General features: G+C 37.0%; 1 protein-coding gene across 1 annotated transcript; it reads right to left on the bottom strand.

Annotated features, from left to right (window-relative positions):
* Nucleotides 1-29,836: 29,836 nt before the first annotated feature.
* Nucleotides 29,837-68,501, bottom strand: LOC149792432 (uncharacterized). Its single transcript, XM_089969389.1, has 12 exons — nucleotides 68,411-68,501; nucleotides 67,952-68,113; nucleotides 67,224-67,270; nucleotides 66,037-66,065; nucleotides 65,530-65,639; nucleotides 57,190-57,348; nucleotides 56,746-56,798; nucleotides 55,819-55,932; nucleotides 55,329-55,372; nucleotides 54,396-54,511; nucleotides 31,256-31,417; nucleotides 29,837-30,105 (listed from the first exon to the last, which is right to left on the bottom strand). The coding sequence occupies exons 2-12, from the start codon at nucleotides 68,014-68,016 to the stop codon at nucleotides 30,012-30,014; spliced, it is 993 nt and encodes a 330-aa protein (XP_089825515.1). The 5' UTR covers nucleotides 68,017-68,113; nucleotides 68,411-68,501; the 3' UTR covers nucleotides 29,837-30,011.
* Nucleotides 68,502-72,089: the final 3,588 nt, after the last annotated feature.

Raw genomic sequence — 72,089 nt, 5'->3', positions numbered from 1 at the left:
TCATGATCACATTATTTTAGCACACTGTATTCATACACTATTATGTATGGAATCATGGAACTTGGATAGTGGACGCATCTTGCCGAGTAATACACCTTCATCAAAAAGTCTGTCACTATGGTTTATATGTCACGATTCAATGACTTGGGTTCAATACTGTCTTTAAAACGTTCAAGCTTGTATTATTAAACTAGATGATTGTATTGTTACGAATGGTCGAATTTTGTCTAATTTGACGTTTGTTATGTCTATAAGTGGTAAATAAGATATTTGCAAAAGTTTAAATTCAAGGCCAAACCTTTCTTAAGAGTTAGGATATATTCTTGGATTGTATTTTTGTGAGTTAGTAGAATTTTCCATTAGATTTCTGGAAACTAATTTTGTGTCGCAGGTCAAGTGCCATATGCTTATATACATGTTTGATAAATTTTCACTCATAATTTAAGGTAGGTCTTTGGAATCATTCATAGATGTGTTTTGTTACAATTTGAGAGGAATCGTTTATTTCAATTATTCATTCGAAATATAAAGTATTCATTATTGTTTTGGACTAATTATTACCTTGTCCCCCATTCTTCATGGAAAAGTACATCCTGTTTATTAAACTCTTGTATGCATTGCACAGAAAATATATAATAGTGACCTATTTAATATATCAATGTCGTCTGAGTTTAGTAAGATCTGCTATACAGTTGTATGCCTGGTGAGGGAAGATGCCGGTTGTTGATGGCTGCAGTTGTTTTACCTACGTTTTATTTTGAATGCATTACACATTTTACTTGGTGAACGTGCTGTTTTTTCTGAATGTACCATTTTTTCTCGCTTTATTCAGTCTTCATCAGGAACTATGTTGTATCAGTATTCTTCATTATTTCCGGTTGTTGTTATTGTTGCTGTTATTATTATTATTATTATTATTATTATTATTATTATTATTGGTCTTTAAAAAGAGTACATTTTATGGCATCTTTGAATCAGCCTCTTGGTGATACATTCGGACGGTGAGTAGCAGCTTTCGTTAACAAGGTAAATGTGTAAAGAACAACATTTCTCTTACGTTGTGCATGTGTATCTAATAATTACACCTGCTTTGGACTGTTTGTAAGGGTCTTAATCTAATATAAAAGCATTACTCACAGAGTTTTCTGATATTTAGTCTTGAAATGTCTTTCGTATTTGCCTTTGATAAAGGAACCAGTGGATTCCTACAGCGTCTGGAATAGACTGGTTGGCTCAACACTGTTTTAAGTTAAAATTTAATTTTTCCTTTCTAACCAACACGATCTCTTTATCCAGTGTATATATAGTTACGTGAACTTTTGTAATTGCAACTCTTTCTTGTGTTTATTGTTTGTCTTGTCTAGAGTTTCGTATGTGCCTTTGCAATAGACTCAGAGTCCAAAGTGTTCGATCAAGTGAAAAACTAAAAGGCATTGCTTAGATGCTTATATCTAAATTATTTATATAACTCAGTTCTTCGATGCTGATGCAGACATTTTAAATGAAAATTGTGACATTGTTATAATCAGCATGGGGATAACAGATCGATTTTTAATAAGTATATGCTTATGTCTGCAAAGTAAGAACTATCTGCAACTTGAGAGGGTATATCGTGGTTAAACGGTGAAAGTTTCTAATGATCAGTGATTAATGACAACATGAATGCAATTTTCATTCGTTATTTGAATAGCAATTTAAAAAGAATAATATGTGTAAAATAGCTCACTGCACTATTAACTGCCTTGAATGTGTACCTGGTGTTCCATTTATCTAGATGAGGTGCTCTATTATCATCATCATAAGAGGGAACTTTGTGTCGGACATATTCCCGTTTGACATACCGAATTTCCATTTAGTAGAAATGCTAGCAGTTTACTGGACTAAATTAGGACATACGGACAGTTTTGAGTCGTTTACGATGAAAACATCCCATGCGCTATGTTAAGCATGCATGAGGACTATATTTGGAAATATTTACTATTGAATGATATTTGTTAAGGTGAATATGCGCGTGTATAAATGAGCACAGGTGGTTAAAGGCACATCATGACCTATCTAGTACCCAATACATGCCGTATATTGGTTTAGAACTTGATTATATTTATTCTTAAACATTATAAGTCCAAATGTTAATATCTAATCACGACTTATCAATTTCTCATTTTAAGAGAATTTAGAAGAAAAAGACCTTTGCTTGAGTTACTTTCTAATGATCAGAAAGAACATTAATTAAAGGCGAGTTTATGTGCCACACCATTAAATCGATAATCGGAAAATACAATCTAGGCAAGGGTACTAAAGCTTTGTGGGGATATTCACATACTAATCCAGGTATTAAACTGTCTTCCTTCTAATATTTTCACAATGATTAAATTGACAGAGTAAACACTGTTCACTATATTGTGCCGCCTGGGTTGGATTCCATGCAATATATCGGGTATTTTAGTGGATTGATCTTGTCAAAAATATTGTCACGTGCTGATAAGACAGACGGAATTAAATAGACCAAGGGATGCCAATGATCTTGTTAATTAAGACAGAGACAAGGACAGCACTTAGAAAAGAGGCGACAATGATATAAGAATAGAACGCGCTACTTTCCTACCGTTATGCACTGCATGTAAGAGCTGATCCGAACAGAATGTACTTTCCCATGGGAAAAAAGATCTGATAAGCGTGCGAATTGTAGCAAGTCCCGGATCACTTAAATTGTCCACTTTATATCGGTTAACCAATTTTCATCCAGTTCAAACCGTTTTCTACCATATTTTGTTCTTTAAAGCCAAGAGCTACCTATCCTCCTAATGATTTAACTGATAACCGTAGCCCATATATTCACTCTAGGATACTGTACTTCAACATTTTTACGAAAAATCTTAGATCTTAACCTTCCCGTCTCAGATGTCACATTAGCGATCCATAAGCTCTCTTCACCGGTCTGAGATTTAAGATCTTGAAATTTAGAGCACGGAAGATTAATCAAATTTGTGTCTAAACTTACTTTTATGATTTCCGATACCACCATGAAGAATTTTGGACATATGCATAAATCCGACTGAAAAAAAATTTCCCTGAAGGAATGAGATTCACTGTAATTTCTTTTACAAGAAATATTAATTAGAATCATAGTAGTTAAAAGCTGATTTGACCACATCTCGCATCAAAGTTTTCCTTCGTCGTGGAGTATTAACGTTGGGAAAAATTTTGGCTCCACAGCACATGATATTTCACTAACGTTTTTGTTAAACCCCGGGGTATTAATTAGAGGGTGGGTTTATAAAAGGCCTTTGAATGAAACCAATATATGAATACAACAGTGAATCAAACCGAACAATTGTAATAATTGATAGCATAGAGCAATTTTTCTATAAGCTATCTTTTGCACGATAAAATGTAGGGTGTTTGCACATATAATGAATAATTATAATTATACTGTCACATATGCCTACTTCATGACATATCATAATGTGTTCGTGCAATGAAATTTACAAATTATGCCATATTTACAATATAGTTATATGACAAAACATTCAATCTCGGTTGAGTTGCATACAGATGAAAGGGTAGAAAAATTTGATGACGTAATATAACAAACTAGGTAGCAACTTCAAGTAGCATTTTAAGTATTACAATTTATTATGATGGAAGTTTTTCAGACAGAGAGGCGTCCCTCTGTCTATAACTGTACAGTTCTACAAATTTTGCTTGAAATCAGTAGTGTCATTATGGGGATTTTTATTTTTGATCACTGAATGGTCAAAGACGTCTATACCGCATGACTTTATCTCGAATCACACACGAGTGCATGATTGAATTGAACCCATGTTGAGCCTTTCCTTGTGGGCGCCCACAGGCCACAAGTTACTACACTATGCGCCGCAGATAGGACAGTACGTTATTAGGCAGGTTGATATATGCTGACAAAGAGTTGTTCGGTTTCGATTATGACTGCCTGTAAATCAATCATCTGTTTTGGGTCGCTAATGCCTCTGTTTATTACGTGTGCACATTATCGTCGGTGGTTTATTATTTCGCGTAAGTAGCTTTGAAGGTAAATCATAATTCTTCTATTAATAACATGAAGTATAATTGCTCAACAATATGACCTGGTCCAGCTGCAACACGAATATTTAAGTCTATTGTGCGTTCTTATGATCGAACACAATGTTCATATGAATCCATTCTGGTTATGCAGTTGAATGCTGTCCTAAACATTCGTCTTAATCCAAACATTTCTAACGCTGAAAAATACGTCCATGTAGGGCACGCCAACTCGTTCAAAATGGATGAGCCGGAGCAATCGTAGGGTGAACTTGGAGTGATCGTAGGGTGAACTGGAGCAATCGTAGGGTAAGCTAGGAGCGATCGTAGGGTGAGCTTGGAGCGATCGTAGGGTGAACTGAAGCAATCGTAGGGTGCACTTGAAGCGATCGTAGGGTGAACTGGAGCAATCGTAGGGTGAACTTAGAGAAATAGTAGGTTGAGCCGAAGTAATCGAAGGGTGAACTGGAACAATCGTAAGGTGAACTGGAGCGATCGTAGGGTGAGCTGGAGCAATCGTAGGATTGACTTGGAGAGATTGTAGGTTGAACTGAAGTAATCGTAGGGTGAGCATGGAGAGATCGTAGGGTGAATAGAAGTAATCGTAGGGTGAGCGGTAGAAAACATCATAATTGAAACGACTCCGTTTTGGATTTTAGATTAATCTCCCTTCTTAAATTCCGGTCCTGCTTTCATCGTGATTTGTGATTTTTTTTAATAACCTCTTTTCCTTCACTGAATAAGTATGGAGAGAAATGAAATTGACGACTTCTTGGCGCTTGCGGGAAAATATTCAAAGAATTGATCCAGTGGAAAGAGCCTTGAGAAGGAAGAACTGTATAAAAAGGAGAATATATAATGTCAAAGGGCCAAATCATCTATAACATGTCGATACCAAACACAAGCTGATACATTGATTTTCCATGGAATAGTGGATGGATACAGCTACTGATCACTGGTATTCATGTCGTTACAAATAACAAGGCCCAGACTGCATTAAAAACGTTTAAGAAGGCAGTGAATATGTATGGTCTACCGCATCGCGTAAGAGGCGATAGAGGTAGAGAAAACAGAAAATGCTATATATATATGATAATGAAACGTGGAGGCAACAGGGGAAGCTTTATTGCTGGTCGCAGTGTTCACAATCAGCGTGTAGAAAGAATGTGGGGAGAACTTAACAAAGTCGTCTCTAGACTTAACAGTGATCTGTTCAAATTCATGGAGGAGCACAACGTGTTAGACTCAGATAATGAGAAACATATTTTTGCGTTACACTATATGTTTTACCCAGAATTCGCACATTAGTTTGCGAGTTTATTGGACAGTGAAAGTACCATTTATTAAGAACGGCAGGAAATCGTTCGCCACTCGAGTTGTGGCACAGTGGATATTTGCAAGACCCCGACGATATTTACGACCTTGGCAACATCGGCCTAGACATTGAGCAAATACAGGAGACATTATCAGATGGTTCTGATGAATTAAGTCACATGACTGTTCCAGAAAACATCTGTTTTCTGAATGAACAGCAACTTCTGATACTTCAGACTCAGGTTGATCCCATAGATGATGACAATAATTTTGGCATCAACAGTTTTTGCAGGATTATGTCGTATCAAATTATACTTACTAGAACCATCTTCTCTAGAATATTGCGACAGTTTGTATCTGTATCTGTCTGGATTTTTAACGTTGCTTTAACAAGTTTAGTCATATTGTTACGATGTCTGCAGTGTGATAGTTTACAGTAACGTCTAGCACTGGAGCATCATGCCGCAGGTATGTGGCATCATGTGCTACCTAGTCACATTATACCGACACCAGGCCGACCAGCATGAGCCATTTCATTTGTATTAACAACAATATATATTAGGTAACGTTCTTATATTTCAAAGTGAATGAGTCAGCAGATAAAACTGATTTTTAAATTGTTTGTTATTTCGTGTTTGTTTTCCTTTCATAGAAGTAAAAGAATATCCACATCTCAGTTTGCACCATTTGACCTTGATCACATTTTGTATCCAATATGCCTAGCAAACGTGAAATATATTAACAAAGTATGTATTGTTAAAACCTACAGGATATAACCATCGTTCCCCAGGATAATAAACTTTAATATTGCTGTCTGAACCGCCGCTCAGTCACCAGTTTATGATTTATAAATGTGCTTATATGAAATGATACAGGTTCACTTCATAATTATTCGGATTCAGCGAAGGCAATTTTCAAGCATCCTTTTCATTAAATAAAACTATATATATATATATATATATATATATATATATATATATATATATATATATATATATATATATATATATATATATATATATATATATATATATATATATATATATATACACACACTTAACAATTAGCGTTTAAAAAGGGGGAATGTGATGTTAGAGTCATTAGTCATCACTTAAACAAAATAAGAACATACCGACACTTGGACTGACAAACGTTTTAATTAAATAATGTTGAAAGGTTAAAATGGTCCTATTTTGAATTAAGCCTAGCAATCGAACAGTGCAATAAAGCTCGAATCCTAGATCCAATATTGTAATCCTATTTTCATATTTTAAAAAATAAAATAATTCTTGTTACTGTAAACGCTGATGTTTTCATGATGCAAAATCAAAGAATTGAGAATACTGATGGTTGATGAGTTTAAGTGAGACTAAGTTATATCATTTTGATGGACGACACTAAATTTTAAATACATCAGAGCAACCGCAGCCTTTCTTGTCAATACAGAATAAGCACCTCGGATGTATGTGGCGGAGTTATTTCTATATTTTGGATGAAAAACAAAAATTAAAAGAGCACAAATTGCTTGCACAAAGTAGCACAGTCTACGATCTGCTTTCTGAACATATGTGGACTGATTTACATCTCAACAGCATAGATAAAATGAAAGCACATTGTGACTGTCATACTGGATTTCTTTGAACAATGACGGCTTGAGAAAAGTCAGTAGTATATGGGGCCACCCTAGCGACAATGGGAATTAGCATTACAAAACCCCTTAGGCCACTCTAGCGACAAGGGAAATTTAACATGGAGAAAAACCCTGGGTCACTCTAGCGACAAGGGGAATTGAACATGGAAATTGAACATGGGAATGTCACCTGGGGATCAGTGGGGATTAAACATTGGTAACGTCATAGGTTTATAGGGTCAAAACCTTTTATAGGGTGAAATGTATTTGTAGGGACAAAGGGTTGATAGGGACAAACATAGACATACAGAAACAAACAAATACTCATTCAAACACACAGAAAAGAGGACAGAAATATTCTAAAGAAAGACTCACAGATAGAATATAGACTCGATAAAGAAAAGTCTGTTGAATGGGTTCAAAACATTTATTCAAGTACATATATACATGGGCTCTCTGGCCTGTGCTTTGGTCTAAGCACTATCCATTAAATACATAAACATTTGAACATAAAAGAAACATATTTACGAGTAGTTTAGTTATTGACTCTAGTAAACTAATGTTTAAAATTAACGTTCACTCCTTTCTAAAATCACTTCATATGCAACGAATTTACATTAAATGTTCGTTTATAAGAAAAAGTTAAAACAAAACAAGTAACAAACAATCAAATAAGAGAAAGTTCGTGTTTGTCTCTCTATCCGTTACACACGTTGTTTAAAATCTGGTCAGCTACCACTTGTGTCCCAGCATAGATGTTTCCGATCTCGTATTCCCTGTCAGTCGTAAATCTGCTGTTACGTCCATCGTACTAGGTACACTTATCGGTAAGCAGATCAAGAGCAGTGATCGTCTTCTTCCCATGGAGGTACAACATATGCCATATGAATAGTCACTTTTCCATCGATGATGTCAAATTTTTCTCTCACCGACCGCACGTCTTCAATAGCCCTCAAAAGTTTGGAAGAAGTTATTTCTGCAGGTGTGCTAAATCCGAGACATACAGGCGAGTTCAAACTGTCGTGATACATAGATAGGCTCAAACGACCTTCATCTTTGACTTGGCAATGACATTTGAGTTCCTCTAACAGTGAGTCAAGTAGATCCGTAATGAAACCTGATACTTCCTCGGCTGGAACGTCAGACGCGAAGTCTTTAAATTTCACCGTGTAGGTGTAAGTTGTCGTTCTAAATTTTCTCGAGGTCGCTGTCTGGGTCATTTGGATGCTAAAATACTCCTTTAGGTCTATTGAATCCTTTCCCTTCTTGAACGCACTTTGCTGTGACGGTATGGTGGTGAAAGAGGTCAATGATGTTTGTTCCTTCTCTTTTTTCTTCTGCGTAGAGTTATTCATCTTTCTCGTCGCTTGTCCTTGCAATGAAGTGTCGTTCTTGGAAGTCGTCCCTTTTTATACTGGGTGATATCAGCATGTCCATAAGGTAAAGTTTTGTGGTCTGGATGTTTCACTGGTTGCACGTAGTTTGTCATGGCATTAGTACATAACAACTAAGATGTGGTATTGCATTGGTGATGTGATCGTGAGGCATAGAATCACACCCGAGTTTCTCGTTGGACTTGAGTCTTACGCTCCATACTTGCTGTTTGAAAGGATTCATTTTTGTCGATTGGTCTTGGTAGTGACAATGAACTATTGGTCTTGGACGTTGTCCCGTTTTATATGCCGACCAATATCAATGTGACCGTACGGCAACGTAAAGTGATTGGGAAGTCTCACTCGCTTCTGGTACACGATTTGATAGATTTTTTTCTAGGGGTCGACTGACGATGTGGTGAGTGGGTAAACGTACAATCTTGTTCGGTTGGTGAGTGGTCACTTTAAAGTTTCCATCCTCTCCCGATTGCAAGGCTTCTTTCAATACCCCAAAGTTGACCACTCGACTGGTACGATAATTCAGAGTCAGTCCTTTCACTTTGCACTCCGTGTGCACTTCTAATTGTTTGTCCCGGTATTGGTAGCCGTAATTTTTAGGACCGCCACTCGCGAAACTTAGAATCTTGTCGTCGGGGTGTTCATCTGTCCAGGCTCCTAAACGGTTTTCTTCGATGTTAGGGTGTTGCTGACCCGGTCGATCGATGTAGATGCAACTGTCCGTGTCAAAGTACAGGACGCGTTCCCCTAACAGTTCTAAAGCTTCGTACAATTTTAAGCAAGCATGAGCTGTCACGTAAGCCGCAATGATGACATTTCCAAAAGGGTCGTCTTGTACAAAGACCAGATCTTCTTCGTAATTGACCAAGATCAAATTCTCTCGAACGACGTCCACGTGTTTCATGTATTTGGTTTTGTCGTGAATCATCTGGAAGTAGCGGGAAGGTTCTGTCAAATATTCCGTCTTGGGTAAACACGGTCGTTGTGCCATTTTACCCCACAAGCAATTTAACATCACTTTGGCAAACGATCGCCCGCCTTCGTTTTTCTCGATGTGGTCTAAAGAGATGCCTTCTTGTTCATAGTATTTCTCTTTGAATTGTATTTGGTCTTCGGGAGTGTGACACCAGGAAGGATAGCCGCTGGCTTCTTGTTTCAGTTTCAGAAAGGCATCCACGTAGTCAGCGAAAATGCCTTTCTGACTGGGATCACCCTTGTGGTATTGTTGTGTCTTGGGAAAGTGGAAAATTTCGTACACTTCTAAATATTATTTTAGATATCCAGATCCCGAGAATTAAAACCTCAGCATTTGTCACAATTTTGTGTAGATACACAGCTGTCATTTTATCGAATGAGCTACCAAATTACTTTTGGGAGCAAAATTTAATTTATTTAGATCTTTAATTCTATCCAGGAATGGTCAAGTCTGTAAATGTAATATCTTTAAGACACCCCCCCCCCCTCGCCAAGATGACGATAGCTAAAGTATGTCTTATCTGTCCTTGTCTTGTGTACCATCCACTGCCCTATTGTTGACCTCTTTCTTTTTAAGAAAGGCGTAAGCTGCATCTCAGCATACATCGAGATCTAATTCTGTGCTTTGGCATTTAATGTAAAGTTCAATTTTTACCAAAAACTAATTTTTTTATATATTTTGTTTTACGTTTATTTGTTGAATTATCCTAAATTATGGTTTTTATATATCCAGATACTAAGTTCACTTTAAATAACCGCCTTTTAAAATGCTTTGCTAACTCCTGTTTCCAGTTATGTGGTGTGTATTTTGTCCAATTGTATTCACGATTTATGCTGTGTGTTTTGTCCAATTTGATATAGTTGGTATCCCATGTCCAGAGCTTTGAAAAATTCTACGCTGACCCAGGTTCCCGTCAAGGCACGTTCTTCCTGGGTGTGCTGACAAGTTTGGTCTTGGTTGCACGTTTCGGCACAAGTACGGCACAATGGAAACATCAGTTTGCCTTGACAATGGTGAGGTAAGACGGGATGGTATAGGTTCGTGGGAGGCAAAACTTTACACTTGATCAAGCCTTCGTATTGTCGAATGCTTTTCAGGTCGATGTGTTCCGTTAACAATTGCGGGTGCCCTACAGGAAAGCGACAATATTTGCACACGTAGGGATACAGCGAACACACGTCCAAGTATTTGATTTCTACTCCTTTCTCTTCGTCGGCTTGGTAGAGCAAACAGGTGGCATTGGTCCTTCCTCCGTACAAACTATCCCTCGGGTTCAGCGGGTCCATGAACTGGTAACTTTCCACGAGGCGTTTAAACTCGGGATCGGTTTTCATACGGTGATCATACTCGTGTTCCCACATTTCCACCACTTGGTATCCTTCCTGTTCCAACTTTAGGCGCCGCTGACAAGTGTCCTGGTACAAGTCTTCCATGGTTCGTTGTAAAAACTGATTTTTAGTGCTACGATCAGGGTAACAGACGGGACATCCGTGAAATAAGCAACCGTTAAACTCGTACACGATCTTGGGGTTTTCTAAGTCCCAGCCATCTACCGAATACGTTCCGATGGTCTTTTCACCCCCTCCGTTGCGGGCATGCTGAATCCATTTGTTTTCCTTGTCGCACAAGTAATGTAACCAACGTAGGGCTTTGACCGAGTATTGACGTTTGACATAGTGGGTCGTTTGAGGACTGATGACAGCCACGGTGTTTTCAGGCATGAATCGTTGTCGATACACTAAGGAACACGCTTTGGCAATGGTGCAAGCTTCTTTCAAAGGATCGACCCCTCCGTGTTCCATGAACAGTTCTCGAAATTTTCCACAGCAACGCCGTAAAATGTCCACGTCGGAACGACAATACTTTAGCATTTCTTCCTGAAAGTCGAAAGGGTCCGAGGCGTGAGCCTGGTACCAAGCGTAGAAAGCTTCTCGTTGTTCGGTACGCATGTTGTCGGGGTCGTAATAGTGAGCCTCAGGTAAATGGGGTAGAACGACGTGTTGATTGGCTTCCGTATTGAAAAAGTGTGGAAAGTACCCTTTAGCCATTTCTGTCATTCCAAACGTTTTAGGCATTCGACTCAAAGGCATGGCCAAATATCTCATCGAATCTTTAAACTGTACTTGTCCCACTTGCATGAAAATGATTTTGGCTCCGTTCAAAGTCGCTTTAGGACGTTCGGTGCCATGTTCCGTATAGTATCTGAGAAGAAACTGTCCATCGTATCCGGAGAAATTGTGAGCCATCACCGTGGCATGACGATGACAATCTCCGTAACGTTCGATGTCCTCTTGGCTCCACGTCTTGTTGATGGGGTCTAAGACCCATCGAGCGAAATCGGCTAGCGTGTTCGGTCCCCGAAAGATTTTTTCACGTCCTCCAGGAATCTTGCTGCAGTGAGGGCAATGACTGAAGATAGGTTCTTGAATGTACTTCTCGCACGCTCGATGAGCCACGCAGAAATTAGGAATGTGAATGCCAGTCTCTTGCATGCATTCGAAATCGAAAAAGATGAAATTGCTTTTCTTCTTGTGACCATCCTCTTTCTCTGGTTGGGGTTGGTATTTTTGCACGTAGCATTGGTGTTTCAAGTCCACGATGTGATGACAAATGTGACATTTTTTTTTCCTGAACATACATGTGCCTTGGTACTATTGGTACGTATGCCTTGTCCACACGTAGGGCACAATCTCAGGAGTTGACAAGCACATTTCTGCTGTGAACCTTGCGTCTTCAGATGTTGTTGGTAACAGGCAGGGCTGACAAACGTGCGCAAACAAGCAGGACAATGCAATGGTTTTTGCCCTTCGCTCAGACAGGGTGGAGAGGCCAAACATCCTCGGCATTTCGATCCACAATGTTTGTGTTGCTCTCGATTATTATAACCACGGTCACATTTCTCACAGTAATATCTGTATCCCAGGAATCCGGGGATGGCGGTAATGGTATCGAAATGTTCATCGTGATAATAGACATGAATGTATTTTCCGTCCTTAAAGTCTTGGCCTCGAAACAACAGAGGTCCGCGCACTTCTTGAGGGTGCACTTTCAAGGTGTATCGTGGAGCTAGGGCATCTTGCAATTTTTGCATCTCAGGAATGCCACAGGGTGTGTCTTTGGACAGTCCGGCTTGTTGTAACAGGAGTTCTGCTTCATTTCGTTGTTTGGCTCGATCGGATCGTTGAATAGTTTTCCAGGTTCTTTTCCATTCTGCCGTGTCGTTCTTGTTGGCATAGGTTCGTCCCACCACGATGGCACGGGCTAAACACATCTGGTCTTGAGAGTTGTTAATTCGGACGAGACTTGTTTTGGTGTTGCGAAGGTCGTCCACCAGTAAGACCTTTTTGCGTCCAGTCCCTTGAGGAGGAGAGACGTGGGCCATTTTCAGTGTGGCTTTACCATCGGTGATGTCAGACTGATCATTAGATTGTTGTACGTGTTGAATCTTGTCCATGACTTTGGAAGGGGTTAGTTCTGCGGGTCTGCTAAACTCGATCCAAACAGGGGATTTCAAGCTGTCGTGATCTATGGATAGTGTCAAGAAATCGTCTTCTTTGGGTTGACATTGTCGCTTTAGTGTGGTGAGCAAAGAATCCCACATCTCGGTGATAAACCCTTCTGCTTTCTCCAATGGTACGTCGGACTTGAAATCTTTAAACTTCACCGTGTAGGTGTAAGTCGTGGTTCTAAATTTTCTAGAGGGTCGCTTTTCCGTCTCTCGAATGTGATAGTACTTTTCAGGGTTAACTGGTGGACTTTGGTTTGGAGTGGGCTCTCTATGTCTGGTCGCAGACGTGGAAGGTGTTGGTTCAGGTTTGCTCATGTCTTCGTTTTGAGCGAACACTTCTTTTCGTGTGTGAGGCGATACGTCACTTCGCTGCCTCTTACGTTCTTCTTCTCTCTCACTGAAATCGTGCGATCGTTTCATCTCGATTGCTGATTCAGAAATGATTTAACCAAGTTCATTCTCTCCATATATACCCTCTCTACCTCTTGTTGTCACAATCACTTGGTATATTTCACAAGGGCAAGTGAAAGCCAAGCATATAGGAGCCCAACGACAGCGGTGCGTCTTAAACACCTCATGCATCTTGATGACCCTTCGATTCAAACCCTACCACGAAAGAAAAAGTTGCAAGAAAAAAACCCAGACAGTTGGTGTCTTCAAGAGAGCTAGAGACGCCGGCACTGTGTCGCTGGGACACGTACGTACTCCAGAAAACTACGCCACTCGACAACGTTGTCTCCTTCTCTCAGTCACTTCTACTTTGTCGCTGAATACATTCTACCAACCCTGTTTTAACACACGTTTCTTCATCTGATATTTTTAAAAAATATACTAAACGCATTTTTAAAAGAACTACCCTTTTTCGACAGCAGTGACGGCGTCTCCCCCTGCTGTTATCACTGTTGCTGCGCAAAGATGATCTTTCCTTAAGATCAAAATATGAGACAGAGCAAGTAAGTTGTGAAGTTGAGCGGAGGTGTCTAAACAAGAACTGTCAAGCCCCTATGTTCCATTTCTGTTTGTGATAATAACTTGTGATACTTCACATTTTCTAAAGTGGAAATCTTTTACAAACCGTACAAAAGTTATATGACTTTGTCTTCTGACAGTTGTACAGACTCTTCACTTTATAAGTGTCACGAGAAAATAGTGTATCCAAGTTTTACCATTTTCCAAAACACCCACACACTTGCAACGTGACCAGAATCTGTACTTCTTTATTTGTGGATATCCAACAGACCCGTCCCAGCATATATAGCTGGTTAAGAACTGTAGGAATATCACCTCATTTTTTTCAGAAATATCAAAGCTTTTATGTGTATCTTCCCTGTTCCACCCTTTATTAGTGCTTAGGTATATTCCCTAAAAAACACAAACAATTTGGAACAAAATTAAATTTTGAATTAAGGTTTCTCTCTGTTTATACATTTTTTTTCAAGTTGTTGGTACATGGCATATGACATCCAAATACTTTCTCAAACTGAGAGGCATTTCTTCACATGTCATTGCCTTTGTTAAATTCGGTTTTGTTGGTTAGTCATCGTTAATCTTTAATTCTATTTTTATGATGTATTTCTTTTTTGCTAGAAGATTTAATTTATTTATGTTGTTTAGTCTGTTGCTGCAAAAAAGAAAATGCATGTATCTATAGCAAAGTGTTTAAGTTTGTTCAGTTTTTTATTTCAAGCTCTACAAAAGGTACCAAGTTTGTCTTGCAAGGGGATTGAAACTTTAAGTTACGCGGACGTGAAGGAAAACATACCTTTGTTACTACAATTTGCTGTCTTTGTGTTCGTTCTAATCATGCTTGCCTTATATCTTTTTGTTTTAGGATCATATTTCTTCTGATGTAAATACATACATCAATGGATAGACAACTTGGGTTATCATCCTTGAGGTTCACTGTACTTTTAGTTTCTTTACTTCATACAAACCCCAAAATCACTAGCTTGAAGGGAAAAAAATAACAAAAAAACTGACACCTGGTACTGTAACACATCTGTCTCTGTTGATGTGAGTGTGCTTGACAAAATGTTTGAGTAAGATTAAAAATGTTTGTCAGTTTCAAAACTCGAACCAGTACTGTGGCCGTTTAATATTTTCATGTGGTAAGAAGAAATGGTACAATACGCAACAAAGGGATTGTACATTTACACTCAGAAGAAATATGATCCTAAAACAAAAAGATATAAGGCAAGCATGATTAGAACGAACACAAAGACAGCAAATTGTAGTAACAAAGGTATGTTTTCCTTCACGTCCGCGTAACTTAAAGTTTCAATCCCCTTGCAAGACAAACTTGGTACCTTTTGTAGAGCTTGAAATAAAAAGCTGAACAAACTTAAACACTTTGCTATAGATACATGCATTTTCTTTTTTGCAGCAACAGACTAAACAACATAAATAAATTAAATCTTCTAGCAAAAAAGAAATACATCATAAAAATAGAATTAAAGATTAACGACGACTAACCAACAAAACCGAATTTAACAAAGGCAATGACATGTGAAGAAATGCCTCTCAGTTTGAGAAAGTATTTGGATGTCATATGCCATGTACCAACAACTTGAAAAAAAATGTATAAACAGAGAGAAACCTTAATTCAAAATTTAATTTTGTTCCAAATTGTTTGTGTTTTATAGGGAATATACCTAAGCACTAATAAAGGGTGGAACAGGGAAGATACACATAAAAGCTTTGATATTTCTGAAAAAAATGAGGTGATATTCCTACAGTTCTTAACCAGCTATATATGCTGGGACGGGTCTGTTGGATATCCACAAATAAAGAAGTACAGATTCTGGTCACGTTGCAAGTGTGTGGGTGTTTTGGAAAATGGTAAAACTTGGATACACTATTTTCTCGTGACACTTATAAAGTGAAGAGTCTGTACAACTGTCAGAAGACAAAGTCATATAACTTTTGTACGGTTTGTAAAAGATTTCCACTTTAGAAAATGTGAAGTATCACAAGTTATTATCACAAACAGAAATGGAACATAGGGGCTTGACAGTTGTTGTTTAGACACCTCCGCTCAACTTCACAACTTACTTGCTCTGTCTCATATTTTGATCTTAAGGAAAGATCATCTTTGTGCAGCAACAGTGATAACAACAGGAGGAGACGCCGTCACTGCTGTCGAAAAAGGGTAGTTCTTTTAAAAATGCGTTTAGTATATTTTTTAAAAATATCAGATGAAGAAACGTGTGTTAAAACAGGGTTGGTAGAATGTATTCAGCGACAAAGTAGAAGTGACTGAGAGAAGGAGACAACGTTGTCGAGTGGCGTAGTTTTCTGGAGTACGTACGTGTCCCAGCGACACAGTGCCGGCGTCTCTAGCTCTCTTGAAGACACCAACTGTCTGGGTTTTTTTCTTGCAACTTTTTCTTTCGTGGTAGGGTTTGAATCGAAGGGTCATCAAGATGCATGAGGTGTTTAAGACGCACCGCTGTCGTTGGGCTCCTATATGCTTGGCTTTCACTTGCCCTTGTGAAATATACCAAGTGATTGTGACAACAAGAGGTAGAGAGGGTATATATGGAGAGAATGAACTTGGTTAAATCATTTCTGAATCAGCAATCGAGATGAAACGATCGCACGATTTCAGTGAGAGAGAAGAAGAACGTAAGAGGCAGCGAAGTGACGTATCGCCTCACACACGAAAAGAAGTGTTCGCTCAAAACGAAGACATGAGCAAACCTGAACCAACACCTTCCACGTCTGCGACCAGACATAGAGAGCCCACTCCAAACCAAAGTCCACCAGTTAACCCTGAAAAGTACTATCACATTCGAGAGACGGAAAAGCGACCCTCTAGAAAATTTAGAACCACGACTTACACCTACACGGTGAAGTTTAAAGATTTCAAGTCCGACGTACCATTGGAGAAAGCAGAAGGGTTTATCACCGAGATGTGGGATTCTTTGCTCACCACACTAAAGCGACAATGTCAACCCAAAGAAGACGATTTCTTGACACTATCCATAGATCACGACAGCTTGAAATCCCCTGTTTGGATCGAGTTTAGCAGACCCGCAGAACTAACCCCTTCCAAAGTCATGGACAAGATTCAACACGTACAACAATCTAATGATCAGTTTGACATCACCGATGGTAAAGCCACACTGAAAATGGCCCACGTCTCTCCTCCTCAAGGGACTGGACGCAAAAAGGTCTTACTGGTGGACGACCTTCGCAACACCAAAACAAGTCTCGTCCGAATTAACAACTCTCAAGACCAGATGTGTTTAGCCCGTGCCATCGTGGTGGGACGAACCTATGCCAACAAGAACGACACGGCAGAATGGAAAAGAACCTGGAAAACTATTCAACGATCCGATCGAGCCAAACAACGAAATGAAGCAGAACTCCTGTTACAACAAGCCGGACTGTCCAAAGACACACCCTGTGGCATTCCTGAGATGCAAAAATTGCAAGATGCCCTAGCTCCACGATACACCTTGAAAGTGCACCCTCAAGAAGTGCGCGGACCTCTGTTGTTTCGAGGCCAAGACTTTAAGGACGGAAAATACATTCATGTCTATTATCACGATGAACATTTCGATACCATTACCGCCATCCCCGGATTCCTGGGATACAGATATTACTGTGAGAAATGTGACCGTGGTTATAATAATCGAGAGCAACACAAACATTGTGGATCGAAATGCCGAGGATGTTTGGCCTCTCCACCCTGTCTGAGCGAAGGGCAAAAACCATTGCATTGTCCTGCTTGTTTGCGCACGTTTGTCAGCCCTGCCTGTTACCAACAACATCTGAAGACGCAAGGTTCACAGCAGAAATGTGCTTGTCAACTCCTGAGATTGTGCCCTACGTGTGGACAAGGCATACGTACCAATAGTACCAAGGCACATGTATGTTCAGGAAAAAAAAATGTCACATTTGTCATCACATCGTGGACTTGAAACACCAATGCTACGTGCAAAAATACCAACCCCAACCAGAGAAAGAGGATGGTCACAAGAAGAAAAGCAATTTCATCTTTTTCGATTTCGAATGCATGCAAGAGACTGGCATTCACATTCCTAATTTCTGCGTGGCTCATCGAGCGTGCGAGAAGTGCATTCAAGAACCTATCTTCAGTCATTGCCCTCACTGCAGCAAGATTCCTGGAGGACGTGAAAAAATCTTTCGGGGACCGAACATGCTAGCCGATTTCGCTCGATGGGTCTTAGACCCCATCGACAAGACGTGGAGCCAAGAGGACATCGAACGTTACGGAGATTGTCATCGTCATGCCACGGTGATGGCTCACAATTTCTCCGGATACGATGGACAGTTTCTTCTCAGATACTATACGGAACATGGCACCGAACGTCCTAAAGCGACTTTGAACGGAGCCAAAATCATTTTCATGCAAGTGGGACAAGTACAGTTTAAAGATTCGATGAGATATTTGGCCATGCCTTTGAGTCGAATGCCTAAAACGTTTGGAATGACAGAAATGGCTAAAGGGTACTTTCCACACTTTTTCAATACGGAAGCCAATCAACACGTCGTTCTACCCCATTTACCTGAGGCTCACTATTACGACCCCGACAACATGCGTACCGAACAACGAGAAGCTTTCTACGCTTGGTACCAGGCTCACGCCTCGGACCCTTTCGACTTTCAGGAAGAAATGCTAAAGTATTGTCGTTCCGACGTGGACATTTTACGGCGTTGCTGTGGAAAATTTCGAGAACTGTTCATGGAACACGGAGGGGTCGATCCTTTGAAAGAAGCTTGCACCATTGCCAAAGCGTGTTCCTTAGTGTATCGACAACGATTCATGCCTGAAAACACCGTGGCTGTCATCAGTCCTCAAACGACCCACTATGTCAAACGTCAATACTCGGTCAAAGCCCTACGTTGGTTACATTACTTGTGCGACAAGGAAAACAAATGGATTCAGCATGCCCGCAACGGAGGGGGTGAAAAGACCATCGGAACGTATTCGGTAGATGGCTGGGACTTAGAAAACCCCAAGATCGTGTACGAGTTTAACGGTTGCTTATTTCACGGATGTCCCGTCTGTTACCCTGATCGTAGCACTAAAAATCAGTTTTTACAACGAACCATGGAAGACTTGTACCAGGACACTTGTCAGCGGCGCCTAAAGTTGGAACAGGAAGGATACCAAGTGGTGGAAATGTGGGAACACGAGTATGATCACCGTATGAAAACCGATCCCGAGTTTAAACGCCTCGTGGAAAGTTACCAGTTCATGGACCCGCTGAACCCGAGGGATAGTTTGTACGGAGGAAGGACCAATGCCACCTGTTTGCTGTACCAAGCCGACGAAGAGAAAGGAGAAGAAATCAAATACTTGGACGTGTGTTCGCTGTATCCCTACGTGTGCAAATATTGTCGCTTTCCTGTAGGGCACCCGCAATTGTTAACGGAACACATCGACCTGAAAAACATTCGACAATACGAAGGCTTGATCAAGTGTAAAGTTTTGCCTCCCACGAACCTATACCATCCCGTCTTACCTCACCATTGTCAAGGCAAACTGATGTTTCCATTGTGCCGTACTTGTGCCGAAACGTGCAACCAAGACCAACCTTGTCAGCACACCCAGGAAGAACGTGCTTTGACGGGAACCTGGGTCAGCGTAGAATTTTTCAAAGCTCTGGACATGGGATACCAACTGTTATAAGTGTACGAAATTTTCCACTTTCCCAAGACACAACAATGCCACAAGGGTGATCCCAGTCAGAAAGGCATTTTCGCTGACTACGTGGATGCCTTTCTGAAACTGAAACAAGAAGCCAGCGGCTATCCTTCATGGTGTCACACTCCCGAAGACCAAATACAATTCAAAGAGAAATACTATGAACAAGAAGGCATCTCTTTAGACCACATCGAGAAAAACGAAGGCGGGCGATCGTTTGCCAAAGTGATGTTAAATTGCTTGTGGGGTAAAATGGCACAACGACCGTGTTTACCCAAGACGGAATATTTGACAGAACCTTCCCGCTACTTCCAGATGATTCACGACAAAACCAAATACATGAAACACGTGGACGTCGTTCGAGAGAATTTGATCTTGGTCAATTACGAAGAAGATCTGGACTTTGTACAAGACGACCCTTTTGGAAATGTCATCATTGCGGCTTACGTGACAGCTCATGCTTGCTTAAAATTGTACGAAGCTTTAGAACTGTTAGGGGAACGCGTCCTGTACTTTGACACGGACAGTTGCATCTACATCGATCGACCGGGTCAGCAACACCCTAACATCGAAGAAAACCGTTTAGGAGCCTGGACAGACGAACATCCCGACGACAAGATTCTAAGTTTCGCGAGTGGCGGTCCTAAAAATTACGGCTACCAATACCGGGACAAACAATTAGAAGTGCACACGGAGTGCAAAGTGAAAGGACTGACTCTGAATTATCGTACCAGTCGAGTGGTCAACTTTGGGGTATTGAAAGAAGCCTTGCAATCGGGAGAGGATGGAAACTTTAAAGTGACCACTCACCAACCGAACAAGATTGTACGTTTACCCACTCACCACATCGTCAGTCGACCCCTAGAAAAAAATCTATCAAATCGTGTACCAGAAGCGAGTGAGACTTCCCAATCACTTTACGTTGCCGTACGGTCACATTGATATTGGTCGGCATATAAAACGGGACAACGTCCAAGACCAATAGTTCATTGTCACTACCAAGACCAATCGACAAAAATGAATCCTTTCAAACAGCAAGTATGGAGCGTAAGACTCAAGTCCAACGAGAAACTCGGGTGTGATTCTATGCCTCACGATCACATCACCAATGCAATACCACATCTTAGTTGTTATGTACTAATGCCATGACAAACTACGTGCAACCAGTGAAACATCCAGACCACAAAACTTTACCTTATGGACATGCTGATATCACCCAGTATAAAAAGGGACGACTTCCAAGAACGACACTTCATTGCAAGGACAAGCGACGAGAAAGATGAATAACTCTACGCAGAAGAAAAAAGAGAAGGAACAAACATCATTGACCTCTTTCACCACCATACCGTCACAGCAAAGTGCGTTCAAGAAGGGAAAGGATTCAATAGACCTAAAGGAGTATTTTAGCATCCAAATGACCCAGACAGCGACCTCGAGAAAATTTAGAACGACAACTTACACCTACACGGTGAAATTTAAAGACTTCGCGTCTGACGTTCCAGCCGAGGAAGTATCAGGTTTCATTACGGATCTACTTGACTCACTGTTAGAGGAACTCAAATGTCATTGCCAAGTCAAAGATGAAGGTCGTTTGAGCCTATCTATGTATCACGACAGTTTGAACTCGCCTGTATGTCTCGGATTTAGCACACCTGCAGAAATAACTTCTTCCAAACTTTTGAGGGCTATTGAAGACGTGCGGTCGGTGAGAGAAAAATTTGACATCATCGATGGAAAAGTGACTATTCATATGGCATATGTTGTACCTCCATGGGAAGAAGACGATCACTGCTCTTGATCTGCTTACCGATAAGTGTACCTAGTACGATGGACGTAACAGCAGATTTACGACTGACAGGGAATACGAGATCGGAAACATCTATGCTGGGACACAAGTGGTAGCTGACCAGATTTTAAACAACGTGTGTAACGGATAGAGAGACAAACACGAACTTTCTCTTATTTGATTGTTTGTTACTTGTTTTGTTTTAACTTTTTCTTATAAACGAACATTTAATGTAAATTCGTTGCATATGAAATGATTTTAGAAAGGAGTGAACGTTAATTTTAAGCATTAGTTTACTAGAGTCAATAACTAAACAACTCGTAAATATGTTTCTTTTATGTTCAAATGTTTATGTATTTAATGGATAGTGCTTAGACCAAAGCACAGGCCAGAGAGCCCATGTATATATGTACTTGAATAAATGTTTTGAACCCATTCAACAGATTTTTCTTTATCGAGTCTCTATTCTATCTGTGAGTCTTTCTTTAGAATATTTTTGTCCTCTTTTCTGTGTGTTTCAATGTGTATTTGTTTGTTTCTGTATGTCTATGTTTGTCCCTATCAACCCTTTGTCCCTACAAATACATTTCACTCTATAAAAGGTTTTGACCCTATAAACCTATGACGTTATCAATGTTTAATTCCCACTGATCCACAGGTGACATTCCCATGTTCAATTTCCATGTTCAATTCCCCTTGTCGCTAGAGTGACTCAGGGTTTTTCTCCATGTTAAATTTCCCTTGTCGCTAGAGTGGCCTAAGGGGTTTTGTAATGCTAATTCCCATTGTCGCTAGGCTGGCCCCATATACTACTAAAGTCACAAACTGACTTGAATGTCCTTTATGTCTACAGTTTCCCTTTAGTACCTACCTAAAATCTAATCACTTTTACCTTGGCCGTACAGCACCCAAACAATGAATGTAAATTTAATATTTTATAGTTTTTTACTTGTCAATGCCCAATATATTATTGATAATGGAAATTTGAATCAAATAACTCATCCATTTTGATGATGCAGGCATTATATTTGAGTACATATTAATTAAATACATTTGGGCATTTAGATTTCAAATTCAAACTTTATTTATTTAATGTCGATTACAAATTTTGATTTGGTGACACCAGTATCATAAAAAACTTTGTTGAAGAAGAAACAAACTCAATCTTAACCTCAAAACCCGAAATCGTATAATATATTGAAAGTGCAAACTCTAAGTAAAATGAATGTAGCCCATTATTGCAGACATCAAAGCAAAACAAATCCTTAAAGTTTCATGATCTAATTTATTCCAAGTTTGATATGAACTTGAGTGTCTTCTTCAAATAATTTAGAAAATACATGATATGGTCTTGAATTCGGAGGAAGATGTAGAAATGCGAGGAACCCATCAGGTTTTGGTTGGTTACTACCAATCAGTACCGTGTCAAAACCTGAATCGAACTAACCACTCCAGGGGTGTATTGTGAGTGTGTTACCACAGGCCATATGGTACCCAATGAGATAAGAAACCCAAAAGTTGTAAAAGATTTATATTTTTATTTCAAATTAAAAACTTATAACTCGACATATGAAATCCTTAAAAAAATGTACATAATAAACATCCTATAGGAAGTTTCTTGGTAAAGAGTCAAAATGAGCTGCAAAAAGTCACTGCAAAGCAGAATCGTACACCGGTAACATTATCAGCTTCCACTTAGGTAATAACTGAACTTTTCATGTCTGCACAGACAATGGCTAACAAATGATGACAAAAATGTGAAATGACAAAATATATATCTTTTTTCCTTGTCTTTTCTGGGGGTTGGGGTAACATCATTATGATAAATATTCAAAATGAGTAATGTTAACAGTGGAATACACGGATGGACAACTTAGTTAACATGATTACCTGAGAAAACCTGTCCAAATACATTCTACACAAAGTGATATTATCTTGGTGATAGCTTTTCCAATGATAAAGTTTATTTTGGCAAACTACCATAATCTTCTCAAAATGTCTCATCATAATAGAATGTATACTTGTGTCTGATCAGATCATAATTTTGTATATTTTGACTTTCTGACAAGAAAATAACCATGCCCAATCCTATGTATTTGTGAATAAATTATTAGAAGTTACCCATAACTGGTATTCACACACATTGGATTGCTATATTATTTTGTCATTATTTATCCATTTGGGCTGTCAAGGAAACTCATTTTTAAATTTTGTTTTCAAGACAGTACCTTGTTTTAATCTGCAACATACCACTTAATTTTCACATTTTTAAGTGAATAGACAATTCACAGCCTGTAAAGACTGTGATGACAAGAAAAATATTTCTCAACAAAATCAGAAGCAAGAGGCCCAAGCTGGCTGACTGATATTGCTGACTTAACAGGGGTCCACATCACAATGTAGGTTTATATAAGAATACAACCTAGGTGAACTCTCTCAGAAATTTCATATTTTCTTGACTTTATTTACTTTACCATATCCTCATAAAACTGTGTTAAAAAATAATGATATATTAATATGCACAGACTCCTGCTTATAATTGAAGTCATCCATGTCCTTTTTTATATCAACCCATTTACAGAGTTTTATAGAACTATATAGTCTCTGAATCAAGAAAGTCAACAGTCTCAGCCAATTAGATGCAAGGTATGTCATAATCTCAGCCAGTTAGATGCAAGGTATGTCATTAATATGTGCTGATCTGACTTATTATAGAAATTTGTCTGACAAAGATAATATAAGCTTAAGGTGAACCAAACTCCAACCAGAATTTGGTCATTAAAGTAGTAACAAGGTCAGTCAATCAGATATATGATTACTTCATTAATATGTATGGTTCTTAATCCTGATGAAACTTGTGTAACATCTTGATATTATTTAACTATTAAATAACCTTGATTAAAATCGGATCAGAAATGTAGTTGCTAGATTGGTGACAAGTTCAGTCAGTCAGATGCAAGGCCGCATCAAAAAATACACATGAATTTCACTCATAATCAAACTAAATCAAGATCTTAACGAAATAGTTCTATTTACCAAGCTTTACCACATGCAAGGTCACCTCATTAATATGCAAGAATCTTCTTTGCAATAAAAACTAAACATCTTGATATGAGTGAAGCAGACTTCAGTAATTCTGTGGATTCTGTTCATCATTAAAAATATGAAAGATCTTGATGATATAAGCATATATTCCATGGAATATTTGAAATCTAGAAGACCAGAAAGGAAATATCACCAGAAGAGTGATACCTATACCTAGCACGTGCTTTACAAGACAGCAGAAAGGAGGGTAGTTATTTAATAATATGGCACCTACTGGTATTTTGTGTAATTGGTCAAGAAATATGTGGTACCCGACTCCTTAAATTAAATACATAGCAGTCCAAACCTATATTTGTTATCCCTACACTTGAACAGGATATATTGATATACCTGTAAATATATTTCTTTCTGAACTGACAGTTGGAAATTCACAAAACCTTCGTACACAGATTGCAAATGTGATAGGGTTATAGTTTTGGGGCACATCAGGAGGTGGGGTGGGGGAATAGTAAAATCATTGGGATATGCCATGTCAAGACAATCGAGTAGCTCTGTTATTACTGACACTAAATTTTATACCATGAAAACATGAAATACAAAATGGCATTGACCTGCCTTCAAACATTGCTGAGGTTAATCTGTGAGTTAATGGATGGAGAGATTGAGGCACATGGATTTGGACACGCACATGCACTAAATTTATCGCTCTGTCAAGCTTCTATCAAAGTGGGTTTGACAAAATAACATACAGTACTCAGAGCAGACCATATCTACACCATCTTCTTCATAGGCACACCAAATTTGGTTAAAATACCTTGAACTGTCTGAGTATTATACATTGGAAACATGGAAATGTTTACAAACCGAATTAGCAAAATTGCTATACATCCACCTTTATTACATTCATGGTGAGACAAAGGCACGGTTTTCTTTTTCTTAGTATTCAGATGATGCTCTAAAATATCAAGGAACTATACGTGCTACTTCTGTCTTTTACCAAGAAACTTTTAAATGTCTGAAACTAGTTTGTAAGATTCACATTTTTATCAAATGACATGCCCATAGAAGAGCTTTCCCTTGCAACAGTGGTTCCCAACCTTTCTGAGTACGAGGACCCCTTCTTAACTTCAAAGCATTGGGTGCACCCCAAGATGCAAATAGTTGAACTTTTAGGCTCCATTAATTGAAAAATACATAATGACAAAAAATATTTTTCGACCCTTAGAACAACCCTGCAATATTGGGAATCACTACATTGCAACATTGATTTAAGAGGATACCTTCCCTATTTGATTTGTACACATAATTTGTCACATTCTAACTGTTCTTGTTCAAAGATTGATTCACTATGACCATCCACTAAAATAAAAGATAAAAATTAGATTTTCATTGTTAGTCTTCATTAACATATAGCACAACAGGATCAGTGTGCTATACAGCTTCACGAACTCTAATCACCGTAGTAAATAAGTATAACTAAAAACATGTCCATAGAACATGGATGCCCCTGACTACCTTCTTGTTTGAATCAGTACTTCAAGCAAAAGAAAATATTGTTTTCCTTCCAGCATTGCATATGTATAAATGTGTAAAAGAACATTCAAAACATAAAAAGGAGTCACAACTGTAACCACATCTTGGCAGTGTGATGAGAAAGCAATATTTATAGGTTTTGATGTCAATAATGTCAAGCCAAGTTTCAGAGTAACTCATCAAAAGTTGTGTCAGACCAGTTGACCATCCTTTGGTATATATATATATATATATATATATATATATATATATATATATATATATATATATATATATATATATATATATATATATATATATATATATATGCGCCTAAGATCATCTGATATCAACAATAGCTACCAATTTTAAGTACTGTCCACGAATATTTGTGACATTAGTTACACACACAATTCGAAAAATACATATACAAGGGAGAGATGAACAAACCTGGCCATATTCATGGTGGGGACGTAATATAAAGAGAAAGGCCTACTCTGTCCCATTTAATATAAAATAAAATCTTGAAATCTAGTATGTCTTAATCAAATATCAACTGATTTGTAATGATTGAATATACTGCAAAATTACATCGTCTTTCACAGTTTCCCAAGTTGACACCTAGGGATACCTAACTTGACTTGTTTCATTGTCATAGAATTTTACACTAGTTTTGTTTGGGAAGCCAAGGGGTGGAATTTTATTTGCACCTATGATAAAAACCAATAAACTATGTAGGTTTTGATCCGATTCATTTTTGACAATATTTGGATAAAGAGCTCCCATGAATATAATGTATCTTCTTCTCGTTCATAGGCATTTGATCCCTTTACAGACGTTTCCACATTGTACTGTTCTTTAAAGACCCTGTAGGTGATAGGGTCCTTTATATGAAGAAAAACTTCCCTGAATGCATCTGGGGAAAGACTGATGTAGTCCGTCCAAAGTTTGCCAACTGAATCTAGTCCTTCTTTATACTGGTCCATTGCTGGTTTCACTCTGAAATCATGCAAAAAAAGTCTAAATGATGTATTCAGTAACTATTGCATCCTCATCAAAACTGGAAATATTCTATCAATGTGAAATTAACTTGTAAATACAGATCAAATGACTACCACTAACACACTTCCTCTCAAGGAAATAACTTTACTTGGTATTATTCAATATAAAAAATAAGTGACGATACATCTAAATCCAGAAATAGTCTTTGTATCAAAGAAGGCTACGAAAACCAGCAACCAATCTTAAACTATCTGTAGAAAGTACTCTCTGGCTACATGAAAACCAATATATATATATGCCAGGGCCTGAGCTGCTTGCAGTTTCAAAATTATATTGCTAATAAGCATCGTTCCATCTAAGCGAATGGCAGATGTGCGCACTATGCATGCTGCATTGTGCAAGCATTACAGTGACTTAATCAATTTTGTTTTAGATCTTTGTCAATTGCTATGTGCGGAGATGAATTTGCGATGCGCAGGGATGTATTGCGATACACGGGGATGTCTAAGCAGCTGCACCGCCTTAATAAGCTTTGTAGTCTAAGTTGTGATAGGAACTAGGAAAATAACTTGACTGCCGCTCTTTACATGTGACCACAAAGGTGTTGATTCTTTCTTGTCTTCTTGTAAATTTTAGCTTTATTTGTAAATAAAGTCTTTGAATGTTCAAGCTCATGACCACCAAGTTCACTAGTATTTCTTGAAGACCAATGCTTTAATAGATTTGGGACATACAAATCATTGGTTGAAAGTCATTTCTTGTTCAGCTTCATGCTGGCACTGGTGCTGCACAGAATCTCTTGATTGTACACTTTTACAAATTATTGCCCTCTATCCTGTACTGCTTTCATTAATCATACCAGCAGAAAAATAGTCATTCAATCTTTGTGCTCTCTAGGCACTATTTTAAACGTGCAATAACTATATTAGAGCAAATATGTAAAACAAATTTACTAGAAAAACTCTGAAAATTTTACAAGATTATTTTACTGTGAATTACTTTACAAAACTTTAATTGGTCAACTACTGGTCGAGTAATGATCTCTGTGGTTTACAAGTTATGAATCCTGGGACAGGACCCAAAAGGATAATAACAGACCCAAGTGCTATGCTGACTCCTTAACTCAAAGTGCCATAACAGTGTATCTACATTTATTCAGTTCTTGGTGAATGAGAATATATATTCAAAATACTAATGTAAAAAATCCGATTGAAAATTTTTCAGTAATAACTGCATGGAAGCCTAACTAATATCGCGTTTGCACCTGGTTATTATAATAACCTAATGCAACCGCTAACTACTTCCGGTATTTAGTGAAAACAAAGCATGATGTCACATTTTGAACACTTGTTGTAAAGAAAGGCCGAGTTGGTATTAATTTAATAGCCATATCAATACCAAGTATTTATGTATGCATACCTTAAAATTGTGGACTAAAAATAGTCTAAGGTTTGGCCCAATGGTCATTCCCCAGCAGATGTTGACATGCTTAGGATCCAATACTGGTTGCATATATGAATTGGGCATTTCATACCCCACCAATATATATATATATATATATATATATATATATATATATATATATATATATATATATATATATATATATATATATATATATATATACATTATTTTTCATTGCTATATGTTCATGCAAAAATATATCCTTATCTTTTTACATGTCAAAATACAAAATTTCGCATTATGTCATGAAGCACTTAATTGCGTGTGCCAATAGATGTACTAGTTCCAGCAAGAAATTTAGCATTTTGTTGCATTATCTTTCATGAGTGGAAACTATTTATTGTTGAAGATATTTGACTTGCTACCATTTGCCCCTCTATGAAGTTATGGCCTCTGTACTGCATTGCCAATAGTTAAAGTCTGGATGTGCTGCATTGCTTTTTTGTCCGATGTTGTGGTCATGTAGTTCAAAATAGTTTACAAAATATCAAAACTCTATGTCATAGGAACATGTTTTATAGGAACAGGTTTGGTCATCACAGACCTAACAATCGTTCATTTTTTATGATGACCTCAAAAATATATTTAAAAGTAACGTGAACTTACAGGGGTGGTGTTGGTGGGGTGGCTCAAGGATGAATTAAATCTTCTAAGCTTTGATTCTGGAGCACATTTCATATAAAAATGTGTAAATATGCAATATAGTTCATTTTGTGGTATGAAAACAATATATATTTGATGTCATAGCTTTGTCATTTGTTACAATAATGCATCCTTTTTAAATTTAAATCTTTATATTGTGTAGTAGTCGTAGTAGTAGTAGTAAATTGGTAGAATAAGAGGTTGCAGAAAAAGAAAGAGAAGAAGGAGAATTCGTGTGCGTTATAATGCGAACCTCTTACATAGTATGGGTTATTCTAATAATTTGCAATTATAAAGACTCTTCATAATGGCAGTAATCATGATTGCGATTATGTCCTAATGGGAGATACAAACATTAGGTTAGCTGCTATTTTACTTACCTGTGCTACTTACCTGTATTAATGAAGTCATCTTGCAGATGATTGGGCGAGCTTCTTAACACTCGAGATACAGGTGATGTTGAACGTAGTTTTGTTATATTCCCTTTCAAAACCGAACTGTAACGCGATACATGGCTTAAATATGTCAGTCGGAATAACCTCAGATTTAATTTCTTGTCGCATCATTTTTTATTTGCTGCCACAAAACAATAAAGAATATTATAGATCATTGCGTTTAGTCAACAAAGTCTCCATGATTTGCCTTGCTGTGTAATGTTCGCAATAATACGTTTACGAAATTTTATCTTTTCAAAGCTAGTATTTTACTTTCTTGTTGGAAAAAAGATGTTAATATAATTGCGAATGAACGATTAGTCTGATTGAAACGTCCTTAAAGATGTAGTTTTAGGAAGGATGTTTGGAAGCCTTGAAGACTTAGAATGCAAACTCAACAGATTCAGGACAAGCATGCTATCACCATCAACAGTTGTATAATGTACTTTGTCCTGTTAGTATGTATGGAATTTACTGGTATATAACAGTAAAATCCAAACAAATTAAATCAAAACAACGTTTTTCCAACCAAAAGCAGCACATGCTCATAGTAGGTTATTTCCATTGACAGTGATCTTGATATGAGAATCTCATTCAATCCCAAATTGGAACGAAATAATGTTGCAACATTTGTACTTACGATTAAGAACCGTTACATTACAGCATATTTCATCAAAATTGACTCTGAAAGAATACACGAGAAAAATCAGACAAGTCAGCCGTGCTGGGATCAGATCTATGCAATATGAATATGTTGCTTATATTTAAAACTGCCGTTCTGGTTACTGAGACTATTAAGAGCGGGAAAATACAAGGCACAAAAAAATTTACTGTTGAAAAGTGAAAATGACTTTATCAGAAACTATACACAGTTTATAAACTCACTTTGTGTTGAATATGAGTGCAAGAAAAATTAAAGTTGTCCATAAACAAAGCAAGCTCACACACACCCTCCTTTGATGGTAATGTTGAAGCGGATAAACGATGAAGAATGCATATGAAATAGCGAAATATGCTGGTCGTGGCAAATAACATGACAGTCTTGATCGGTAACTTCCTAAAAAAAACTGGTAGTCGTGATAGGTAACCAATTCAACAAACTAGCAGTTGTGATCGGTAACTATAAATATAAGGGAAACAATTGTTTTCACATTTATCGCTAAGATCAATCCAATAGAGTGTTTTGCAAGACAGGCAGTATTTGGCGGACCGTCACACAAAAAAATATATAAGAATTGCACTTCACCACAGGAATTCGTAAGGGAAGCTTACTATTTACAGAACAAATTGTTTGATGTGGACTGACACTATTATAAATCATCTCATGTTTCTAGAAGTGATAGTTATACGCCAATGCCTTCATACAGTATCAGATAATTATGAAAGACATGTAGCGAAATATTTCGAAATATTTCGAAACTCCACATTTCTTTTAAAGAAACAGGTCACCATTATGGGCGGTATATGATACATTGTCTATCTAGAACTTCATGTAAGAGAAAACAAGATCTATTTGCTCTAATATTAGTATCTTCAGAAATGTAGAAAGGAATCTTAATTTTAAGAGGAATTTGTGGAAGGAAAATACAGTTGCTGGTTTTGCAGCTCATGATAGACTGTACAGGCGGCCAGTATAACTGGTGGAGAAAGAATCAGGGAAAATCGCAGTTAAAAAACCCACTAACCCACGGGAGGCTACTAGTAGGTTTCTCACATACCCCTATTGGATGAGCCAGACACCCACGCGAACAAGAGTGATATAGTAGTGACGGTAAATGATTGAAAATGCTATATAGAAGAACGAGAACTAAAATGCACCTAGAAAATAACTTACTGACTGAGGGGATCTGCAGTCTGTATACAGAATCGATAGTGTCCGAAAGACGACGGTTTAAATGATACGCTCCCAATGTACACTCCCCAGACTGTTCCATCATCTAGCGTCGATATTCCTGGGGATAAGGCTGGATCCATGTATCCAAATTTAACGATAGGCCTAATATTAAAATGATGTTTCATTGAGTAAGACATATATGTGCAACTTGTGTAGAAATTAAGCATTTTTACTAATATCAAGCATATTTTTCCTAGTAAAATATGTTTCTTCATCAATACTTACCCGTTCTTAATAACTTAGGAAAACTATTTCTATCTCGCAAATTCAGCCCTCCCAGGCAAAACATATTAGTTTCAAATCTAAAAATTATATAGTCACCTTTGTGGCAGTTAGATAGAGTGAACACCTCTTGATACAGTGAGTGAGGCCTAATTCCGTGAACATTTCGGTCACTATTGGAGCTTTAGGCACGCTCTCCATATGGATGTTACTGCATGGAGACTGAGTGTGTGTATGTGAATTAAGATCAAGTATAATTGAATAAACATAATCTGCTAGTTAAAATGTTTTTCCTTCAAATGAGTTACTTGAATACTACCTTATTAGAAAAGGTAAGAGGTGGAGGGTGTTACATTCCCTTATTCCGGATATAACCCTAAGGTATGTGCGACAGTTCCTAGATAACCTAACTGAAAAGAAATATACTTCATCAGTCAGAGAATGGCTTCAAAAGGGAAAATTTTGAGTCCAGCAAATTCGGCAGAAGTAGTGAAGCCGCGTCCTTAGAAAGCTATCGAACCACCCGGGAAGGTAACTTGTTGCGCCACGGCTATATATATCTCACCAGGTCGAGATGATCATTTTGGCATGAAAAATATAAACGATGGAGAAGGTGGATTCTGATCTCCGCCTCACGGCACGGATATGTTAGTTAAGAAACAATTTCGCACAGAAGCAATGCTTGTGGAGGCTGCTCTAACTTCGTGAGCCTAAAATCGTATCATATTCGTTTCATGTGGGATTAATTTCCAATATGCGGTATGAAAAACCCATTTTGTCGAGGACGAAATTGGATGTGTTGATATGACATCACTTCTGTCTTTGTGGGGTAAGAAAAGACGTGGTCTCCTTCGACGCACTGGTCAGAATCTTCATAATGTCCACCTCAGATCTCGTACTGGATACTGTAGGCGACTTTACGATGAAGTATCCAGAGTAGACAGGGATTTTGCTGAAAAGGTCTGATTTTCTTAGGAATAGCAGCAGAGAGACTGAGCCCACAAACTATTCCGTCCAACAAAACACTCTATCGAGAACACTTTTGATAGAGGATCTTATTTCACAAAATAAACCCTCTATTCAGAAAACTATGATAAATAAACCTTCTCTGCTGACTAGAAGAGTTATTTCATGAAAAATAACTAACTATAAAAATACTTCTTGACTCCGGGGTCTACTAGACGAAACATTCGGTGGCTGAGTCTCTCTGCTGCTCATCGGTGTTTTTGTGTCGTCCACGTGAAAATATCCTGGCAGGGTTTGATTGTCGTCGCCGTTTCTGCTGCTGTGAATTAAAAATTTAAGTTAACAATAATGGCCAACATTGGAGAAGCACATTCTGCTAGACTGGCTCGAGAGCGACTAGAAGCAATAAAAAAATTTCTTCCTGTGAGAGATTCTGTAAGACAAAAATTACAAGCGCGGCAGCAAGCACAAGTTGAATTTGCGACAGGTGCAGAAGAATTATTTAAACCCGTTACAACAGCTACTGAGAAAGCTGCGGTGGTCACTGAAAGAGCTTTACTGGGAGATCCAGGTGATATAACAAAACCGGGTATTCTTCCAGTGCTAAAACAAACCGCTGAGCAGACTGAAAAAATTGCTTGAAGAACCAAACAAACAAAAAAGATTTTACGAGATCTTCCAACTGATATAGCTGCAGCTCAACCTCCACCCACCGTTGTAGCTCAACCTCCACCCACCGCTAAAGAAGGTACTGAAGTCGCCAAAGCTGCTGCACCCAAAGCAGCAAAGGAAATTGTTGAACTGACTGCAAAATTTGATCCGGGTTTTATTAAACTCCTTAAAAACACACCAGAAGAAAAATTACCTGAATTGATATTAGATGGTTTATATAGCAAAAAAAAGTTTTAAACAAGAAATATGAGTCCACGACTGATGACAATTTTATTAAATGGGCGTATCGTGTATACTACGACAAGGAAACGGTCAAATCTAACGATTCAAAATTTGCAAAACTTATAAATGCAATGCAGGAGATTGACAAAAGTAGACGACAAGGACTTCCACCTCCCCCCTATTCACCGCCATTGGAGGATCGTCCAGATGAAAAAGATGATGATATTCTCAAAGATCTTGGCTTATATGGAGCTACAGGTAGTGGTCTTGGTGGTCACATTACTTGTCCTGATAATATCATCAATGATGTATCACGGCTAGAAGTTCTCTTAGGAGGAAGGCGTGCCGGAAATAACTCACCAGAAATAATTAATGAAGCAGCTGATATCTGTCAGCGATTATTTCAAGGCGGCATCATGGATACTCACATCTATCGAGAACTTATTGATGAACTCGTCGACAGCGATTAGAGAAATAACTAATTAAATAAAATGATAGTACACAATTCTCATCGTAGACCAGTCATGGTCAGGGTGGTAAATTCACGAGTACCCGTATACAGGATGACTTATGGAAACGGATTAGGCGATGTTGTTCAGGGTTTATTTGCGAGAATGGCACCTAAAGCAATACCGATCGCAAAACAATTGTCAATGAACGCCGTTGATGTTATTAAAGATAAAGCTACTGGCGCTATTAGTAGCGCTGCCGGTAAAGCATTCCTGGCAGTCAAGGACAGACTAGCACGACTGATACGTAGAAAACCTCCGCCGGTAAAATTACCAGCCACCGCAGACATGCCAGCAAATGTTAGTAAAGTAATAAATGAAGCCGCAAATCAAAAACTAGCGGCGCTGATAAATCCTGAACAAATAAACACAAGTTTGATTGCGGGAAGTGGTCTTCGTTTTAGACGATAACTTCTATAATAAAATGTTTAAACGGGAATCCGACCCAGCATTCGACATAGACGAACCGGTTCTTAAAAATGAATCAGTGCGTGATTATCAGTATTACTCTTATGACGCACGAGAACCAAATAAACGAGGACGAATTGAACTTCAGGTTCAAGATACAAGTAGATATTTCCTGCCCGCTGAAGCATTTATTGAAGTAGAAGGAGAAATTATAAAAACAGATGATACAGAATACGGACCTGATGTTAAAATCGGTTTTGTCAATAACGGAATTATGGCCTTGTTTGATAGTGCTATCTACATGATTGATGGAAAAAAATATTGAACCAATTCAAAAAGATGTCGATGTTGCTACAACAATAATTGGTCTAGCAAGATATTCTGATGATTATACAAGATCAGCTGGTCCATCAATGATGTTTGCCAAGGACACTTCTAATTTTCCTAACAGTGATCAGTACTTTATGAGACGACCAAGAAATAATGCGATAACGCTGACGCTGATGTGTGACCGGTGGTTCATGGTGCTAATACAGAATTTAATTTAGGTTTCGCTGCACGTAGACAAATGCTGAAAGGTAATCGTAGAAATTTTTCATGTGCCATTCCGCTGTCGCACATCTTTGGATTTTGCAGAGATGTCAGAAAGGTGATTTTTGGAGCAAAACATACGGTCGTGTTTGTTAGAAAAGCCAGCGACAATGATGCGCTATGGCGACCTCTAGGTGACCCTGGTAAGGTAAACATAATGAAACTATCACTGTGGATGCCGGTAATGACTCCTGCAATTACTGAAGAACAGCGACTGCTTTCTTTTATGGATCAAGGTGGTAAAGTGTTGGTATCGTGGCTTACAACAATCACAGATAGTGCTCAAAGTACCAATAACGGTTTATTCACATGGCATATAGCATCACAGCAGGGGGTTGCCGCGCCGCGACATATTTTCATTGCTCTTCATGATGCTGCACGGGTGGGTAATGAAACACGTTCGCATATGATATTTGATCAACTTGGTATCACTGACGTTTCTCTGAGAATAAACGGACATCAAGAACCATCTGAGAACATAATGCTAAATTTTGCTAACAACCATGTTGCACGTGCATATCAACGATTGACAAAATCTCTAGCGCGCGATCTAAACATCGACTCTGGTTTGCAAATATCACAGTTGGATTTTATATCTCATTATCCAATCTATTACTTCTCGCTGGAGCATCTTGATTTAACCAGACAGTCTGTCGTTGATATTCACTTTCGGGCTACCGTGAATAGAGACGTAGGAGCTATAGCTAATTACAGAGCAATCGCGGTCATACTTTCCGATAAAGCAATGTTGCTTGAAGGTGCTGGTGGACGAATGAGAGTCCTTGATGCACCAGTAGAAAACTTGTAGTTTTCCGAAGATACGTAACAATTAGATCAATCTCGTATTAAATAAAATGTCAAACAGTCATGTTAATGTCACTCTGACTCCTGGTCAGGTGAAGAAATTACAATCGAAGAACGCGAGCACATGTGGGACAAAAATAACACTAAAACACGATCAGCTAATGGGCGGTCCAAACAAATTGTCATTAACTAAAACCCAACTAAAACATTTCAATAAAGCAAAGCAAGCAACGACTGGAACTCAACTTGATTTCTCTCCAGCCGCGGTCAAAGATATGGTTAAAACCGGTGGTATATTTCCTCTTCTCGCCGCGATACCAGCACTGATAGCTGCTGCTGCTCCCGCAGTCGCAAAAGCAGCCGCGTTAGGGGCTGTTGGAACAGCTGCTGAAATGGCACTAAAGAAAGCAACAGGAAAAGGATACAAAAAAGGGGACTCGCGGATCAGGGCTAAGACTTCTAGGAACTCCACCCTCATGGTACCCAAAACGGTTTAAAAAACACAAAGTGTTTTGAAAAACGCTAGCGTTTTCACACCGATGTCAAATTTTGATTTGCTTGATGCTGTTAAACAATTAAATATAAAAAATTTCAGAGGGGTCTTTATGCGAGATCAATTACCAACACGACCGAATAATCCAGAAACCGGAATTATTAATCTTGATAACAGTGATGGTCCAGGAACTCACTGGGTTGCTTACGCGATCGATCCACGTGGAATTATATATTTCGATTCGTACGGGCTAGCACCGCCAGTTGAATTCCTTCGATATGTATCCCCATTGACTTCGTCAATGACAACGTCAGCAAAGGTTTGGTACTCAACGTTGCCAACATAAACATTAACTGATCCTCCGATATGTGATCGTGAAGTATTAAATGTTCTTGATGCGATCTCGAAATCAGCGAATTCTCCTCACAAATTCGTGCATGAATACATGTTGCAATCACAGATGTGATTTCCAAATTTAAACAACCACATAACTAATAATGGTTGATATTTACGGAAGATCAAGCAGAACAAAGGAAGAAAAAAAAAAGATATCGATTTATCAAAGTATGCGACCAAAGATGAAATTGATAATCTTTCAAATCTGACCGGGATAGACCCAGATGAGGTTGTAATTTTTCAAGATCGACATGGCAAGCTAAAAACCAGTAACATTAAGTGGAATGACATAATTCGCAGGGTTATTGGAGCTACCACGGACAACATCGTTGTATTCACTGACAGCGGCAGAATCAAAGATTCGTCGATATCAATCACGACGCTTCGAGATGATGCACGAAAAGCCGCAGGGGGACGTGTAAGTAAGCCCGGTGATACAATGACAAGTGAACTCAATCTCGGCAACAACAAAATAACCGCGTTAGCGATTTCAACATTCCCGGAAGATGCCGCACACAAACAATATGTAGACACGAGTGTCCACACAAGCACTAGCGCCATTGACAGTAAACTAACCACGTTGCGGGACGAATATGATGATCACGTAAATAATTTTAGAACCCTTCGCAAAAATGCCATAGAAAAATTCTTTGGCAAAACACCATTTAAAATCGACATGACACTTTCTGAAATTATACCAAATCTTACTAATAACGCCAACGATATCAATAAGATTAATACCCGGTTAGGTGTAGTACGAACAGATAGAAGATTTTCAGATCAAATCGTGTTGATGCAAAATAGCATTGACACGAGCAAACAAACACAGCAGGATATCGTATCGGGTATTCCTGAGATCGTTAGCAAAACCAGTCTGATTAAAGTCCCCACTGGAGTTACTTCTGGGCATATCACCAACATCGTATACACGATATCATCGGGATTCGCAACATGGTCCAAACAAAATAATACTATCAAATATACAGCAACAGCCACTGGTGTGTATAGACTGTCTGTATTCAGTGCCGCTAAGTTTGAGATCTTCACAACATATCCCTGGAGACATTCCACCGATAAGTATTCCGGGGTTGTGACTATCATATTAAACAAGGAAACCGAAGAAACATTTATGCTGGAAGCCGCAGACAAGAAATTAACCGCAACATCTTACTGGTGGTGCTTGGAATTTGTAGCTGAAACGCCTCAATTGGTTACCGCGTAAAATAATAAAATGGCATCAACGACAACTCTAATGACAGAGTCATTAAATGCGCAGCAATATAGATATGATCAAGTACGCGAATGGCAGTCAGAGTTAAAAAACACTATTGACAAATGCACAACAAAGATAAAAAATACAAACGGCGTGTAACTGTATTAGACACAATAGTGTATTCGGTATCCGCGGTAGTTGCATCTACTGGGGTGCTATTATCAGCGCTGACACCAGTGACAACTGCAATCACGATTACAATTACAGTTTCAACATCAACGACAATTGCAGGAGTTGCTAATATTATTGCGAAAAAAATATCCTCGTGTGCGCTAACAAAATTGCACGAGTATGAAAAGTTAAACAGCGCGGCCACGAGCACCTACTCGAAATTGTCCTCGTTGATATCATCCAGCCTTGACGATACAGTTATATCCGATTCCGAATTCACGTTGATGTCCACCGCATACAACGATTACGAAAACACAAAGAACTTTAATTTGAAAACGATGAAGATAAATAATGACGGAGATACTTCAAGAGATAGCCGCAAATACAGCTCCGGTAAAAACATTAATGATAACAATATCTTCGACGCAACCAGAGTTTAATACTAATTTTCCAACTGCAATTCCAGTAAAAGAAATCTCACTGGCACAATTACGAGTATATCACAGTTGGCCCAACATCAGGTCGACATCATTTCAAGGACAGTTGCCAGATAATTCATTTGTATTTTCGTATCAGAATAAACCTGGTGCCGATGGCACTGACGGTACTCCAGATTGGAACGTCATTCATTTACAAACAGGGTCTTATCAGATAGAAGAAATCAACAAAGAAATACAGCGTCAAATAAAGTGTATCACGGTAAAAGAAGCAAAAATATCAATAACCGCCCACGAGCCAACGTTGTCAACGACCATCGAAGTCGGTTCACCGGGTTACGCCGTAGACATTTATAACAGTTCAATCAGAACAGTATTAGGATGGCCTGAAAATCCACCACCGGCACCACCGATACCACCAGAACCAAAAAAGTTTGATTATATCACTGACGCGCAGTCATATCACGGAATTACACCGTCATACAAAGAACAACTGGATGCTCCAAAAAGAGCAACGTTGTTTAGCTGGATTCCCCCCTTTAAAGATGGCAGCGATATTGTGTGGCGTTTTACTCATACAGAACATCCGGGTGGGGGGCATGAGGGAATTAGTGTTCGTCTAAGCGAAATTATTGAATATTTTAAAATTGTTAATGTGTCGCATAGAGTACAACTAGCGCATCTACGGCAACGCTTCCAAGAACATCTTTCCGATATAAGTTCACGCAACGAAATTATTAAACAAATTGAGATATTAAATCAGATTGCCGCGGATATGGAATATTATAACCAGCGAATGATTCAGACAGTAATTGACAGTAACCCCGTCATTAAAGAACTACTTTCGAAAAGGTTCTCGCTGAAAGAAGCTGAAGTACCGAATTATAAATTTCCAGGATACGTTTACCCGGTCATCTTGAAAAAATTTGTTACTGATATCGTCGATGAATACTTCGATGACATACTTGACCAGCACAAGCGAATACTGCCATCGCCAACTATCCTCAGACATGACAATTCCACAGCGAGCGATGGCAGACATATTTCTCCGGGAATCGTAAATATCCCTGAAGTGGTCGCGGTCAATCTTGTGTGTGACGCAATTGATGGCAGTTACAACATAGACACAACAGTATCAAATCAAGCCCAGCAAGGGTTTATACTATACTCATTTACTCCTAAAGAACCACCTGGGATTTTGATTGTACAAGAGCCAATCAATCCAGTATTTCTGCAGTGTTTAAATCCAATGCTGACAAGGATGAATTTTAAAGTCACTGACCAACAGGGTAGACTTTTGGACCTGAGAAATGAAACTATTAGTATTAATTTGCTGATAAAATCCTAGAGTGTTTTACACTCCAAGGATTTTCAAATCCTAAAAAATTTTCAATTAATAATATCATATTATAATAATGTCCAAAAAATCTTCGATTTTCAAGTCAAATACTTCCCAGAAATGCAAAGCATTTCCGAAAAAATATGATGATGATGATGAAAATGTCTCTGACAGTGACACCGACAGTGATTTTATTGTTAGTGACAGTGATGAAAATGTCTCTGACATTTCCACTGACAGTGATTTTATTGTTAGTGACAGTGATGAAAATGTCACTGACATTTCCACTGACAGTGACGACACCGACAGTGATGTCGGCAACAATAACAGTGCCATCACTGTCAGTGGCAACGCCACTGTCACAATAAATTATATTAAATGATAAAAAAAATATAGCATGTATCAGCACGTGAAATGTTTCATACACGACGAACAAGTACTTGAAGAATATATCAAAAAAGTATTCAGCGGAACGTCGTCGATTTCATCAATGATGAAATTAGGTGAAGTTAAAATAGTTATTGATAAATACGGTAATGATGATTTTTTACTGACAGAATCACAGCTGAAACAACTACAAGAGAATCATATCATAGCGATCATGTGTTTTCCAGACCAAATCAAGAATTATGCTCACTCGTGTATTTCACGGGATCATCTTGATAAGATACTGCAGTGAAAGTGCAAGCACTTTTAACGCTAGCATTTTTGAAAATATATATTTGTTGCAAAAATGCTAGCATTAAAATTGCTTGCACTTTCACTGACAGCGTCCTTGACTTTGTCAAGGGGGAAAAAGTCACAGAAATCGGACGATTTCACGATAATTTTATTCTTTTGTGCAGTAAAAATATTTTACTATAATAATTTTATTTTTTTGTGCAGTAAAAATATTTTACTTTATATATATTTTTTACAACACTGACAATTTCACTGGTTTTCATAGGGTATTTGCTAGTAAAAACCAGAGAAATTGTCCAAGTTGCTAATCTTGATAGGGTATTTGCTAGTAAAAACCAGAGAAATTGTCCAAGTTGCTAATCTTGATAGGGTATTTGCTAGTAAAAATCAGAGAAATTGTCCAAGTTGCTAATCTTGATAGGGTATTTGCTAGTAAAAACCAGAGAAATCGAACAATTGCAAAATTTTATTTTTAACAATTTTCTGCAACACTGCCAATTTCACTGGTTTTCATAGGGTATTTGCTAGTAAAAACCAGAAAATTCAGATAATTGCATAATTTGGACAGTAAAAAAAGTAATATTTTACTTTATATATATTTTTTACAACACTGACAATTTCACTGGTTTTCATAGGGTATTTGCTAGTAAAAATCAGAGAAATTGTCCACGTTGCTAATCTTGATAGGGTATTTGCTAGTAAAAACCAGCGAAATCGGACAATCGCATAATTTTATTATATATTTTTTTTAACACTGTTGATTTTACTGATTTTGATAGGGTATTTGCTAGTAAAAACCAGAGAAATTGTCCAAATTGCTAATCCTGATAGGGTATTTGCTAGTAAAAACCAGAGAAAATGTCCAAGTTGCTGATTTTGATAGGGTATTTGCTAGTAAAAACCAGAGAAATCGGACAATTGCATAATTTGGACAGTAAAAAAAAGTAATATTTTTTTTACTTTCGATTTCACTTCCAAGTACTCGATTTCACTTCCTTGATTTTATCGAGGTAAAATGCAAAGCATTTTTGAAAATTCTAAAGAATTTTATGATGAGGTATCTACTTCAAAATCTGAAGGATTTTCAGCGGACATACAATGTTTCAATTTTCGGGCGCGATTATTTATTATCTTTTTCATCTCATACTCGCCTGCCAATGCCAGCCTGATTTTTTCAATTGCACGAGACAATGGAACAAATTCATTTATTTGTGCTTCTTCTACGCCAGCTAGTGATTTATACAAATTATTTTGAATCATCTTTATGAATCGATATTGAGCAGGAAGAATATAACGCCCTGCGCATTTAGATTCATATAACGATTCAAAATCAGACAGAATTGTTTCAGGATTTAGTGATAAACTAAATCCTTGTTTTTTTAATTTTTTAATAGCATCAATCACATTATTGATATTTTCGTGATTCATATTTATATATATTTTTATATATTTAAAATAAAAAAAATAAACAGTAGTCATTGATGAGCTGTTAGTCTTATGGGTCTCCACGAGGTCCTTTCAGACTTGAGATTTTTTACTTCCTTGATTTTGTCATTGACTTTGTCAAGGTGACTGTCGATTTTACTGATTTTGATAGGGTATTTGCTAGTAAAAACCAGAGAAATTGTCCAAATTGCTAATCCTGATAGGGTATTTGCTAGTAAAAACCAGAGAAATTGTCCAAATTGCTAATCCTGATAGGGTATTTGCTAGTAAAAACCAGAGAAATTGTCCAAATTGCTAATCCTGATAGGGTATTTGCTAGTAAAAACCAGAGAAATTGTCCAAATTGCTAATCCTGATAGGGTATTTGCTAGTAAAAACCAGAGAAAATGTCCAAGTTGGTGATTTTGATAGGGTATTTTGCTAGTAAAAACCATTTTTTATTTTTCAGATTTTTTTTATATCTCAGTCTTACAGAGCTTTTCTTATAGCTTCTCGGCATCCTTGTGATCGGTTCTTTTAGCCATATTTTGTTCTTGAGCGTAGAGCTTTATACATCCAATGACTACTGTTTATTTTTGGGAGCTCCATGTGCATACCCCCCCCAAATTGAATCCCAGGGGTAAAAAACACCCCCACGATTAGACGTGGAGGAGATATGCACACAAGGCCCCTGCTGGAACCCCCATCTTATTATAAAAACCCCAAATGGGCACCGTCGACAATATGTCCGTGACGAGATTCGAACGTGGCATTTGATAAAGTCGGGACGAAAGTCAAACGCGTTACCACTGTACCACTGTCTAATCTGATAATATAGGATTTAAAAATTATTATATACCGATCTACCTGTTGTGAAATTTATACAGGTAGGTAGACACAATGGGTCCGGCTTACGGGCAAAAAAATACACCTTAAGATATTATCCCGGAAATTCTATCTTCAAGGTAACAAGTTCTGAACTGGATACCGACCAACGCGGGACTGTGACGTAGTGTATATACAGTTGTCTGTAAAAAAAAGATAAATAGAGCATTACAAAGTCTAGGATAAAATCATTCTTGATTTTGTCAGGATAAAATCAAGGGGAAAATAAAGGAAAGTTATTTACTTCCCTGTGTAGAAAAACCGTTTGCTCATACCTGTGAAGTGTTCTAGTGCGCTGTCATCCTTGACGCTGTCAAGGTGACAAGGGGGAAATAATTGTATCATTGACTTTTACGCAGTCGCTGTAGAGTTATCTACATAAGAAAATATAATCTTCTGATTATTATATTTTTTTGACAACGCGGATTTGTATATTTTTTCTGCGACTTTTCGTACTGAAGCCACACAAATATCAAAATGCTTACTGGCTGCATTCATCGAATGAAATGTTTTTTGTTCTTTTGTATTTAACTTTATGGAAACAACTGCTTTGGCTCTTTTATTGTTACAGCCAGTATTACCAGCTTTGCAATTTTCACTCTGCGTCACAGCTCTCAGATTGGATAAATTATTATTAAGTTTCTGTCCATCAATGTGATCAATTACAAGACCATCTTTGATTATCCCAAAGAAACACTCGTACACGATCCTGTGATTATAATATTGTTTCTTTCCAGCAGCAAACATTAGATAACCAGCATTAATAACAACACCAACTGGTTTTTCAATCTACAGTGTCTCACTATTCCCTCGCGAGATGCTTCATAATTCTCGATGGTTGGATGTCGGACAAATTCTTGATTCATTTATACTTCATGTATTTGTCTAATTTATAATTTGTCTGAAAACTTAGTTATATAATCACTCTCGGATTTCAGCGCATCTCCATTATTTTTTTATTGTAATATCGCTTGAGTTCACGGTTTCGCTTACCTCCGCATCCCGCACATAATTGTGTTTTACCCCTGACCAAAATGCCACATCGCAGGCATGGGGTAGGTCCTGTGCTTCCTCGTTTGATGCTTTGTATATGTTCACCGCACAATTCCTTCCTGCAGGGTTTATTACAGACTGTTACGGATCCAACTTTTAACCACTTGCAATTATTCATTGTATATATAATATTTCTTATTTAAATATTTGTCTTAAATATAATATGAAGGGTTTATTTGGCGCTGGGAGATTCGATCTTGACAGGCTAAACAGAGACTCACGACGGCGGAATCTAACTGATCTATTTAATATTATCAGGGATGCCAAAAAAGAATTCCGCGACGACGGCGCATCTCATGTATGGTCATCGTTTAAAATTATCCGCGATGTTGACAAAGTCATCGATGTTACAATGACTGATGTCCGAGCAAAAACAATTATTGATTATCTCGCTGATGGATATCAAAGTGATGAACGCGGTAAGAAATATTTTTTTTCAGAATAAAATTTATTGTGAAAACAGATTCCGATACGTGGATTATCCGTGACAAACTCGACCCTGTTCTTGCTAACGGAAAGACCATTCTGTTAAGTAGAGATTCCAAACCAGGAATGCTGACCGGGATTGATAAACCATATTACGCTCGAGCATATCCTGTGACCGCAGTCATTTATGGAATCTATCTGGTAAAAAAACCAAAAATTGATAAACTCGTCCCGATGAAAATGACTTCGTCAACATTGACAAAGTCAATGACTACGTTAAATTGTGTAGCCGAGCGAGTAATGGAACATTTTAAAAACGCAAAACGAGGAAACGGTTTAACCGATCTGCGACGTGAAAAAATAACAGCATGGGCTGAGCAAGTCAAGGATACTGGAGCATCAATAAATGATGTTGCTGTGCTATCAAGTAAATTAAAATTTTCAATAACAGTAAAACACTAACGGGGGAAATATTATATAATTCGAAGCATTATAAAAAGTCAGGATCACCGATTGAAATTATTGATCATAACTCTCATGCCTGGACTGATGCGGTTACAATATTTCCACGAGATCGTGTTGTAAAATTTTACTCGGAAAACATATTTGATGTTATTTACACGCTGAGTAAAACCGACCCTGTGTCAGTGTGGTTATTTAAGAGTTCCGAAGATGGCGAATATGATCAATTTGTAAAACCCAACGGTGAATTATACCGGACGGAATCGCTGCAACAACAAATGAAAAAACTCGCAGAGAAATATGTGAAAGAAAACATTGAGCAGTTATTGGTTAATTGTTTTACAGTTCCAAGTGTTGCCGCTCACGCCGCCAGAGAAAGAAATTCGTGGAGACCAACCCGAAGTCAATTTCTTTCGGATAGACAATTAAGTTGTGTCGAGTATGGGCATGGTGGGTTGTGGAATACCCCGTATGACTACCGGGATATGATTTCCGTGGATATGATTGCTTGCTACTCAGGAAGCTTTTTCGGGATGGGCGAGTGTCGCGAATACTTTAAGCGATTTGGACATCCCACGAACTAGATGACACGAGTTGCTATAAACGGCGTTTTACCCGATTTTGACCTGACGCGATTTGCTCGTGTGACTTTGTTTGAATTCGCCGCGAGACTTCATCCAAGCTGTTATGTTTGGTTTGGCAGACACTTCAGTGAAAAGCGCTGGGTACCAATAGTGTTATTGCGATATATGTTTGACAGCCGAATACTGGTATCGTTGACTGTCAGTGAAGCAATCATATCATATCAACCGCAGACCTCATTTTGGTTCCCAACACCGGAGCGTGTCAGTGTAGATGAAGTTATTAGCGAGTATGCACGAGAGAGTCCAAATACCCCGATGGATGTCATTATTAAAGAAGCTCCTAAAGTTCTTAAGATCAAACTCAGCAATAGTGAAAAAATAGCAAAAGATCTTGGACGAAGAATAATTGGTAAATTTACTCAAGGTGCTGCATATGATCACAAACTACATCACTCGCGACTGATTATCGATGATGCTGAATTGGATTTTATAATTGCTGACGCTGTTGGAGAAATATATTTTGTAATCGGGAGGGTGTGTTCTTGTCCGACGGGAAAAAGTTGGGCACAATTTTAAGTTATATCGACGGAGAATCGCCTCAATACACACATCTAAGATCTTCAATGCTGGGTTATGTTTCTATAAATTTGCTATCAATGATAAATCGATTTCCTGACACCGCAGTTAGAGTTGCAACGGATTCATTTTATATCAATAAGAAATATTCAGAATCACTGGCTTTTACAAGGAAAGTCGAAGACTTTTGCGATGAATCATGGAGTTCGTGGAGAATAAAAACGGAGATGTTACACGAATATTGTGAATCCGCTGATGTTGCAATTAAGGATGATTATTGTAAATCAGAAATGTCAGAAATGTCGAACGCACCATCTGTGTATGATCCAATCACTAGACACAAAACTTTATTTAAACGGGCCGGAAGGGTCTGGTAAAACAACTCGAGCGATTGAATTATTTGGAAAATCGGATATGATTGTTCTAACACCTACACACAGGCTTGCCAGGGAGATGAAACAACCAGGAGTCAATTCTTGTACTTATCACAGCTTTTTCAAATACATCCGCGGTGTGTGGACGTCAGATCGAATGGGAACAAAATATATTCCCGAGAAAATAATTTGGGATGAGATATGTACGGTGCCCTTGGAAACATTAAAAACATTTCTTGATTGGCTGCTAACGAAAAATACTGCAGTGATTATGTGCGGCGATCACGGTCAACCACCTCCGTTTGTCGGCGCATCTCCACATGATTGGTTAAAAGATTTTGTTGATTATTATGAAGAAGTGTCTGATGATCATAGAGCACTTGATGCAACGTTGAAAGAATTTAAAACATTAATCAGATTACAACCGAATAAAATTCAATGTGAAATTATGCGCGAGATGATTCCTGAAACTTCAATGAGCGACTTTTGGGATTTGTGGAAACCAGACGATTTGATAGTAGCAAGTAGAAAGATAGTCAGAGACACACTTCAACAGCAGCTATTTCAATTACAAGAAAAGTTTCCAATGCTGCCAGTGCCGTTATGTTATAGACCAGCTGATACGCGGTTACAAAATATAGATGTTGATATCCCTGGAAAAACAGAGAAACAGAATTTAGTATTGAATGATATTGTGTTGGTTGATGATATTAATGCTGTCAAAGACGCACTAAAAATGAATAAATCCCCGTGGACGCTAGGATACGCAATGACATTTCATTCATCTCAAGGACTAACTATCAGTGATACAACTGTCTGGATTGTTGATGATCGAATCGAATGGTCAAACTTGGTCTACCTAGCGGTGTCCATGGTCAGAAGAATATCTCAACTGCGAAGGATTGTATTGGAAGATTCAATAGCTGATAAAATTAATAATGAAAACAACAGCGATGGTGATGTAATAAGAAAAAAAACTCGCCGGTTACAAACAGTGACAAAAAAAATAATCGCGATTTCGACCTTGATGTTGACTTCGTTGTTGCGCTGAAACAACAGCAGAATAATCACTGCGCGAGCTGTAATTGTATAATGTTATGGCATTATTCGAATAAAAATTCAAGACAATTTACCGTAGACAGAAAAGATAACAATCGCGGTCATACACGTGATAATATCATGTTGACCTGTCTTGAGTGCAATCGATTTCGAGGCGATAGTTAAGTGATCGCGGTGGTAATTGTGTGTCCTCGGGAATTACCTGTAGTTGCTCACGTGTGAATCCACGTTGAGGAGCAGTTGAATCCAACCTGTAGATTGCTGGTCTACCAGTGGATCTTGTCACGGTGGTTATCTTGTGTGTGGTAACACTCCAAATAGGATCAGTCGCTCTTCGTTTACCACCTTCAAGTTCACCTGGTTCATATAAATATCTAACTGTAACATTACCCAGTATTGGTTGTGCTGAAGAATCACGTCGTACGGGTATATGTATTTTTGTGATCGCGATGGCAGGTTTCATGTTGGTTGTTCGTGTGATCTCGCTATTTAGTGCAGCTATCACGCTTGGTAATCTTGCAACCCATTCGCGCGATCTCGTATCCTGAATAAATTCCTTCGCGTATTGATATCCAAATAACCGCTCAGCAAGTGTTCGATTGAATCGCTCAACAATTGCCTGATCACGATGAATTTCAGTATGCCCTCGTCTGATGGTGACGTTATGTTGCTTCATCAACGATGATACTGCACCCTGAAATTCTTTGCCAGGATCAACTTGTAATAAATTTGGCCAACGTAGACCACGTTGATAAATTCGTTTACACGCAGAAGCAACGTCAGATGCTGTTTTAGTCGTTAACGGTTCCGCATCTTTGTATCTACTTGCAACATCAACTACAGTTAACGCGTACTTGTATGTACGTCTTCGGATAGTATCATGTGGCAGAAATAATATATCAGCCTGATGAACCTCATTTGGTACACTAACATCGAAATGTGCAAAGTGAATTTGTTTAGGACGCGGCAGATAAATTTGCCATATTGCCTGTCGGGATAACCAATTTTTAGCAGCAACTTTTGTAACTTTTGCTGCTTCAGCGAGTTTACTAATTGCTGCGCTACCTCTCCAATATCCTCTTGGGGAATAATAAATCGACTCCATTATATACCAGTACCTAGCGCTAATTTACCTTTCATTGCCGATTTTATCAACCAGGATGCTAACTTTTCTTTGAAAGATTTATCAGTGATGGCATTTAACGCATGAATTAATTTCACATCCGCGAGATGGCGCTGTTGCAAATCCTTACTTCGGTAAGCTACATCCTGAGCATGACACGCCTTATCAATAGCGTTTATCGGATACTCACCTGGTTTTGGTTGATCTTGGTCATCAAGTCTGATATCAAGTCGGGTTCCTGGACCACAATAATTATATCCTGGGAGATGTTTTTCTCCTGGTTATTTAGCCCACGGAGCCCTGGTAGCTTGGCTAACTTGGCTGCGGTATCACCTCCCTTTTGTTTTTAATAAATTTGAACTTTTTTGTGCCACATCGTTCACACTTGCCTGTAAGCGCTTTTCGATTATTTTTTGTTGTAATTGTTGTCATATCCGCAGTTGGGGTACGTGCTCGGCATCTCACACAATATAAATTCATATTATTTTTATAATATATCTAATGGAGATTACTGACTGTTCTGCTACAAAACGACGAGAGCCAATCAAACATAACTCAGTGCTACCAAATTCAATTCGAATGATTATTATAGGCCCATCTGGGTCGGGTAAGACGCATTTGTTACTTAATTTAATAATGAAGTGGATGAAGTGGGATAAATTATATTTGATAGCACCATCAGTGGACGATCAGCGATGTTATCAGGTATTAAAAGATTTTAACGAAAGTGCAAAATCGATAAGTGAAGAAGATGTTGTTGATTTTATAACTGATATTGATGAAGCACCGAGTATCGATGATATTGATGGGAGTATTAATAATTTAGTTGTGTACGATGATTTCATGCTGGACAAATAATCAAACCCCGCCAGGATATTCTCACGCGGTAGGCATAAAAACACCGATGTGATTTATGTAACTCAGCGATATACACCAATCCCGAAAGTGATCAGAGATAACTGTAACGTTCTCGCGGTATTTAACGGCGTTGACGCACACACGTTACGAAATATACATCAGACCTGGTGCAATGGTGACATGGACATAAATAAATTCAGAAATTTCTTAAGTCATGCTCAGACAAAACCACACGGATTTGTAACGATAAATTTACATGATCCTCGGACACGGTATCGAGTTGGGTTAGATACAATTTTTAGTTAGAAATACTTTGTATCAAAAATTCTAGAATTTTTAGCAGCAGAGAGACTGAGCCACCGAATGTTTCGTCTAGTAGACCCCGGAGTCAAGAAGTATTTTTATAGTTAGTTATTTTTCATGAAATAACTCTTCTAGTCAGCAGAGAAGGTTTATTTATCATAGTTTTCTGAATAGAGGGTTTATTTTGTGAAATAAGATCCTCTGTCAAAAGTGTTCTCGATAGAGTGTTTTGTTGGACGGAATAGTTGGTGGGCTCAGTCTCTCTGCTGCTGGAATGAAAGCAGGGTCCGTCCTGGGTGATACTGACTCGTCTTGTTGAAACTACAAGTAGTTTAGATCAACTGAAAAGTCGTGTATCTCGCTCATGCTACCTGTAGTCGCTAGCTTGATTAGGAAGACGATAATATATGACAGGTGAACCAATAAAGAATCGAGAGCGGTTCAAACGGTGCCCTATTCATTTATTCAGCCATGTTAGCACCAATGAGAGATTCCACTTTGGGTACAAAGCCAGCGCCAGTGGACGTGTAAACTCGAGATTGATAACTGTTTTGTCTTGTCTTGTTTTGATATCCTATCTTCCATAATGATGGAGCGTGTCAGAGATCATGGAACGGTTCCGTTCATCGTGATTAGCTCGAAGCGTTTCTCGTCAAAGTGCCAAAGTTGGGTGTTTGCCTTTGCATTATTGATGTTTTCAGTGGCGCTATATTTTCGAGCTCATACTATTGTACGAAAATTCTCCATTTCCCTATTTCAGTTCAAGTAGAGGGCTGCCTCGCTCGAGCGATTCTCTAAGCTATCTGCTGAGAGACGCGTTCATTCAACAGTGAATTGAGATGGAACCCCTGCCATCGTGAATGGTCGATCAGATGAGGAAATATTTATATCTTCCTGGAGATGCTGCCCTCTAGATTGATGAGGTCGTTAACCCACGAATGTTTTCAGCTTGAGCGACACTCCGATTCACCTGCTTTCTGCATCACGTTCAGAAGCAGATGTGTTTGAGGGTATGCGCATGCATACAAGCAGTTATAATCTATGGAAAGAGCATTGACTGCCCAGGCCTTCGGATTCCGGGGCTGGTGAGATAAAGTTTCGGAGCTTTTCATTCACCTTATCGCCAACGGACTGGTAGTGGTCGATGCAGCATATGCGAATGAAATACGAGGGATGAAGCGATCATTTTGCTTGTATTAGATGATTCTTCAGGAAATGAAAGTCTGCTAATGTAATCAACCTAGAATATGACCAAATTGTTAAAGGATTCTAGCTGAAGACACAGATGGAGTTTTCCAAAAGAAGAACGTAAAGGTGTGGAGACTGCCCTTTCCGTGTAGATTCTCATGCTTTCCGTCAATGGAATTCTCTCCTTATGACATTCATCTCAAAGATATTCATTCCTGATTGAGCCACCGTCCACTTGACTCCTGGAATGATGGGTGATGTGCATTCCATCCCTTGTGCTTGCATCCGTGAAAACTACTGTAAAATATTGCACCTCCAGGGTCCACCAGCCTTGAGCCAAGTGTGCTTCTCTCATTTCTTGATATGGGACCTAATATGTATTGTTTCGTACAAGAAGCAAAGTTTTAGCCGATATTGCGATAGCAGTATCATTCTGATCATTATAAAGACCTTATCAATAGGCGACTTAGGACAATGATGTCAGCTGTCGCATTGTACCATCCCCGTAGGCGAAGTATTCGAGCTGAAAAAGGTTTTTGTAAGAATTGAAACCAAGCTGATAATTCCATTGCCTGATAATGCGGAACACACTCTGTTCTGGAGAAATTGTCGGAAGTAATACAATGTTTGCGAGAAGTGAAGCTAGCTTTGAAATGATCGGCACTTAGTGGCCATATGATCCAGTACTGGGTAGAGACATGTGATTCCAATGCGTAATCCCGTGTTATGGTGCCGGGGAGGGATACAGTATATTAGATCCCTGCCACTCGTTCCCTTGAGTGCAAGAAATGGCTTTATCAGAATATGAGAAGGCAAAGTTCAGTCTTGATGAAACAGAGTAGTTGTTTTCTTCTTTGGAACCAGGTCCATAGCGCTTACTGGTATCTTGACCATCGACACTGGACCATAATGGCAACTGGGCACAAATCACTACATGGCCACAGTGACATATAACTGTTGTGGTACTATCCAGTATGTCTCCACCAAATGGATGTTTTTCCCAGTGGATGTCTGTGATTCTCGTGAACTGTGACTTTGAACTGCAGAAACGGATTCCCCGAGCATATTAACTAGATAATGTGGCGCAAAAGTGCCAGGGAGTAAAATGAGTGCATTCTGGCATTATGCATAGACTGAGCCCTAAAAGTGCATTGAACTGATGGTTGGACGGCATACGGATGTTGATTGACTTAAGCGGGCCCATAATTCAACTTGAAAGGTAGGATCTGCATCGTGATTGATCTTGTGCGATTAGATTCAGGTGGAAGAGTCCAATATAGCCATTAAATTATCCATAACCTTGTCAAATTCCTGAAGCAGGTTATACGATATAAATGCTACTAAACCGGTTCCGATTTACACCGAACAACACGGCATGCAATGGTTTTACTGTCGAAGGCATCTCCAGTTCCATGGCTGCTCTGTGTCTGTAATGCTTTCCATGTTCCCCGCTCGATCAGACAGTGATACTAGTTGAACACCGGTCATATCAACAGATGGTACATTTGTGGATCAAGAAGGAGGTGAACAACGAAACTCTTTTGTCAACAAGCGCAAAACTTCCTTGATCTGAGAGGAATGCTAGAGTCCGGTTTTGACCGAATAATGGCGTTTTATCTTGCATGACATTGTGCCTTTATTTGTGTTAAGACTGGTTAAAGGATATTTGATCTCCCCAAAACGGTCCATACAGCTCATATGACAGGCTATATTTAAGTAGGCTTGCTTTAATCTTGATTCGGCTCACTTGTAATCTACTAAGATATTCTGTCGTGGCTTACAATGTACGATGAGCTGTAGTAATACGATGCGATGACTTCCAAACGGTCGCTAAGTATCACCTCTCTTTGAGTGGCAAATATATTAGATCAAAGTGAAGCGTCATCACTTGGGTATTGAAGCACTAAGATGTGCACCGTTTGAAGTTAGTGTCTAATGGTATTATGCGGGTTATACTGATCCACTAGAATGACTGTATGATGTGGGTTCGGCAAAATGGACAAAGGTCGTTATTCTGGTGGCTGACAAAGAACGATCGATTGTGATTTTGACCTGTTACAGTCAGAGAAAATTCGCCGAGTCCGGTTGAGACGGAACAGGGCCATAGTAGTTGGAACGATATTTTTTCAGTTTATTAAGTAAGGACGGAGAACAGATATTTGATCCACGTATCCGGTCCAAACATCTACTGAGTTGATTTGTTTTGATCTCTATCTCGTTTAATGACACGAGAAAATGGATTACCGAGTTCTTCGGTAAAGGGCCTACTGGTTCTGCCAAGAAGTTTATCACAATGCGGCAATGAGGGGTAGGTTGAGTCGCACCTATTGCTGACCGTGAGAGGTTAGTGACTGATGAAACGTGAGGAGCGGCACCAGTCATTCACAGCCGTAACATCCCTCAAAGTGCGTTTTCTTACCCTCCCTTTAATGTCCCCAGTACAACAGCACACTGACTTTCGGTCCACGACATGTACACATGTAGAGTGGTTATCAGCTCTGTGTTTCCAATGATTACGATGCATACACATGGTCTTGTCCATGGTTTAAATAAAAAGACAAATGACTACGATAATTTACCTGTATAAAGGCGCAGTGGAAGAAATACTTTCTCTGATCAAAACAGCTGCAAATCTGAATTAGGAAATAATCTTCAAATGGAATTAAACAAGCTTAAAACATGGTGTAAGAAAAATAGTATGGCTGTAAATACAGATAAAACAAAGATTTCAGTAATAACAACACTGCAAAAAAGAACAAAATTGAATATATAATAATAAAAAAATAAAAATGGTTTCCATGTACAAAATTATTGGTATTCTGTTGACAACAATTTATTTTGATCTGATTATATAAGTCGCATTACAAAGAAAACATTTTGCATATTTATAAATATTAAAGTATTTAATTCCAAAACAGTACCATGTCACTTTTTGCAAGAGTTAAATTCAGCCTCATTCTGACTACTGAAATATCAAATCGGGAAATACTTATGATTGTAGCAGTGAGAAAATATTTCGGCTGAAAAAACAAGCCTGTACAGTAATACTGTATGGGTAGCCTGGAAAAACTATAGAGACAATAAGTACGTTAACTTTCCTGCCTTTGTAAGAAGGACTTCACCTACGAAAGGTTAAAATGATGTATAAAGTTCTGTTAAGTCCGCTGAAGTTTATTTAAGACATAAATTTGAATGCAGAAAAACCGGCAGCACACCAGACGTTTGAACAATGACAACCGAAATCTTCCAGATAACAAAACCTAAGAAAGAATTATTAAAACGTTGTGTCTGATACTCTAGAGTCATTACGTGAAATAATATGCCAATAATAAAACAAAGAATCATCTGTTATGTCAGCTTGTCACCACGCGTATACTAAATGGGTGAAATCGTAATAAATCTTACATGGTCTATCCAGCTCCTCCAGTTACTGTTTTGTCTATGTACATCACAAAACGTTTCTGCAGCGTAATTCGCCTAATCCTCTCCTTCTTCTAACTACTTTCAGTAACAATACTGTTTGCACTACCCTTTCTATCATCACCATCATCTTTATCATCATCATCATCATCATCATCATCATCAACATCATCATCAATAAGTAATACTACTACTACTACTTAAAAGACTACACGTTTACTTGTTTGGGCTGTCATTTCCCTTCACTATCACAGGAAACAAGCACTCGATGCGGAAATAACAGATAAGCGTATCAGGAATGGTCCAATAAATGAAAACTGGTCGACCTGTTCCACTCTGAAATAGAACAATGAGTCCAACAGATCATTCTTGAACACTGGTTTCGCTTTACCCAAGAGAATGGAAGCAATCAATGTACTGACATACTATGAGCATATATTGATCAGCCTCGCCACTTAACAAATCCTGTGTATGTATGTATGTATGTATGTATGTATGTATGTATGTATGTATGTATGTATGTATGTATGTATGTATGTATGTATGTGATATTAACTGATTATACGTTTTATGTGTGTTCATATTCTTTTGTGCTTAGTTTATAATTGTTTGCATAAATAAAATTTTAAATTATTAAAACGTAAATATTTGTAAACATTATTTAGCTACGTTGATGTTCCAGTGAACTGTGTAAAAGTACGGAATGAAATCAATTGTTCTCTATCTTATATTTTAGTTAAAGGTGTTTAATTAAGTATTAAAATATGTTTGGGTTATAATTATATAGAGAAGAATTAAAAAGCTCGTGGGAGTTTGTTTAATTTGCAAAATTCAAGTCATATTCATATACAATGAAGTCCTACCGGTTTATGTCTCCATTTGCCGCACACAATTTTTCTGTTTTCTCTGATACATAAATACTTAATTTCAATCTTCACCTCTCGTAGGCAGAGCATCTATTTTGAAATTTAAGGATACCGGTATGTGTCCATTCGGTTTTTATCTGAAGAAATATAAGCTATCTCATTACATAATAAATGATGTGTCGTTATACTTTGAATTTCTGTGTACACGCACATGATAGTATACTGTTCCGTCCATTAATGCATCTCGCAACATATATTTTACATTAGCGCAATGGATATTATCTTACCGAAGAATGTAAAGGATTCGGAGGATTAACAGTCTCCGAAGTATCTGCAAAGATATATACAGAAACAGATAAATATGTTCATTCCGATTTGGCGGAAGGAGCGAGCTTGATATGGGGTAGAGAGACTTCCAGGCCGTGAGACCGTAACGCATTCGTTTCGAATATTTTCTTTCATACGGTGTTCATGAAAATTAAAATAAATTTGGATTTATCATATGAACTATAATTACAAACAATAAGAAAGACAAAATGCAATGTAAAACCAGATAAAATGCTTTTTCTAAAAACACAGTAATGTAGGAAAGTCATAATAGTATTTTGAATTGATTTATCAGTTTAATCCCTCTTGCTGCAGTAATCTTTAAACCAACAAGTTAAATTTCAAGTAGCATTAAATGCAATAGATTAGATGAATTATGCATTCACTTTGCTGAGCAATGTTCTCGTCATGAAAGATGTGCAGCTGATGTGAAATTGAGAGGTTTGTTACCTGTACATTGGACCCCACTATAGCCAGGTCTACATCTACAGCTGGCGTCCAGGAGACTGGACAGACATTTTCCACCATTCATACATTCCTTGTTTATACACAGGCCCGTGGTCACTGATAAATACCGATACATGTTCTTACTGTACAGGGATGCACTGCGCTTAATCATGTTCTACGTGATGAATGCATCACATTTATATTGTCATTTTTTTGGTAAGATTCAAAGTTCGAATATTGGGATAAGCTACTATTGGATGAGATAAGACACTATATGATTTAACATGGATCAAGAACACAGTAATAAAAATGGTGAATTGTTTTGTTTTAAAAATATAACAAATTCGTTGTTCTAATGTAATATGAGTAAATATAAGACAAAACTTGACAATTCCATTCAAGGTAAGGTAAGAACAGTAAAGATCAGACACAGAGAGATCGACAAGATAAATTATCGTCTTTTTATAAATTGTGCCAGCAACAAGGAATATAATGTAACAAAAATAACAACTATTACAGGTCCTAGAATAATAATTACATAAAGGTTAGCACAACTACTGATTTAATATTTAATTCGACTAATTATTTAATCAACTCATTAAAAAACAATATTTTATCATAAGCCATAAATAATAATGTTTTAAGTATTGATTAATACTATTCCTAAAACTTGGATTTGCTTTAATTTAAGATTTTATCAAATCCTCATATTTAATTTTAGCAATAATACAAATTTAGGTGAAGAAAATTTTTAAATGGGGGATCTTGTCATATCTTTACACATATTTTCTTTAACTTTCACAATTCATGATAAGATTTGTTCCACATGCTATATTATTGAATGACTATTAAATTGGATATTTAACATATAGCGTATGTATTAAATGGTGAAATGTTTATACCATACAACGCATAACTTTTTATACTTACGATTAGCATTGGCAAGAGATATGACAGTATAACACCTCACGTCTCCTTTAAGTCTGAAATATAAAAAATTGGCAATTGTTGTTTTGCTTACATAAATGGAATAACATTGATATTTCTTCATGTAGCCAAAATAAATAGCTACATTCACCGCTGTGTTCTACTCAAACATTGTAACAAGACTTCGTATGCTTTTTTGTCGCACTTCACCTAAATAACTGATAATCTAGGTAATGATTGTTTCCATGAAGCAAATAGAATTAAACTTGGTTTTATTTTGGATTGTCAAAAATGTAACTTTACTTCTTGTTGTGTTATAAATTTCCTTGGCAAAGGTTCTTATTTTGATCAAACTTCATCGCAAATTATAAACTATAACATTTAAGAATATTACTAATCTCCCATAAGAATATAGGTTCCATAATAATAAAGGTGTACACTACTAACCCAGGCAAAGATGCTTGAAGACAAATTTTCCTAGGTTGTCCCTCCATATCTTTGGACGGTATGTAGGAAACATCTGTCACACTTTGGTATTCCATCTTTGAAGCCGGTGAAAATATGTGAAGACCACCAGTGTAGTCCGATACCTCTGAGACAGTCGGGCTGAAATACACGTTTTAGATGACTTGCATTTCGTAAAAAATACCATGGTCTTATTTTACTAAAAGCAATTATTTTCAAAAACCATTTTTGACGTAACAGTCACCTTAAACATATCTTATAAATTAAATTTATACTCGATATTCCTATGTTGTTTTACAAGTTTACGAAGTGCGTGTAATATATAATAGACAGCGTGACGTGTTTTTAAAAAAACATTTATCAACGTTAGAACTGAATCAAAAAATTGTGCAATACCTTACATATTATTCAATAACATTGTAAGGTTGCTTGAAATGTACAAATACTATAAATAATTCAAGTCGTTATATGGCGGACCCATACTTCTGAGTAATGTGCTAATGGCAATTTGACCCACCTTCTATCCCCCCGTGACTCTGGGCTTATACAACAAGAAAGCACACGCGTATATATGTGATCCCATGGAATGTAATCATCAAAAGTTACCAATGTGAGACCATACAAGAGAATAAAGTCATGCGGAATAGAATGTTGTGACTTATATCAGTAACCGATAAAACCACCATTATCTCATTATCCATGATAGACGTCACTGAGATTGATAAATGCATAGCTTGTTTTCTTTTGGGCGGGGTATTATTCGTTGTTTGCAATTTTACGGGAAATAAGTCGACTTTTACTGAATGTAAATCCGCTACCCAACGATTCCTTATCTATGCACGGAGCTGTCGGTGATTTTCCATTTCAAACAAACCCGCCTATTTACTACTATTCTCTGAATTTAAGTCAATAGTTAGATAGGGATGGGAAATGAACCGCCCTTGGCCCGCGAACCACCATATATAACATTTTCAATGGTATTTGTACAAGAATACGATAATGTTGATAACGTTGCTATACCTTCAGTCGCATAGTTGTCAGTAAGATCCCAATTCAGCTACCAAATCAGCATCGATGGTATTTTTCGCAAAGATCATCAACATAGCCATTCTCTAGTGTGAATATTTCATCATCAAGCACGTAACGTTTATCGTCAAAACTCAACCAGTTCTGTTGAGCGTGCATGTATACATTGTGTGATTTATGGATCTTGTAGTGTTCATGGAGGTTATATGTAACCCACGCTGAAACGCTGTTAACTAAACCTCATGTTTGTTTTACTTCTTGACGATATTTTTTTATATCCCCTTGGCCATTTTTTATGCTCCCCTCTGATAGTTTGATGTAATGCATCTTACTGCATAGTCCGACAAATTCCGCGACGAGTAAAAACATCTCATCCTTAAAATTTCCAATAATATTCTTATTAACCGGTTCATAGTATTCATTATTCTGAGGGTAATCCGCGAAATCAATGAGAATAGATATTACAATCTGAATAAAACTTAAATCCGATTGAGAATAAATATTATTATCAGAAATAAATCCGCTACACCAGACAAAGTTGAAACGCTCGCTGCCATAACTTTCACTTTCACAATTACTGACACTCCTTTCATTTTCACGATCAGACATAATCTTTCTCAATTGCCTCACACAATTGCTAATAATTTTTTCTTTCGTATTCGTGAGATAATTCTGATCTAATTTTTACAATTGCACGTGAGAGAGATATGAGGTTTTCAACTACTGTATCTTTGACCATAGTCAAGGATTGGAACATAGCTTGTTGAATGAGCTTAATGAACCTATATTCTGCTGGCAGTGTATATCTATCTTGAAATTTTAAATGTTGTAATGACTCAAAATCGCAAATAATATTTTAGGATTTAGTTCATCAGATATTTTTATATTTTCATGTTTTAATTTTTTAATTGCAGAAATAATAACATTAATATTTTCATAGTTCATTATATTATAAATATAAATTAAACAAATTTATTACGTAACACATATCAGCATATTAAGAGCATCATATATAATTTTAGTTCTAAGGATGGCACAACAGTTGTATTAGTATAGAAACAACAAACGAATGTTTTACTTGCGAATTTACTTACACGAATACACTTGCTGAATGGACCACAAAGAATTATGGCTGCTTTTTATAGCATCCCAAACCATTCTAGAAAATAAGTTTGGAAACTCCCGAACAGAATTACGTAGTAATGAAGGTTTTTATTTGAAATTCCCGAACAGAAATACGTTACGAATTACTTTGGACATTCCAAAACCATTCTAGAAAATACGTTTGGAAATTTCCAAACCATTCTAGAAAATACGTTTGGAAATTCCCAGGCCGTTCTAGAAAATACGTTTGGAAATTCCCTAACAGAAAAACGTAGGAATGAGTTATTTTGGAAATTCCCAAACCATTCCAGATAATACGTTTGGGATGTTATAAAAGCAGCCAGAATTCTTCTTGATGTAAGGCTTGAAGTGCATTCGTGGAAGGAAATAGGTAAGTAAAACATTATCTTGAAGTGTGTTATGTTAATTAACAAAAGAATAGTTAGTTATATTATTGCACATTGTTTATTGAATGATGACACAAAAATAATATTACGCAGTAACAAGCGGGGTAACTATTTAATTACTCTACAGGAGAGAGCTTTGCTTGACAGAGTTATCTCCCTTCACAATCTTGAAATATTACTTTTTCTTTATATTTCTTCGAAAATGATGATTTACATATTTGTTCGCGACGCGTTGAACCGAAGGCATGCAGTTATCAAAATATGTGCCAGCTGTATTCATTGATTGAAATATTATTTCTTCTCCAGTCTCTGTATTTACAGATTTAAACATCCTATTTGCAAAATATTTACATCTCCCAGTATCTCCAAATTTTCTATTTTGACTATGTGTGACAGCTCGCAAATTATCCAAGGAATAATGGAGTTCACTACCGTTGATAAGATCAATCACAGGTCCATTTTTATTACTCCATCTTAACACTCGTATGCGAATTTATGACAGAGAGATCTTTTTTCCTGCAGTGAATTTGAGATAACCAGTATTTTCAGCAGTACCGACTGGTTTTTATAGTCGACAGTGCCTGATTATACCATCAAGAGATGCCTCGTAATCCCTAATGATATAATGTTTCATAAATTCTTTTTGCTCCATTATATATAATATTATTTGTCTACATAGACATTCTGAAAATCTGGTGAGATAAGTTTCATCTTTTTTATGACCTTGTTGTTATTGTTGGTGTTTTTTGTTACCATAATATCTTGTTTCAGCTCTCTGTATTTTTTACCATCACATTGCACATACAACTGCGCTTTTTCCTCTGATCCCAACATCACATTTCAAACACGGTCTTGGTCAACATTTACAATCATGCGCAATAACAAAGTTATTGAAGTTACAATGAACTGCCAACGAGCGTTGACGATTGTTAATTATCTCGACAATCAAATATATTTTTCAGGATAAAATTTATTAAGGAAGTAGAAGAAACTTGGATTATCAGTGACTAACGTGACCCTGGTCGATTACACCACGGCGTTGGCGATACTGTAAAATTAAATAAAAATTCCAAACCAGAAATGTTGACTGGTATTGACAAACCGTATTATGAAAGAGCGTATCCTGTGACCGCAGTTATTTGTGCAATATATCCGCTGAATGATACCCCCCCAGCGTTCATAATCTTAAACCAAAGAAAGTTTCTGAAATAAATTGTGTAGCCCAACGAGTAATGAAACATTTAACAAACGCGATACGTGGAAATAAACTAACAGATCTACGACGTGAAAAAATAATATAAAAAACCAACAAACAAATGGGCTGAAACAGTCAAGGATAAAGGAGCTACAATAAATGAAGCTGCTTAATTAGGATAGAAATTAAAATTTCCAATAATAGTAAAAACAATAAGAGGAGAGATTTTGTACGAATCGAAATATAAATTGAAAGGAGCTCCGATAAATATTATTGATCATAATGAGCCTGCGTGGACATCGGCAATAACAATATTTCCACGAGATCGAACTGTTAATTTCTATAATGGTGATATATTCAATTTTGTTAACGAAATAAGTAAAAGTGATGCTGTATCAGTATGGTTATTTCAGAGTTCTGAAGAACATCACAACGAATTAATAAAACTGATGGAAGTATCTGCGTCGAAGAAAATAAGTTTAACCAGTTTGTTAGACCTAATGGTGAGATTTATCAAAGAGAGTCTCTCCACGAAGAAATTAAAATTCTTGCGCTGCGCAGTAATTGTTTTACAATGCCAACAATCGTGGTTCATTTTGCTAGAGAGAAAAATTCGTAGAAGCCTACGAAGTTTGATTTTTCCGAAGATATAATATCGAGTTGTGTCGAATACGGGCATGGTGGATTATGGAATACCAGATACAAATTATAAAAATGTTATCTCGGTTGATATAGTTGCATGTTATCAAGGAAGTTTTCTTGGAATGGGAGAGTGTTCTAAGTATTTTACGCGATTTGGATATCCAACTCACGATATGACCAGAATATCGATAAATGGACCATTACCAGATTTTGACCTGACTGGATTCGCTTGTATCGAGTCATTTAAGATTGCCGAAGATCTTCATCCAATTTGTTATGTCTGGTTTGCCAAACATTTTTCAGAAAAAAATGTTGGCACCAACAGTATTATTACGATATATGCTCGATGTAAAAATGATTTTATTGTTAACAGCAAGTAAAACAATTATATCATATAGTCCGCAGAAACAAGTTTGGTTACCACAGCAAAAGAAATAATCTGATGATGAAAATCCTGATATAACCGATTTTGAGAATAAAATCCCAAGTGATCTTGGCAGAAAAATATTTGGTAAGTTTACCCGAGGAGGATGATATGATCGTAAACGACATTGTACAAGGTTAATTATAGATGATGCTGAACTAGATTTTATAATTAATGATACAACGAAGAGAATCATGTTTATAACTCGAGAAATAGTTTTCTTGCCAAATGGAACTAAATTAGGTACAATTGTGAGTTACATTAATGGTGAGTCACCACAGTTTACTCATTTAATACCTTCAATGCTCGCATATGTTTCGATAAATTTATTATTGATGATAAACATATTTTCTGATACCGCGGTTAGAGTCGCCACGGATTCATTTTATATCAATAAAAAACATGCAGGATTGTTAGAACAATTACATATAGGAGCTTATGCATCGTGGGGCGAATGGAGAATAGAATAAGAAATGATGCTTAGTTATTCTGAATCTGACGACGCTGAAATCAAAAATATTTATCTAAAAAATAATCAAATATCAAAATTATCATCATCATTGGAATATCATCCTATAGCTAGACATAAGACTGTTTATCTTAATGGACCGGGAAGTTCTGGTAAAACAACACGTGTGATTGAGATATATTGTCAGAGTTCTTCAAACTATGTTGATATGGTTGTTTTAACACCTACACATAGACTCGCCAGATAAATGAACGAACGAGGAGTTAAATCTCCTACTTATCACAGCTTCTTTCACTGGAAGGGTGATACATGGACTCCTGAACGAATGGGTGAAAAATATATTCCAGAGATTATTATCTGGGATGAAATATATACAGTGCGGCTAGAAACACAAAAAAAATATTTCTTGATTGGTTGTTGACAAAAAATGATGCTGTAATAATGTGCGTCAATCATGGTCAACCACCACCGTTTGTTGGACTGTCTCTACATGAGTGGGTAAAGAAGTTCGTGGATTATTATGAGGAAATAAAAGATATCATTGAGAGCTTGATCCAGAATTAAGAGAGCCTAATAAATTAATCAGACTACAACCAAATAAAATTCAATGTGAGATAATTTCAGAAACTCTATTAACAATCTTTGGAATTTATGGAGACCAGATGATTTGATAGTTGCAAGCAGAAATATGGTTCATGATACACTTCAGCAACAATTATTTATATCACATAAAGAACATTTTTCAAATCTACCTGTACCATTATGTTAACGACCAGCAGATACGCGACGACAAAATATTGAAGTTGATATACAATGATCGACAGAGAAACAAAATTTTATGTTAAATGTTATTGTCTTAGTTCTGTTAGTGTTGTTGAGAGCGCTTTAACACCTGACGGAGTCAGGTAAAAAACTCCGTGGTCTCTAGAAAATGCTATAACGATTCACTCGTCGCAAGGATTAACTATTTATGATACAAATATTTGGATTGTTAATGATCGTATCGAATGGTCAGATTTAGTTTATCTCGCAGTGTCTCGAGTTAGAAGAATATGTCAGCTGCGGAGGGTTATTATAGACTCTACAGAAACTGCGTCCACCTACAAGATAATGTACACAAAGTAAAAGAGCAGCCTCATGAACTTCATTAGGTATTTGGATATCAGACCAGCCATGTGACATCTTTCTTGACAAATGTTGGTAAATTGCCATAAAGCTTGTTTGGCCAACCATGCTCGAACAACCCCATATTTGTCTATGTTTTTACTTCATTGACCCCAGTGAGTGGATTTTACTGGTCCCTACAAACATCTTGGCCTTTATAACTCCTTTAATGATCATACTCGTAATTCGTTCTCCTAGTGTAAGAATAATAGCATTTTAGTCATGAATAATATCTATATTCTCACGTTGACGCATACAGATATCGTTTGATGTTTAATAAACAATGTCATCTCCGTAACATGCAGCATACACAATATATATAGGTGCTTCAGCAAGTTTTGTTTGGACGTTAGAATCAAATAGTATATCAAACCGTGTGCCAGGTCCACAGTAATTTTATCTGGAGATGTTTTTCACCTGGGTATTACATCATTGACATCATCGCACACACAATATGAAAACCACCAACTCCGAGCACATATGCGGAACCTTGGAGTAGCTAATTTGCATACAGTAAAAGTCTAGTAATTTCCATTGAAAACAAAATATTGCAGAAATACCCACACTGAGAATTGTATGTATTACGTTGCAATCTCTACGATGTATAATATGAGTTTTGTGATAACAGTGGTTTTAGTGGTTACTGATATATATCACAAAATTCGATGCACCCTGACTGTGTCCTCATGTATGGTCGCATATTGGTAACTTTCACCGATTATAATTCTCAGGATCATATGCATCTATGTGTGATTTATTGTAGAATAAGGACGAAGTTATAACGGAGAGAAGGTCTTGACCTGTAACATAAAACTGTTCCAAATCCGCTGTTGGCGCATTAATTTATGGAAACATCTTAATTACTAACAATTTTAAGATTGATAGATCTTGAATGGGATTTGTGGATAGTCTGTCTGTTAAAACCAGTGTACATATGAATTAAACTGGATAGTTGGTTATATATCAATATTTGTACACTAGTTAGTCACGTTAGCGCAGTAAAGGACTGGGTTTGAACCTGCATATGTGTTTAATAAAGCTCAAGGAAGTTGACGACTTGTAAATAAGAGGTGCTTAGCAGATCATTTTTAAAAAAAAAACTAAGAAAAAGAACATTATTCTAATCTACCTAATTTATAATTCACTGGATAGCGATATGATCAGTGATAACGTCATCCTTTCATTGACTTTAAAAAATTAAGAGTTTTTGCATCAAAAACATAAACTTTGGACATATAATTTGTTTCCTGTTTATAAAAGGCTCCTTTTTATCATTGTTGATGTGATCTATACCTGCTACTCTTATTATTAATGAAATAGGCTTATGCTGATGGATGTTCCTAAAAGATTGCGCCATCATAGGGCATTAAAACACGAATAAAGCAGTTAATGGCGTGAACTCACATTATATGTTGTTCTCTCTTGCCTCGAACTATCAATAAACTAGATAATTTAATTCCAATGATAAAACAAAACATTCAAATAATGGGATCCACGACTATTCCCATATTATAATGGGTTAGTGGAATATATAGGGTCGTCACAGTCCAAGACCGTTGTAAATCAAATGGACACGTTTACACTGCATCAGCGTACGAGTGAACAAGTCCATTGTTGTTTCAGAGTAATAATGGAGTAGTTTTTGTACGTACAATATACGAGTCTTACATGGATGCTTCCGGACAAATCGCTTCCGAAGACAGAAGTAATTACACATTAGATTAGTGGACTAAATCGTTTGTTTCTCGTACTTACACTTACAGAAAGGTTACTCTTCCTTAAACTTCTAATGTAGTGCGTTTCAAAGAAGTTCATTACTTCTCGAAAAGTTCCTGTAATGTTTTGAAGTTAAAATCGCTTTGCTTTTCTATATGATGTTACTGGATCATACCAATTTGATGTTTTCTCCGATATAAACATCAGAATGTGGCACTCAGTCTCCGTTTTACACATGACAGTCGATCCGTCTGGAAGTGTTGGGTCAATGTAGTACGGTCGAAACTTGAAAAAGAAATAAGTACAATATAAAAGATTAGTTTTATAATCTTCCTTAACATGCTGATGTCTCTGACATTAGATAAATTCATATTCAATATAATTAGATCCAAATACAAACCAATAACAGCATATTGAGGAATCCCCCAAGCTATACTGAAATAACGTAAGTGACTGTGCCCAGTCTGTGAACTATTTTTAAGATAAAATATATCAGTCACTTCTTTTGTAAATCGTAAATATTGTCTCATGCTCCATGAAGTATAAAGCAATTATATATATATATATATATATATATATATATATATATATATATATATATATATATATATATATATATATATACACGCGTTTGCAACCATTCATCATGTTTCAATATGTGATAGATAGGATAACATTTTACCATGTCAACTAGAGCTCTTGAAAACTGTCCTGCAAAATAAATAATATATATATATATATATATATATATATATATATATATATATATATATATATATATATATATATATATATATATATATATATATATATATATTCTGCATTTAGTAAGACAGCAAAGAATACAAATCATCTGGCACATAACAGTCCACTCAAGTGCACTGGATCCAGCAAGGGGTTGCGTATGTAAGGGATTGATTAAGATAAATACAATAAACTGACTATTAACAATGCAAAACTTGTATATAACTACCTAAGCACAGTTGACTGAAGTAAATGTTTTTCAAAGGCTAATGCAAAACACAGACAAGACAAACAGAAAATATAAAAAGCGTTGAGGTTACAAAATTTTACATGACAAGTTCTACATGAATAAAACTTGGCAGTTTGGATGTTTTATCTAGGTAGCTTCACTTTGATGAGAATGATGAAACATATTTTGTATTCTCCTAGAAATCGATGAGCCATATCGCCATCGGTTCTTTTCTAATGTAAATGTACGTAACCGCAATTATATCCCATATATCTTTGTTGTAGTGGTAATTCAAGGCTTTTGAGTAACTAATAGGCAAAATGGAATAATTATTTAAATGAAAATATAGCGGCTGGAAAAAATAATGATTTTACTTGCGTGTGGCTTCTGAATCTAGTCTTCTTGGTTTAAACCGCTTGGTTTCAATGCAAGTTGGCGAACCCAGAAATATTCCTTTTTCTACCTGGTTTCTTTCAAGAAGAAGCATTTGTAGTCGAAAGCTTATGCTAGCTATAACAGTTTTGCACGGTTCGTTTTCAGTTTTTAACGATTGTTTTTGACCTCAATTTGTCAAATTCACGACTAGGTGGGGCGGGGTGGAGAGAGTGGTCCTTAAAAGATCTTGGTAGAATTCAATATATCGATACTTTCTTGAAAGTGAGCAATGCCTTTTAGCTAACATTTATAAGATCCAGGTGAATAATCCGTTGTAGGGTTTCATGAAATTATGACGTTATTGAATAAATCAAAATATTAAATTAAAGGAGATGTTAACCAATCCTTTATACTTCAATATGAATAAATCCGTGGGGACAAAAATGTTCCCACCAACACACAAAACGAAATCTCTTATATAATTGTTCCTTACAAATATGAAATGTGAAAACATTACTTACCAGTAACTCGTACGTTAAAACAAATTTCTTCACATACACGGCTAGAACTAGAAAACATTATGAAAAGGCAATATACAATATAAATGGAAGAAATGATTTATGCTAAAAAAGATCACGAGGGTAGGACCAGTTCATCATGATATCGTCTTTGCTGATTATTTATATGCTCATTTCCTATAGAGGAACATCTAACAAAAAATAATACACATTAATGAATGGTATGGCAGTATTAGTATATGAACATTTGTTTAAACAGTATGCTTGACACATTAAATCCATCACTACCGTTCTGAACCAATTAATTGTATAATTGCTACAATAATAATGTATCATATAATGTATAACACCGACAATTATGTCTTATTTAAATATTTCAGAGTAGGTCAAAAGCTTTTACCTGGGAAAGAAACGTTATAAACTAAAGACTGAATATATAATTCTGAGTGATTATGATGAAGAATAATTCCTGTAATTTTTTACGCTGGAAGAATGTAAAGCAGAAATTACATATAAAAATAAATTAACAAAATGAAGCTAGAAATAAATTGGAGAGAACGCTCATTATCGTGTAAAAGGTTGCTATTAAACTATTTATGATCTTTACATCTATCCAGTTATATCCATCTATCTATCTATCTATCTATCTACAATGTAGGTGATAGTAAAGTTGACAATTTATATTATACGTACGATGGTGATTCTGATATAAAAACAGATTTTGAACTTACTTTCTTTTATCCTTGCTTTGAATGCAAACACGTTGGGTACCATTACCTGTCGCTTTGATTTTCATATATCCCTCAAAATTTTTACCCGCAGAGTTGGTACTGTTTACGACTAGGTTTTCCACGTGGATGGTCGGAGGTACATTCCCAGGTTCCACAAAAGGACTAAAGCAAAGTAGTGGTTTGTTCAGTTATTTGGAAATGTAACTGTGCTCTGTGCACAAGTACATCACAGTTCTGTGATTAGTAATCTTTTACACGTAATTACATTCAAATATGACTATGTTCTTAATTAATGGTTATCCTTTCAAAAAGAAAACAATGTAATGTATGGATACATTGCATACGTGGCAATGTAGATGTAGTGAAATGAATCTACGGTAGTTTTTGAGTAACTGCAATGGATAAATGATGCAATAAATGCTGCAGAAACCCCATCAAAAGCAAAATCTTCAAGCTTACATGTTGGGTTGTTGTCCAAGTATCTGCAGAGGAACGAAACAGCTTTCGTTATAGATGCATACAATTTCCACTGTAGCACAAAGTTCCCTGCAGATGGCTATAAAAGAAATTATGATGAAAGGAGTTTTAAACGAGACACAAGTTTTAAGCTAGTGAATGTTACTATTACTATTGTTTTCATTTTACAAACTTGCTTTACAAATATCTCTTAATCAATGCCATGACAAAGGATTAAAAGCTAAACATATATTTACAGAAGTATACGAATATTAATCACAACTGTGTATGTACTGATCTTATCGGGTAATAGATGATGTAATACAGCTCGACAAACCGGATGATTTATTAAGCTATTGAAATGTAGCAAAATGGCGTCATCTTGTTTTGAAATTGGACATACACAAAGTGAATTATATATGTTGTTCAGCTGATTTCCCTCGATCAGATTGTATTAATTTGTTTATTCGAGAAGCAGTCAAAAACAATTATTTGTTTAAGTTTCGTCTACAAGCTTATTCACTCGTATACCCACTTACTCTATTTGCATTATTAGTAATCGACGTTGACTCATCTGCAAAAAAAGAGTAATTTGTTAAGAATATGTCAGTTACTTTGGTGGCATACTTTATTAGGATCACAACTTTTGTTCAACAATATTTTATGAGATGGCGACTTTTTTTCCCAAAGGCTTTATTATTAGTTTGAAAGAATCACTTTGTACTATATTGGTACATTTAACAAATGTAGCCTTAACCCTACTTTTAGCAATTTAAAAATATCGTTTTCTGCAGTATTCTATCAATAAACGTTAGCAATGTTGAATGACAGTATACAGATTGTAACACATGTTATCTAGCATCATAGTAAAGCTGAGACACATACAGAAGGTTATATTGCTAATACTTCTTAAGATCAATACATACTATTAGCAACTGAATTGTGAAAAGAAAGACAAGTCGAAGTTGGAAATCTCATGGACCGTATATTACCTTTTTCACACGTGTTTCCAGAGAAACCACTGTGACAATGACATCTCGCCTGTCCGTTTGCGTTTCCAGAATCGCAAAGCCCATTGTTCTTACAGTGCAGTTGACTACAGGGTCCATGTACTGAAAAATATAAATCTAAATATGAACAAGATTACCATACTTGTATTACTTGCATTGTAATGATAAATGCCAAAAATCCCCATACTCTTTTCAAGAATATTTACTGTTCAAAAGAATGCACAAAAACATTCCATAAATAGCAGAATGTCTCTTAGTCCACCTATTAATGCTGTATGTTCTATTAATCATTATTAACATTTTCTTTGGGAACAATGCTTTCAGTGCATCTGGCAATGAATACTAAGCTCTTTTTATAATCATTAAATATATATTCTCAGGAAAGATTTTTTATTATTATAAAGGATTATGATAAGATACATTTTGAATCTGGTTTAGGACTAAACACAGTAGATTTCAAGCTTTCCTCAATTTGAAAAGTTTATACTTACAGTCCACATTTCCACTCTTTACCTCCATGTTGAAACAACGCTTCTCTCCAGTCACTCTCGTCCTGTGGATATCAAGCGGAAGATTTGTAACTAATTCCTAGAGAAAATACCTTAACATATCAAATTAGCGAACGTTGGACGAAACTGATATCAACACCGTTGGGAACCACTGGAAATTCAAATTATCGGAAACCTTTATGAAATAGAACATCCTTATGAAATGAATAATAAGAATCTAATGTGTGCAATTTATGCAGACTTTCCTTCTGTAAGGTAAAGAGATTTTTATAAAATATTGCTATGCTTGAGTCAGTAAATTAACATATTACAGTCAAAGGCAATACCTTAAACGTTTAAGAAATTTCTTACAATATTTGTTACCATAAAAGCTGGGCTTCCAAGCATAAGTGATGATTTTGTCTAAGGTAAGATGTCGACAGGTTGAACACCAAGTCCATTGAGCAATTTCCAGCTGCTCTTGTACCGTCTGTACAGTGTTCGCAATAGGAAAAAATGTGGAAATCTTTTTTCAGACCTTCCGTTAAAATCATAGTTGGACTGATAAATGGTAAATATGTAGAATATATGTAATAATAAATGAAAATCAGTCAAAGGCATAATGCAGACACATCTTTAATTAATCAAGACGACATTATAATCAAGAAGATGACAATAGTTTCCTTGTCAATATAATCAAGCACATCATCCTACATTATATGAATGCTACAGAGATGTTTGCTTAAAATATCATTTCTCTATCAACGTCAGGTAGTTATGACTTTACAAGACTGTCTATCAATGTAAATGTCAATCGAACAATTTAAATGTATAGCAATGTAAAAAGCTTTAGACATAGTTAAATATTTATGAGATGCAAATTATAGAATTTAATCTTTTCCTGATATTAGAATCGAAATGTTTAAGGATATGGAAATAATCCAGTACTGGATATCTCAGCTTCTTTAACGTTAATGTTAAACATTATTCGCACTCATTGCATGTAAGAGTCCCATTCTATTGACATTAAGAGTTACGAATGTGAAAACGAACCATGCTATAGACGATATAAACAAGAAAACGGCAGAAGCTTATATATGATTTCGCAGCAACGTCTACGACCGGATTGAATGCACCAGATATACTAACCAATTGTTTTCATTTGATTTTCCCGAAGACACCATAAACATCATGTGACATGTGACTCCTATTGTGCAGACAACTGTTGAATTCTGGCTGATACTGGGTGCTATAAAATGGGGTTTATTCTGTGAAAGTAAAAGGTAGAACATGAAAACAATGTCATGCTGTGAACTCTTTGTAGTGGCACAAAAAGAAGGCTTAGCAGATGCAACACATTTTCTGTTTGAAAAACGTATACAATGTTTGGCGTTTTAGAATGCATAATGTACAAGAACGATTGCTATTTGTACATTTGAACATAAAAGTCAAGATACATAAGATAAGTTCAATGAGCAATATTGAGCAGGAAGCATTGCATACAATATACTATTCTCTGATCAGTTAACAGTTTCGACAAGAACAATCAGTAATTAACGTTTATGTAATTGAAGCAGTACTTGATTGCTGTTTTGGTACCCGATGAAACTGTACAGTGATACTGTTAACGATCGATGCATGTTTGAAAAAATACTATCTTGGTCGTGCCTTGACTCTTTACTGTTATTCTTTTATTATGATACGTTAGCTTTTAACAAATGTTATCTGCATTGCCCCTATTTCTCATCAGCCAGCGATACTACCTACAAATGTATTTTTTTAAGAATGAAGTAAAATGACGTCCTTTTATGATCCTATGAAATTCATAGAAAGAAAAATATTACATGAGAAACTAAAAGTGCAAACTGTATCTCCAAAGAAAAAAGATGAATCTGGAAGAAAAAATAAACATGCATGATTTTACGTTTTCGTACGCTAAAAAGAGAATAATGTAAACCTACGTGCCAAACTGTTATTTTCATAACATACTTCTCCCATAATATATTTATGTAGTAGGCATATCTGTTTTAATGCCTCAGTAATTTGAAATTGAAACATTTGATTGTCAGTTTAACATTTTTTATTTCTATTGATTTAATGGTGTCAATATTTGAAATGCAATTTTAATTATATATGCAATCCCAGATCACTACTAAAGTTGTACAGTTAAGAGCTCGTAGTATT

Source organism: Sinohyriopsis cumingii, chromosome 9 (assembly GCF_028554795.1).
Source record: "Sinohyriopsis cumingii isolate HCF-2022 chromosome 9, ASM2855479v2, whole genome shotgun sequence".
NCBI classification, from domain to species: domain Eukaryota; kingdom Metazoa; phylum Mollusca; class Bivalvia; order Unionida; family Unionidae; genus Sinohyriopsis; species Sinohyriopsis cumingii.
This window is presented reverse-complemented; position numbering and strand designations above follow the sequence as displayed.

What these genes read in the sequence shown, in the direction of transcription:
- LOC149792432 (XM_089969389.1), bottom strand. Translation starts at nt 68,016, where the DNA reads ATGAAAATCAAAGCGACAGGTAATGGTACCCAACGTGTTTGCATTCAA. An exon ending in CAAGAGCTCTAGTTGACATG is followed by an intron (nt 65,640 to 66,036) that starts GTAAAATGTTAT and finishes TTCTTTTTCAAG; the next exon opens with TTTCGACCGTACTACATTGA. An exon ending in ACTGCAGATCCCCTCAGTCA is followed by an intron (nt 30,106 to 31,255) that starts GTAAGTTATTTT and finishes GTATTCTTTCAG; the next exon opens with AGTCAATTTTGATGAAATAT.